The sequence below is a fragment of the Myotis daubentonii genome, chromosome 2, assembly GCF_963259705.1.
Source record: "Myotis daubentonii chromosome 2, mMyoDau2.1, whole genome shotgun sequence".
In the NCBI taxonomy this organism is placed as follows: domain Eukaryota; kingdom Metazoa; phylum Chordata; class Mammalia; order Chiroptera; family Vespertilionidae; genus Myotis; species Myotis daubentonii.
The window spans coordinates 55,573,283-55,645,371 of NC_081841.1; the positions used below are offsets into that span (position 1 = coordinate 55,573,283).

At 37.2% G+C, this 72,089-nt stretch overlaps 3 protein-coding genes across 3 annotated transcripts; 2 read left to right on the top strand and 1 right to left on the bottom strand.

Moving 5' to 3' along the window:
• Positions 1–1,387: 1,387 nt before the first annotated feature.
• Positions 1,388–2,344, bottom strand: LOC132226142 (olfactory receptor 6C6-like). The gene has a single exon (XM_059681004.1). It carries the CDS (start codon positions 2,342–2,344, stop codon positions 1,388–1,390), a length of 957 nt encoding a protein of 318 aa, XP_059536987.1.
• Positions 2,345–26,939: 24,595 nt separating this feature from the next.
• LOC132226546 (olfactory receptor 6C2-like) lies at positions 26,940–27,923 on the top strand. The gene has a single exon (XM_059681148.1). The coding sequence runs from the start codon at positions 26,940–26,942 to the stop codon at positions 27,921–27,923; it is 984 nt and encodes a 327-aa protein (XP_059537131.1).
• A 16,370-nt stretch (positions 27,924–44,293) lies between these two features.
• On the top strand, positions 44,294–45,235 carry LOC132226547 (olfactory receptor 6C2-like; the record flags this gene model as incomplete). The annotated part of the gene is made up of 1 exon (XM_059681149.1): positions 44,294–45,235. A coding segment is annotated over exon 1 (942 nt), but the record flags the coding sequence as incomplete, so codon positions are not given.
• Positions 45,236–72,089: the final 26,854 nt, after the last annotated feature.

Consider the following 72,089-nt stretch of genomic DNA (forward strand, 5'->3'; position numbering starts at 1 on the left):
TGGTGTAGGCAAGGGGAGGGGGTGGGTACAGAGAGAAAGGGGCCAATTGGGAGGAAAGACAGGGACATCTGTAACACTTTTAACAGAGTTAAATTTAAATTTTTTTTCAAAAAAAATCATAGGAGTTAATTTGGAACACAGATGGGCTACTAAAATAAGCAACAAAAGGGTCATGGTATTCCTCCACATGTATCCTTCTTTTTCTCCTCTAGGGACATTCCCGGTCATCCAACTTCCTTAGAGAATGGAAAGTGAAGAGCAGAGTTACCAAGACATGGAGAAGCATTCCCTTTTATCTATTTCCCTTTAGCAGACAGCTTATTTCAAAGGACATTGTGGGATGATAATGGTTTTCAGTGATTGGAATTTCAGAATATGGTTTATCCTGATTTTCACACTGGTCAATCTCAGGGAGAGATTCCTCAGAGAATAAGAATACCAAGGAGTAGGACTAGGGAAGAGAACGCAAGCTAAGCTATGACTCAAGGACACCAGAGATTCTACTAAATCACATCAGCAAAGAGAAATGAACTAAGGATGCATGCAATAGGATGGGTACACCTCAAAAACATTGTGCTTCTTAAATTTGATTAAACTGATAGAAACAAAATGGGTCAGGCATTTTTAATTTGAAAATAGTTTAAAATATATAGAAAGATTCCCAACCCCATATGTAAATAAATTATACCTAAATTTCTCTCATGGGTTACTATCATTTGTAGGCCTAATACTGTAATATAATATGAGCAATTTTAATCAAAGCCTGGAGTTCAATTATTTTTACACCAAACAATAACTAATAATGTTACAAACACAATATACTCAATCACTGTAACTCTCCTTTTCACATTTTATATCTCTGATTAAAGAACCTTTGGAATTTTTTATTTCCTTATTCAACCTTCAAGTTTCAGCATAAATAACTTTTTGAAAGGTTACCATGATCCTTAAAATTATTTAATTTTTCTCTCTTTTTCATCACAATAGCAATTATTGCATGTTATAATTATCAAATTTTGAGTTTTCTCTCACAATTTAGCTGAGAAAATACTTAAGAGCAATGATTAGCAATTAGCACACACATGTTGAAATAATTAACCACGTATATCTTGCAAGGTTTAGTTTTTGAAGGCATTCAGTACATGAAAGTATCATTTATGGGGAGATATATTTCTAGTCAAAGATGGAATTTAATATTCTGAATTGGAGAAGGCAGTTTACCACACTAAAGAGTAAAAAGATCTATTCAGAACGGAGAGAAGTACAGAGACCAGGAAGACTTAGTAAGCCTAATATGATATAAATCATTGAGGGGAGAAGTGGTATAGCTATGAATGAATGAACTGAACATTGTTTTCAATTTTCCCATTCATGTTTCGACAACATATTACTTACACCCCAATTTTGTCTCATTGTTTTCAAAATAACAAAACCTTTGAAGCATATCCTTGAGAGCTTCTTTCACCTGCTGGTTCCTCAGAGTGTAAATGAAGGGGTTTAGTAAGGGAGCAACAGAGGTATTGAGCACAGCTACGCCTTTAGTTAAAGACACCCGTTCCCTTGCTGAAGGTTTCATGTACGTAAAGATGCAACTCCCATAAGTAATAGAGACAACAACCATGTGTGAGGAACAGGTGGAAAAGGCCTTTGTTCGCTGTTGAACAGAAGGGAATTTTAGAATGGTTTTGATGATGTACACGTAGGAGAGGACCACTAACAACAAAGTGATGACAAGTGTCACCACAGCTAAGACAAAGGCCATCAACTCTATGAAATGCGTATCTGTACAAGAGATCTGCAATAAGGGAGAAGTGTCACAGAGGAAGTGATCAATCGTTTTGGAGGCACAGAAATCCAGCTTGAGTCCCAAGACCAAAGGGGGAAATATGATTAGGAAGCCAGATATCCAAGAGCTGAGTACAAGCTGACAGCACACTTTGCTGTTCATAATGATGGGGTAATGCAGCGGTTTGCAGATGGCAACATAGCGGTCATAGGACATGGCAGCCAGAAGGTAAAATTCTGTAACTCCTAATAAAATGAAAAAGAACAATTGAGTTGCACATGCACTGTAGGAAATTGTTTTGTCTCCAGTCAGAATGCTTATTAAGAATCGTGGAATGCAGATGGTTGTGAATGAAATCTCTAAGAAGGAGAAATTTTGGAGGAAGAAATACATTGGAGTCTTGAGACGGGGATCCAGCATGGTGAGGAGGATGATAATTAAGTTCCCTATCAGGCTCAAGATGTAGTTGAAAAATAGAAACAGGAAAATCACAATTTGCAACAGAGGGTCATCTGTCAGTCCAAGCAAAATGAACTCTATTTCTGTTGAGTTGTTCATTTCTTTTTTGTTTTCTTATCAAAGCTAGAAAAAAAAATTTAAAGCACCAGTGAGAAAATAGGTTTCTTTATTCTCAGCCATAGAATATTTCACAGTCAGAAACTTGTCAATGTATAAATATTTTCACAAATCTACTTTGAGTTCATCAAAATGAACATGTCCTCTAAAGTCAGTCATATTTATAAAAATGCTGAGTATTTTCCTTTGACAAGATTGAAATAAGTCTTACTGTGGTTTATCAGTCATTCAAACTTTTATCTCCACAATTTAACATTGACCTATATCATCTTCCAAAGACTTTACCCTAATAGACTATTTAAATAGTTTAGATATTCTATTTTCTGAAATTAGCAAATATTTTGAGTAATTTATTCCTTTTACTCATCACTAAGTTCCATTTTATATGTCCTTTCTTTTATTCTTTGTAGCATTTCCTTTACATTTTTTTCAACTCCATCTGCTTGCCTATTCATACATTTTATCAGTGGCCTTTAGATTCAACACTTAGAAAATTCCCAGTAAATCAGTAACAATTATTCAAATCTGGATGACTTGGGAAATAAACAAACAGAAAAACTGAAATAAGTCTTCCTATATTTTAATCTATTTTTACTTTATTCAATTATAATAGTTTTATATTACCTTCTTTATGGTTGTGCAGATTACATTAAGAAGCTATAGCTTTGCTTGCATATAAAATGATCTTAAGCACAGTTACAGTTCTTGTCACTGACTAGTGTTATAACCATATCCCATAGTTACTAATTACAATTTGTTTTCTGTTAATTATATTATTTGTAGTAGAGCAAGACTCTTTGTCTTAGCCAACTTTCAGAATTGCCAGATGATATTCAAAAGTCTTTCTTCTTCCCCCATGTTTTAAAAATATAAACTATAATAGAAAAAATCAAATGTCACATAATTACTTTTATTTCTTATCAACTAAGTTTATTCAAATATATTCCTCTACTTTTCTAGATAACCTGATATTATTTTATTCATACATATTCTTTTTAAAGTTACTAAATCCCTAGAATCTTTGTGTTAAACATATCTGAATTCTTGCCACCAGTTTCAATCTGTTTATTGTTTGTGAATAATGTTAGTCCTTGAATTTCCACATAAATATTTCTATTTGATTCTTCCTTAAGTTTTTCTATTAATCACTTTTTTCATTAAAATATAAGTCTACATTTCTTATTAATTGCCTGTGGAATTTTATGACATGGTAGGCAAACTATAAGTAGTAAAGACATTATTTCATCATTTTCTAGTTTTAATAATCTTCTGAGTTTCGTTAAACACACCAATTGTTTTTAAATTTGAACTAGGTGTAAATGTTTTGTTAGATTTCCTCAAAATGTGAAAAATAGCTCCTTCTAATTTATCTAATGCAGTTAAAGTTCATAGAGTTAGATAAAGAAAATGAATTAGTCATTTATCTATGAAAATACATGTTACATAGATATATATGTGTGTGTGTTCATAGCAAAATTTTATAGAAGTTTTTATTTCTTCATCAAAAAGAATGGATCAATAAGACAATTTAAAGACAAGTTCAATTATCTTGTACTTCCAAAATATTTTCCTAAGTTCTGATTTAAAAAAAGACATGTTAAAATTTGACTTACCTTATACACGGCACATTGGGATTTCCTTTTTTGTTATGATATATAGTAGAATATATAAACTAAATTAAGAGTGATGATAATCATTTCAGGACTTCATTCAATTATTGAAAGGATATTTTACAAAAATCAATGTTTTCTTTAGAAGGATTCAAATAAAAAGTGAAATGTGTTTTCTTTCTTTTTCAAAATATTTTCCATTATTCACTTAAGTTCACACTCACAACATATCTCATTATTCAGATACTAAAGAACATGGATGTATCTCTACCATCCCTTCCAGTTTGGTTAAATTTTCACTGTTCTTCTTAGTCTTTAACTGGAAGTGTTATGTCACAGGTGATTAAAATCTAAGAAGAAATATAAGTACAGAAATTTAACATATCCCATGATTCAAACTAAATTTTATCTTTTGGTTCAATAAGGACCCAAGGGAACGTATAGCAAACAATATTCCCCCAAAGGCATATTCAGAAAGTACAATTTATGTGCCAATAAAGGAAATTCCACTCAGCTTTTTCTTTTTTTAATCTGGGAAATATGAAACAAAAATATGAATTGTTTCATAGTCTAAAGACAATATAGGAAAGCCTTCTGGTCTTTAGTAAGAAACTTTTTTTCACTATTACTAAAATAATAATAGTAGTAATAATAATAATAATAATAATAATAATAGGCCCAATATTAGATTTTTAATGTTGCAAATAAATTCAATTTAAATAAGAGTTTTAACTGTATATTACTAAATTATTTCTGAGTTTTAACTGTATATTACAAAAATATTTAATTTTAAGAAAGTGTTTTTGTTATAGTTGTTGTTTAGAAAATGGGAAAAACAAACCTATGATGGCACATTAATTTTATGGCATAAGGACCTATTCAGGAGAATTAAAATATCGGAAACTTTCGCCCTAACCGGTTTGCTCAGTGGATAGAGCATCGTTCTGGAGACTGAAGAGTCCCAGGTTCTATTCTGGTCAGGGGCATGTGCCTTGGTTGCGGGCACATCCCCAGTGGTGGGTGTGCAGGAGGCAGCTGATCGATGTTTCTCTCCATCGATGTTTCTTGCTCTCTATCTCTCCCCCTTCCTCTCTGTAAAAAAAAATCAATAAAATATATTTAAAATATTTGAAACTTTTGAACTGTATTGATATAAAAGATTCTGCTCAAGTTAAGTAAAGTGGATTGGTTCCATATATTATATGCAAATTATTATGAAACAAATTCCCTGATGACTTTATCGTGATCCAAATAAAAGTTGTCAAAAGGAAGTTTTAAAAGACTTGCTATTGGTATTTAAATATGAAGAAAATTTCTTTTTAAAAATATTCTTAAATTATAAATTTTAAAAAATTTAAGTATAGTTAATATTCAACATTATGTTAGCTATATTAATTTTAGGTGTACAATATAGTGATTTGATATGTCTATACTTTACAATGTGATTGCCCCACTAATTCTAGTTATCATCTGTCAGTGTGTAAACTTACATCAAAATTAAGAAAATTTCTTAAGAAAGCTTCAAGTCAACTATCAGAATTCACAGAGTTGAATGGCAGCCCAAACATTGCTCTTATACAACAAACACAACATCAGATAAATGTCTATAGAAACCTACAGTTTTCAACTGATTTAAATCTTGTTTAAAAATCAGTTACTCCTAGAAGTGGGATCACTGGGTCAAATGGGAGTTCAGAAACACCAGTCAGAAAGAATATATGCCCCCCCTATGTTCATAGGAGCACAATTTACTATAGCTAAGGTTTGGAAACAGCCCATCAGCAAATTAGTGGATTAAAAAAAAGCTGTAATACATTTACACAATGGAATGTTATGCAGCTGTAAAAAAGAAAGAACTCTTACCATTTGCAACAGCATGGAGGGACCTGGACAGTATTGTGATAAGCAAAATAAGCCAGTCAGAGAAAGAGAAGTATCACATAATCTCTCTCATATGTGAAATCTAATGAACAAAATAAACTGATGAACAAAATAGATCCAGAGACATAGAAGCATGAAACAGACTGATGAATCTCAGATGGAAGGTGAGGGTGGGGGTGTTGGAAGAGCAATTAACCAAAAACTTTTATGCATATACTAGTATGCATAATCCATGGACAGAGACAATAGTGTGGTGAAAGCCAGAGCGGAGAGTATGGGGGGTGAGGGGGCCAGGTGGATAGAGTCAATAGGATAAAAAAGGGGACATATGTAATACTTTCAACAATAAAGATAAATTTAAAAATTGAATGGGGAAACATATTTTGGTATATTCATATATTAGAAAACTACTCTGCTACATACAAAATGGAATAAACTGTTAGAACAAATAAAATAGAAAATTTCAAAAACATTATGATGAGCGAAATATTTTGACACAAAATAGTACATGCTGTATTCCATACATTTATAATTCTACAATGGGATAATCAAATATATAGTGACAGAAAGCAGGTCAGTAATTGAAGGAGATCAGAGAAGGAATGTTTTGAGATAACAAAGATATTATACACCTAGTGGGGGCGTTGATTACTTGGATGGATATTTTCAAATTTTCTCAAACTTTACTCTTAAAATTGATGCATTTTATTATGTATAAACTATACTCCAATAATTTTTATTTAAAAAGCAAAGAGAATAATCAAAATAACTTCAGGTACGTCACATAAAGGAATACATTCACTAACACAGAGTCTAAAGAAGGAATTCTCACACACTGCACAGAAGAGTATAATTGGTACATCCACTTTGTAAAATATACCATATAACTAACAATTAAAATTTTAGGTATAGATTCTAGCCAGGTACCTCAGTTGGTTGGAGTGTTGTTATGATATTCCAAATTTGTGGGTTCAATCCCGGGTTAGGGTACATACAAGAATCAACCAATGAATGCATAAATAAGTGGAAAAACAAATTGATGTTCTCTCTCTCTCTCTCTCTCTCTCTCTCTCTCTCTCTCTCTTTCTCTCTTTCATAAATAAAGTTTTTTTTTAATTTAGGTATATTATCACCAGCAATGCCTGCATGTGTAAACAAAAATCATGAATAAGATAGTCTTATCTGTACTATTGAAAATAAGCAGGAGCGGGCAACTTTAATGTACATTAAAAGTAAAACAAATAAACTGGCATATAGTTACACTGAGATGTTGTACAATATTGAAAATAAAAAAGCTGCTGCTATATGTCATAAGTTTTTGGGTGTCACAAACAAAGGAAAATATTATACAAAAGAAGATTTATGCAAATATATAGTGTATTAATTCCTTCAAATGAAGTTCAGACACAAGCCAGAGTCTTGTATCTATGCTAATAAAAGGGTAATATACTAATTAGATGAGTCAACCTGCCATCTTCTGGACACCTGACTTCCTTTCAGACAAAGCCATGGTGGTGGGGGTCGAGGCAGAGGCAGTTAAGGGCAAGTTCAGGCTGGAAGGGAATTAGGGGCAATCATGCTGGCAGGGGAGGGCAGTTGCAGACAACCAGGCTGGCAGGGGAGGGCAGTTGGGGGCAACCAGGCTGGCAGGCCGGTGAGTGGTTAGGAGCCAGTGGTCCTGGATTGTGAGAAGGATGTCTGACTGTGGTTTCAGGCCTAAACCGGCAGTCGGACATCCCCTGAGTGGTCCTGGATTGGAGAGTGTGCAGGCAGGGCTGAGGGACACTCCCCTCCCACCCCCATGCATGAATTTTATGCACCGGGCCTCTAGTATAATAATAAAAGTTAGAACAGTGGCTACTTTTCATTGAATCTTGACTGACAGAGTAAGAGGGAGTTGTCTTAATTGCTGGTAATATGTTCTGTGTAGTGGTTATACAGTTGTATATATTAGTAAAGGTTAATTAATAGGTAGAATTTAATTTGTGCCCTTATTGTAAATGTCTTATACAGCAATATAGTATTAAAAGTGAAACAGAAATTTCCAAACACAAAATCTAAGTGCATTCATCATCACTATACCTACAAAAGAAGAAATAATGAAGTGTTCTTTATAACTAAGAAACATAATGACATGTATTCTTATTTTTCAGCTATTGTTGGCATTCAATCTTATTTTAGTTTTAAATGTACAGCATAGTGGTTAGACATTTATATAATGTATGAATAGATCCTCCCAATAAGTCTAGTACCCACCTGGCCCCATGCATAGGTATTACAATATTATAAACTATTTTCACTGTGCTGTACTTTCCATCCCTGTGACTACTTTGTAACTACCAATTGTACTTATTCAACTTCCTTCACCTTTTTCACCCAACTCCCAACCCCTCTTCCCTCTGGCAACCATCAGTTTGTTCTCTGTCTTTATGAGTCTGTTTCTGTATTTTGTTCTTTATACTCTATATATAAGTAAAGTATTGCTATTTGTGTTTCTCTGTCTGACTTATTTTACTTAAAATAATAGCCTATAAGTCCATCCAGCTTGTCACAAATGGTAAAATTTCATTCTTTTTATGGCTGAGTAAAATTCCATTATACATATACATTTTTCAGCCAATTGTCTTGGTGGGCACTTTGGCTGTTTTCATGTAATGGCTCTTATAAATAACAAATGCATATATCTTTCCAAATTGGCGTTTTGGATAAATACCCAGAAATGCAATTGCTGGGTCATAGAGTAGTTATATTTTTTATGGAGCATCCACAATGTTTTCCCAAGTGGCTGCATCAGTTTGAAAACCTACCAAAATGCACTAGAGTACTCTTTTCTCTTACCCTCTTCCTGCTTTAGTTTTCCCCTATCCTTTATTTTTACCTCCTGTTAAAAATTGATCTTACTTATATATCTAAATTCCGCTCCCCTGCTCCAAGTCCATACACAATTCTCTCTTCTCTTTCTTCACTATCCAATTTTTTTTTCTCTCTTCCTTTTCTTTTCTTTTTTTTGTTTTTCGTTTTATTTTGTTTTGTTTTGCCTTTTTCTTTCTCTCTGTCTTGTTGTTGTGTGTTTGTTTGATTGTTGATTAGTTTCATTTTTGTTTGTTTGTTTCTCTTTTTTTGCTTCTGTTTTTCCTCGACTAGCTTGTTCTCTTCTTCTACTAATAGCTTAACTAATTCCAATTACCAACTCAGGCATATCTACTCTCTATTTTCCTGTTCCAATAGTTAACAAATACATAGATAGATATATTAAAGAAGGGGAATATATATATATATATATATATATATATATATATATATATATTCTTTTCTATATATATTTTATAGAAAATAAAAATATATATATATTTTATATATATATTCTTTTCTATATATATTTTATTTCCTTTTTTATATTTTCTGTTTTTTACTTTTCATCTTATACATTAATTCTCTTTCTACCTCCTCTATTCTGAAGTGAGGCTATTTCTCCATTCATTCAATTCCTTGACCATACCTTCTGGAAATAAGCACTCCCTCCTCAGATTCATCTGGGTGTTTGTTGTTTGGGTGTTTGTTGTTTGCATTTTTTTGATAAGTTGTTTTTTTGTAGTTTGTATTCATCTCTGGGTGTTTGTTGTTTGCATTTTTTGGATTAGTTGTTGTTTTATTGGTGTCTTCTCCCCATATACATATATTTCCCCCATTCTTTTTTATTCTCTTTCTTTTCTCTCTTACATTGTTTTTCCTTTTCTCAATACAATTTTTCCACTCTTTACTTTTTATCCCCTAATTCTCTTTTCTTTGGTGGCACAACCTTGGGTGTTGTGCCTTGTTGTGTTGTATTTTGTGCCTTTAAGTCAATGCAGGAGAGAGAGAGCTATATAACCAGACACCATGAGAGGAGGGATCATGGGTAGACAAAGAAACATCCTGCATACAAAATAAAGAAGGCATCACCAGAAAAGGAACTAAAAGAAATGGAGGCAATCAATATGTTAGAGAAAGAATTCAGAGCAATGGTCATAAAGTCGCTGAAAAGGATGGAAGACAAATTCAACAATATGTGTAAGCAACAAGAGGAAATGAAGAAGAACCAAGAAGAAAGGAAAAATGACATCACTGCAAGAAAGAACATAATAGAAAACATCAACAGTAGACTAGAAGAAGCAGAGGACTGCATCAGTGAGCTAGAAGACAAGGTAGGAAAAAATAGTCAAGCAGAGCAGCATCTAGAAAAAAAACATAAAAAACAAGAGAGCCTAAGGCAGTGGTTTTCAACCTTCCTAATGCCGCGACCCTTTAATACAGTTCCTCATGTTGTGGTGACCCCCAACCATAAAATTATTTTCGATGCTACTTCATAACTGTAATGTTGCTACTGTTATGAATCGTAATGTAAGTATCTGATATGCAGGATGTATTTAGGCAACCCCTGTGAAAGGGTCGTTCAACCCCCAAAGGGGTCGTGACCCACAGGTTGAGAACCGCTGGCCTAAGGGAACTTTGGGACAACATGATACGAAACAAAATCTGCATAATAGAGGTACCTGAAGGAGAACAAACTGAGCAAGGAAAAGAAACCTGTTTGAAGAAATAATGACAGGAAACTTCCCTGATATAGGGAAGAAAAATCTCACACAAGTCCAAGAAGCTAACAGAGTCCCAAACATGAACACCAAAAGACCAACCCAAGACACATTATAATTCAATTGGCAAATACCAACGACAAAGTAAAAATCTTAAAGGCTGTCAGAGAGAGACAGAAAGTTACCTACAAAGGATCACCCATGAGACTCTCGACTGATTTCTCCACAGAAACACATCAGGCCGAAACCGGTTTGGCTCAGTGGATAGAGCATCGGCCTGCGGACTGAAGGGTCCCGGGATTGAATCCGGTCAAGGGCATGTACCTGGGTTGCTGGAACATCCCCGGTGGGAGATGTGCAGGAGGCGGCTGATCGATGTTTCTCTCTCATCGATGTTTCTGGCTCTCTATCTCTCTCCCTTCCTCTCTGTAAAAAATCAATAAAATATATTTTTAAAAAAAGAAAGAAAGAAACACATCAGGCCAGAAGAGAATATAATGAAATATACAAAGTCATGCAAAGCAAGGGTCTGAATCCACGAATACTGTACCCAGCAAGGCTATCATTCAAAATTGAGGGTGAAATCAGCAGCTTCACAGATAAAAAATTACTAAGGAAGTTTATGATCACCAAACCAGCAATGCAAGAAATGCTAAAGGGTCTGCTGTAAAAAGAAGAAATATGAAGGGAAGAAGGACAATCAGCATAAAGAATAAAAACGAAGGCAAACATGTACCTATCAATACTCACTTTAAATTTAAATGGATTAAATGCTTCAATCAAAAGACATAGGACAGCTGACTGGATAAGAAAACATGACCCATATATCTGCTGTCTATAGGAAACCCACCTCAGAACAAAGGACTCACACAGACTGATGGTGAAAGGATGGAAAAACGTTTCCCAGATGAATGGAAATAAAAAATAAGCTGGGGTAGCAATACTTATATATGACAAATTAGACCTCAAAGTGAAGGCCATAATAAGAGATAAGGAAGGCCACATCATAATACTAAAGGGAGCAATCCAAAAAGAAGATATAACTCTGGTAAACATATATGCACCCAATACAGGGGCAGCTAAATAAATAAGAAACTTCTGGAGGATATCAAAGGAGAGACTGACAGCAATACAGTCATAGTAGGGGACTTTAATATCCCACTAACACCACTTGAAAAATCCTCTAAACAAAACAAAAAAATCAGCAAAGAAACATCAATCCTAAATCACTCATTAGAACAGATGGAATTAATTGACATCTTCTGAACAATTCACTCCAAAGCCACAGAATAGACATTGCTCTCAAGTGCACATGGGTCATTTTCAATGATAGACCACATATTGGGACACAGGTGAAGTCTCTTCAAATTCAACAAGATATAAATCATATCAAGCATCTTCTCAGATTACAATGGCATAAAACTAGAAATCAGCTACAATAAAAACTATTAAAAAATCAAAAACCTGGAGGCAAAATAGCATGCAATTAAACAATGACTGGAGTACCAAGGAGATCAACGAAGAAATAAAAAGCATCATGGCGACAAACGACAATGAAAACACAACTATCCATGATCCATGGGACACAGAGAAAGCAGTCTTGAGAGGGACGTTCACAGCTCTACAGGCCTACCTCAAAAAACAGGAAACAATGGTAATAAATTATCTAACCCTACAACTCCAAGAGTTTGAAAGAGAGCAAAAAGAAAAGCCCAGCATAAACAGAAGGAAGGAAATAATAAAGATCAGAGCAGAGATAAACGACATAAAGATTAAAAAAATAATACAAAATAAAACCAAGAGCTAGTTCTTTGAAGGGATAAATAAGATTGATGAAGCTCTAGCCAGGCTCACCAAGAAGCAAAGAGAGAGGACACAAATAAACAAAATCAGAAATGAAAAAGGTGAATAACAACCAATCACACTGAAATACAAACAATTATGAAAAAATACTATGAACAATTCTATTCCAACAAAATGGACAACCTAGATGAAATGGAAATATTCTCAGAAAAATACAAGCTCCCAAAATTCAATCAAGAATAAACAAAAAACCTGATTAGGCAGATAACTACCAAAGATATTGAAACCGTGATCAAAAATCTTCCAGCAAACAAAAGCCCTGGTCCAGACAGCTTTACAGGGTAGTTCTACCATGAATTAAAAGAACTAAAACCTATCCTCCTCAGACTATACCAAAAATTCAAGGATAAGGCACACTTCCAAGCTCTTTCTATGAAGCCAGCATTACCCTAATTCCGAAACCAGATAAAGACACCACAAAAAAGGGAACTACAGGCCAAAATTCTTGATGAACATAGATGCTAAAATCCTCTACAAAATTCTAGCAAATAAGATTTTGCAATACATTAGAAATATCATACACCATGATCATGTGGGATTTATTCCGGGGATGCAAGGATGGTACAATATCTGCAAATCAATAAATGTGATACATCACATAAACAAACTGAGACAAAAATCACATAATCATACCAATCGATGCAGAAAAAGCATTTGACAAAATCCAACACCCTTTCTTGATTAAAAACTCTCAACAAAGTGGGAATAGAGGGACTATACCTCAATATAATAAAAGCCCTAGATGACAAACCTACAGCCAACATCATACTCAATGGGCAAAAACTGAGTTCATTTCCCCTAAGAACAGGAACAAGACAGGGATGCCCACTTTCACCACTCTCGTTTTACATAGTACTGGAAGTGCTGGCCATAGCAATCTGACAAGAAGAAGAAATAAAAGGCATCCAAATTGGAAAAGAAGTAAAGCTGTCCTTATTCACAGATGACATGATACTATACATAGAAAACCCCAAAGACTCCATCAAAAAACTACTAGACATAATAAATGAATTTGGAAATATAGCAGGATACAAAATTAACACCCCAAAATATGGCTTTTTTACATACCAATAATGAACTCACAGAAAGAGAAATGACAAAATAAATCCCATTTGCCATTGCACCAAAAAAAATTAAGTTACCTAGGAATAAACTTAACTAAGGATGTAAAAGACCTGTACTCAGAAAACTACAGGACATTGAAAAAAAGAGATAGAAGACATAAACAAATGGAAGAATATACCGTGTTCATGGATTGGTAGAATCAACATCATTAAAATGTCCATACTACCCAAAGCAATCTACAGAGATTCCATGTAATCCATCCTAAAATACCAACAGCATATTACATAGATCTAGAACAAACTCTCCAAAAATTCATCCGGAATAAAAAGAGAAACTGAATAGCCATAGCTATCCTGAGAAAGAATAATAAAGTTGGAGGGATCACAATACTGGATATCAAGCTATATTACCAAGCCACTGTTCTCAAAACTGCATGGTACTGTCACAAAAAGAGACATATAGACCAATAGACCAGAACAGAGAACCCAGAAATCAACCCAAACCATTATGCTCAATTAATATTTGACAAAGCAGGCAAGAGCATACAATGGAGTCAAGACAGTCTCTTCAATAAATGGTGCTGGTAAATTTGGTCAGATACATGCAAAAAAAATGAAACTAGATCACCAACTTACACCATACACAAACACAAACTCAAAATGGATAGAGGACTTGAATGTAAGATGGGAAACCATAAAAATTCTACAAGACTCCATAGGCAGCAAAATAGCAGGCATATGTCGTAGCAATATCTTTATAGACACAGCTCCTAGGGCAATGGAGACTAAGGAGAAAAATAAACAAATGGGACTACATCAAAATTAAAAGCTTCTGCACAGCAAAAGAAACCATCAACAAAACAACAAGAAAGCCCACTGCATGAAAGAACATGTTTGCCAATGATATTTCTGATAAGGGTTTAATCTCCAAAATTTACAGAGAACTCATACAACTTAACAAAAGGAAGATAAATGATCCAATCAAAATGGGAAAAGGAACTAAATAGGCACTTATTGAAAGGGGACATACAGAAGGCCCAGAGATATATGAAAACGTGCTCAAAGTCAAATCAAAGATGCAAATCAAAAGAACAATGAGATACCATCTCACGCCTGTCAGAATGGCTATCATCAACAAATCAACAAACGCCAAGTGCTGGCGAAGATGTGGAGAAAAAGGAACCCTCATGCACTGCAGGTGGAAATGCAGACTGGTGCAGCCACTGTGGAGAACAGTATGGAGTTTCCTGAAAAAGTTGAGAATGGAACTCTCATTTGACCCAGTGATCCCACTTTTAGGACTATAACCCAAGAAACGAGAAACACCAATCAGAAAGTATATATGCACTCCTATGTTCATAGCAGCACAATTTACAGTAGCTAAGTTTTGGAAGCAACTTAAGTGCCCATCAGCAGATGAATGGATTAAAAAAACTGTGGTACATCTACACAATGGAATACTATGCCGTTATATAAAAGAAGGAACTTTTATCATTTGCAACAGCAAGGATGCAACAGGAGAGAATTATGCTAAGTGAAATAAGCCAGTCGGAGAAAGATAAATATCACATGATCTCACTCATATGTGGGGTATAATGATCAACATAATTTGATGGACAAGAATAGATCCAGAGATAAATGGTAGGGGAAGGGGTTTAGAGAGCAACTAAAGGACTTATATGCATGCATATTAGAATAACCAATGGACACAGACACTGGGGCTGTTGGGGCTTGCCCGGGATGGGAATGAGGAGGTGGGGTCAATTGGGGAAAAAGGAGAGATATGTAAAACTTTAGACAATAAAAAAGGAGAAATTTCAAAAAGTTAAAAATACATGATTCATACAGTTATTCAATTAACACATGCAAAATATTTTATTCAAGTAATTTGACATTATCCAGTAAAATGGTACCGCTCAAAGAAGATTTTGAGGAATAACATTATATAATTAGAAGACTGCTGTTCAGTATCTGATAGATATTGAACTGGCTAATATCCAATAGTGCAATTAAACTGTGACCTTTAGGATACGTTTTCGACTGAACACAAATCTACAGCCACAGTTTTACAATTTCACTTCACAGTGGCTGGAATTTAGGCAAAAGTACATAGCCAAGTCAAATGCCTGTGCATTTTCCTGCATAATTAAATAATTATTGGATGGCCCATCAAATCATGACATGGTAATGACAGTCATTCTGATTTATTTCTAAAATTTGGAGGATTTTTATCAATAATTTATTTGTGCAATCTCCTGGCCACTCTCCTACTATCCTGCTCCTGGGGTGGAAAGCAGGCTTACCTGACAGATGGATTTTGAACTAGTATATGGCTGTATGATATTCCTTTTCCCTCTCCTGATTTACATTGTATTTTCTACAGACAGTTGTCAGACTGTTCAAATTCATGAAATAAAAGGGTTTGCCCCAAGTGGTGTGGTAGAGTTGGGGTTCTAGCACTGTCTATCTGAGAGATATGACTAACTCAGGAGCTTCTTATCAGGATGTTAAAAGCCATGTTTTAAATACTTCTAGCTATAATAAAACTGGTAATTCTTTTTACCTGAAACTATATAATTTTATTAACCAATGTCACCCCAATAAATTTGATAAAGAATGAATTGAAAAATAGAAAAACATTAAGATTGCCTAAATGTTGTCAAATACTTAAGTCTCTCAAATCATAATACTCTATTTTTGTTCAGTAGAGATTGAGCTTTAATTTGTACATTTTATTTTTGATTTTGATTTTTAAATTTAAATTTTTTATTGTTTAAAGTATTACATAAGTTCCCTTTTTCCTCCATTGACCACTCTCCAGCCACCCCCACCCCCCAGCACATTCCTCACCCCCACCCCCATCTGTATCCATTGGTTATGCTCATATGCATGCATATACACTGAGTGGCCAGATTATTATGACCACTCCATCAGTACTTCATTGACGCTTCCAAAAATACTGAATATTGAAAACTTCCTAAGCAAATACTCTCAATGTTTTATTATTATTATTATTATTTGCATAACTAATTCACTTCATTGTACTGATGGGGTGGTCATAATAATCTGGCCACTCAGTGTAAGTCCTTTGGTTGACCTCTTACTCCCTCACCCCCTGCCTTCCTTCCCTTATAGGTTTGATAGTCTGTTTGATGCTTCTATGACTCTGGTTCTATTTTTGTTCATCAGTCTATGTTGTTCATTATATCCCACATATGAGTGAAATCATGTGATATTTATCTTTCTCTGACTGGCTTATTTCACTTAGCATAATGCTCTCCTGTTAAATCCATGCTGTTGCAAATGGTAAACGTTCCTTCTTTTTTATAGCAGCATAGTATTCCATTGTGTAGATGTACCACAGTTTTCTAATCCACTCATCTGCTAATGGGCCCTTAGTCTGTTTCCAAATTTTACCTATAGTAAAATGTGCTGCTATGAACATAGGAGTGCATAAGTCCTTTCTGATTGGTGTTTCTAGTTTCTTGGGATATATTCCTAGAAGTGGGATTACTGGGTCAAATGGGAGTTCCATTCTCAACTTTTTGAGGAAACTCCATACTGTCTTCCACAGTGGCTGCACCAGTCTGCATTCCCACCAGCAGTGCAAGAGGGTACCTTTTTCTCCACATCTTCGCCAGCACTTGTCGTTTGTTGATTTTTTGATGATAGCCATTCTGACAGGCGTGAGATGGTACCTCATCGTTATTTTGATTTGCATCTCTCAGATGATTAGTGACTTTGAGCATGTTTTCATGTCTCATGGCCTTCTGTATGTCTTCTTTTGAAAGGTGTTTATTTAGGTCCTTTGCCCATTTTTTGATTGGATTGTTTATCTTATTTTTGTTAAGTTGAATGAATTCCCTATAAATGTTGGAGATTAAACCCTTATCGGTGAAAACATTGACAAATATGTTCTCCCATGCGGTGGGCTTTCTTGTTGATTTGTTGATGGTTTCTTTTGCTATGCAGAAGCTTTTTATTTTTATGTAGTCCCTTTTGTTTACTTTCTCCTTAGTTTCCATTGCCCTAGGAGCTGTATTGGTAAAGATATTGCTATGACACATTTTTATACTTTCTGTCTTATGTTTAAGTCGTTTATCCATTTTGAGTTTATTTTTGCCTATGGTGTACATTGGTGGTCTAGTTTCATTTTTTTGCATGTATCTGTCCAATTTTCCCAGCACCATTTATTGAAGAGACTGTCTTGACTCCATTATATGCTCTTGCCTCCTTTATCAAATATTAATTGAACATAATGGCTTGATCTATGAGTTCTCTGTTCTGCTCCATGGTCTATATGTCTATTCTTGTGCCAGTACCAGGCAGATAAAACTGATGTTTTAATCTCCATTTACTTGCCTACTTTTTACTCTCTTGTTGACTCAAACTCAAGCAAGGAATAAGGGTGGGGTTCCTTCAGACCCCACAATGCCAATAGTGACACAGAGACCCAAACATGGTGTGCATATAATGCGGTATTACACATTGGAAGCAAAATGTGGCAATAAACTTCAAAATTCTAATATGTAAGAGGGCTTTGCATCAGAAATTGCTCTTGTGATCATTTAAATAGAAAAAAATCAATGATGTTTATTAAAAATGAGATTTTTAATATATGTTTTAATAGTGAAATATTGGAAGCTTTATTAGATAATGGCATACACATAAAAAGAGTACAATACAGAAAATTATAATATAAACATATATTTTTACCCTGAGAAAGTATGTACAGTCGTAGGGTTAGAAACTGTGTTTATACTACTTTTAAGGTTTGTTCGGGGTTTTTTTTTTTTTTTTCATAGAAAACACAGACAAAGCAATTTTGTCTTTTGTGAATACTTTGTTATCTTTCATCATACAATTATTGTTCTGCACTTGGAATGTGTCTCTTAAAATTATTGCATCTTATTGTCTCCAAGGACACTATTCCCACTGCTCCCTCTAGTATTTTGCCAAAATTCAGTGCATATTAACATCATTAGTCATGTTTGAACTTGGTCATGAAGGGCCCTTTACTTATCCACACAGAGGGCCCCTGTACATCCATAAGAGTCTGAGATTATAAAATTCATCTTAATCTTCCTTCACAGTGTAAAAATCTTTTCCCAGGAAAAATCAGAAATTATCTTTCAAAATCTTCTAGAAAACAGCCTTATGTTTCTCAGACATTTAAAATACATGACTTTTTATTTCATCTTTCAGATATAAGAAATTGTTCCCTAGGTTTGAAGTGAAATAGAACCTTTAGGAAGAGTCTTTTGGCACTTTCTACTAGAAAAATATTATCCGTGAATGTGTATGTCTTCATGAGAGGAGCAGTTGGCCACATTACCTGACCCCACTTATACTTCCATTTCACCTTTGGGACTACCAGATTACAGAGTCAACTGAAGCCAGGATTACCTTCCATAAGAGTAAGTATGTATGTTTGGCAATTCAGCTTCCTTCTTCATTCAAAATTTTAGTTCCTTAGTCTCTGGAAAATATAAGACTAAATCTGTTTACAAATCAGACATGGCAATATCGGGTGTCTCTGAAAAATAAAATAGTTATTTCTAAATGTTAGTTTGTATTATAAAAAAGAAATCTGAAGGGATTATACTCATTTGAAATATTTATTACATGCTTCATTAGAGATGAGTCGGTACCTATTCACTCTTTTTATCCTTAATATCTACAGCACTCCCTGTCATATCATAGGTTTTCAATAAATACGTTCTGAAGGAATTCATGAGTATTCATAGCAAGAGGCTATATATATATATATATATATATATATATATATATATATATATAACTGTAATATCTTCCATTATTATCAGAAATGTTATTAGTGATTAATGAGCTCATTTTAATTGCAAATATTCTTTTAAATATAGAAAATTCACCTGAATGAAAGTGGTCTACCAGAACATTCACTTAAATTTTGGCATCACAGAATACCAAAATTGAATTTGGTCATGAAGGGCCCTTTACTTATCCACACAGAGGGCCCCTGTACATCCATAAAAGCCTAAGATAATAAATGTCAACTTAATCTTCCTTCACTGTGTAAAAGTCTTTTCCCAGAAAAATCAGAAATCATCTTTCAAAATCTTCTAAAAAACAACCTTGTATTTAAGTGATTTGGTATCACTTAAACTTTTGGTATTGGTGATTGGAAAGGGAGGAAAGTTTAGGAATGTGGAACAATGCTCTGAGTTAAAATGCCACAGTGAAGTATTGAGAGCTTAAGAATTTTCTCAGTTTGGTTCACAAGGCCAATTCCTATACGACCTTATCTAAAAAGGTACCTGATTAGCAGCTAATTATTTCTCCCCCTCAGCCTAGATTAGTGCTCCTTTTCTGCAGAGATGCCTGTAAACCACAGGTAATTCTCTGTCTCTAGCTCTCTAATGCCATTATATGTTACAGTCATGATAGTAACAAATAACAGCATTCTATTCACAGACTTCTATTCATCTGACCTTAGGAAAACACAACTGTAGCTTTCTTGTGGGGTAGAGATTGCTAGAAATAAGTGAAGCCATTAATATACAAAACTAGTTAAATTTCTCATGGAAAATTCTTTTCTTACGTGGAATGCAGAGACAACAAAAGACATATAGTCTTTATTTACAAAAGGAAATAGCTGCCCATGTAATTGTTAATGGGGTTGAGAAAGAAATGTGAAGTACCTATTGCCTCATGTTCAAAACTGCAGTCTCTAAGCTCTGCCCTTAGAATTTCTTCACAGAACAATGAACAGGTAATCAGAGGCACCAAAATTCATAAGCTTTATAAAGAATGCAGGAAAGTGCCTTGGTTGGTGTTGCTAAGTGGTTAGAGCATCAGCCCACAAATTGAAGGGTTTCGGGTTTGAATCCTGGTGAAGGGCATGTACCTAGGTTGCAGGTTCACACAGATGTGGCACATGCCAGAGGCAATCAATTGATGTATCCCTCTCTTGTCAATGTCTCTCTCACTCCCACTCTGTCCAAAAATTTAATGGAAAAAATTTCATCTGGTGAGAATTAACAATAACAAAAAAAGAATGCAGAAAAAAAAAAAACCACAATAGCTGTAGTGATTACCGATTAGTGCCCTTACACGGTATCATCTATACTAGAGCAGGTTATAGAGAAAAAAAGAGAGGAGGTGAAAGAAGGAGAGAATGTAGAGGTAATGGCACTTACTTATAATCTAACAGGCACTCTGCATGGACTATCGCAATCAACAGTCACAATAATTTCATGAACTACATATTATGTAGGAAACTGAACCCAAAAAGGAAAAGAGAAATGAGAACTTCACAGTCAGAGACTGTGTAAGAAACACAGGAAGTATACTTTCTCTTACTAGGCATCAGTCCACATGAAAGCAGTACTCAGTCATACCTACATAATATTAAAGGCAGTCTTTAAAAATTAGTTCATTTTTACCAATCAGCTCAAGTAAAAACTAAGACAAATATTTAAAGTCATTTTAAAGACCTACTAAGTCATGTTAAAGAAAATACCTTTAAAACAAATTTTTAAAAAATAAGGCAAATACGATAGTCCTTTATTTCCACAAACTTTTAAGGAACATCTACTATGCCCCGTGGAGGTAAGCTTGCTGCTTGGAACACAATAATGTCAAAATAAAATTTATCAATACAACCTGACAATTTAGTCATAAGAGCAATAATAAAAAATAATCATAGGGTACAATGGGAATAGCAAAGGCAAAGCTACCTCTATCTTAAAAAGTTATAGATAGATTCCTGGTGGAATTAGTACCTAAATCAAAACTTAAAAGAGGGATAGAAAGGTTAGAGACTACCATTAGAGAGATCATTAACGCCATATGAGAAGCATCTGAGTCTCTACACAGGTAATTTTAAGCATTGCCTTTAATGGAAACCGCTAGTAGATAAGTCTAGGGAAGCAAATTGAATCAAGAGAGATGACACCAGCAGCCTGACTCTATAGGTCGTGCTCTTGATCACTATGGTATCCTATCTCTTGCAGGCAGCCAGTGCAAGTATCTTAGTAGGACAGAACAAGACATGAGGTAAATTGTGTGAACTGATACTGAAAATATTAGAAAGATCTCCATATGCTAACTAAGAAGCTTAAGTTTTATAATGAGGGCAAAAAGGGATGATTGAAAGAATTAAAATTAATGTTTAAGTTACAAAACTCCATTTACACTCTGAAAAGAAAGGTTTTTTTTATTAACTTAATATCAGTCCTCCCTAACTCCACCACCTTGCTCTAGTGAATCATCTACATATATCTGTGCTGCCTCTCTCAACCCAGGTTCATGGTAATTCTGGAACACCTATGTTATTCCACTGTGTTAAGAAATAAAGATGTCAGTATCCATCATCTCTTCTGGTCCTCGAACATCTATTCATGTGCCTCACTGTCCTGGATCATTTGTTTCCTTTTCCCATGTTACTCTTAAGTTCCAGTAGTTCTCTGTATAAGTTATAAGACCCATGTAGTATTCCTGTGGCAAATAGCAGTACAGGAAAATTTATCAAGTATCCAATTTTTTCCTTTAGTTTCATGTCACGCTGGACATAAGAACACCCTTCTAATTCTATACCAATGTTTACAATGAGAAAACTATGTGACTTTCTAAGGGTTTTTTAGCCTATTTTCAATGAGCAACTTAATTATTATTATTGTTCCCCTTACATCTCTACAAGGAAAAGAAACTGCAGAAATCTCTCTTATTTTTCTTTCCTTCTGCTACTCGGGGTCCATATTAGTGGAAGATAACAAAGGTCCCCAAATATAGAGATCTTATTCAGAACCACTACACCCTTTAGCCTATCCCCCAACTCTCTTATCCCCTGATAAAGAAAGTTTACAAATTCTCTAAGGATGAGAAACTCTGTCCTTAGTCACTACTCTGAATGAAATATGTATTGCCTGAAGTATTTCATTAATCTAAATGTTTAATGCATTTAAAACTGAAAACTCATGACTGTATTCATTTTTCTCTTCTTCTCAATTCTTACCTAAAGTCAAAATTAATTATATTCAGTTTAACTGAGAGATAGAACAAGAGTTTCTAGAAAATACATACCATGGGATGTATGTCAGTTCAAAAATGTTTTCCACAATACATAGGGGAGAGATAACCATATCTGGGCTTTTTAAAAAAAAGATTCAGAGTGCATTGATTTTAAAATAATGAATGGGAAAGGCAAAGATATATGTTAATCATATGTTAACATGTTTTTACAATATTTAAGCTATAAGGTAAAGACACCGAGACTAAATGTAGAGTTCTGAGTGAGAGAATAAAAGGAACAAATCAGCACAGCCAGGGTGGCTCAGTGGTTGAGCATTAACCTATGAACCAGGAGGTCACGATTTTGGTTTGGTACAGACTCAGTCCCCAGTAGAGGATGTGCAGGGAGCAGCAGATCAATGATTCTCTCTCACCACTGATGTTTCTATCTCTATTTTCCTCTCCCTTACTCTCTGAAATTAATAAAAATATGTTAAAGAAAAAAAGAATAAATTAAAAAGATAACAGAAATGGCAAGACATGGTGATAAAGTGAAAATGGGAGTAAAGAAAAAAGAATGGTAAACAATGTTTTTATATGAGACTTATTATCGACAGGGAAGGAAAAATAGTCATGAGTGCCATATAAAAATCATGAAATGTGCACATTTGGAGGACTCTTGATAGGAAATAATAAGATAACAAAATAAGAATGCCCAATACTGTGAACAGTAATGAATGTCCACCTCATTTCAGATGTGGCTATACATATTTTATCTATATTATCTAAATTTTTCATTATAACACTAAGATGTACATATTATTTTATCTGAAGTTTGCATGCATACACATACAAATAAAAAAGAAATGCAAGATAAAGACATTAATCAAATTGCTCAAGGACTCTCAGATAGGAAAAAGGAAATACACATTTACACTAATTCAAACTCTCTAAGTCTGATCTAGATGTCCAAGAACAAGTTAATGTTGAAGTCAGAATCCTGCAGATATAAACTTAGGAATCATCAGCCTATTTGAAGTCACCTTATTTATTAGGACCTCCTAGAGAGAGAGCAGGGTGAAAGAGAATATTGCCTAGAAAAAAGCTTTCAGGTGCACCAACAACCCTAGAAATTAGAAAAGAAAGGGCTGCTAGAAGGAGAATGGAAAAAATATAGATAAAGTGAGAGGAAGAAACTCAGGATAATGTGAGATGGTAGAAATTAAGCCGTAAATACTTTCATAAATTCACAATTTATATGTAGAAGAAAATTTGAGTTAAATCAATTCTGAAGTTTGTTTAATGATTGAAACAAGAGGGAAGCTAGTAAAGACCTTGGCTAGAGCAGTTTAAATGATGCAAAGACAACATGAGTTGATGTATAAGTGGTTAATGAGACAGAGAAGACAGTTATCAAGTATGTGAAATTTAAGAGAGAAAGTTGAAGTATGTTTGAAAAATTTCTAACCCTTGTTAAACCTGATATTGTTCAATGTCATTCATAATGGGTGGTAGAGTGTATTTCAAGCTAAAATAGGTTGACCAAGAACATTAAAAAATCAGGATATTTCTCTTTAAACATACGCTAAATGTCCCCTTATTTGTCTGTCATAAATTTTGAATGTAATTCCTGCAATACATTCAAGGAGTGAAAATATGTTATTGCCAAATGCGTTTAGAAGGAAATAATGGAAAAACATAAATAACAATATATTTAATATAAAAATAATCTGGTCTTAACTAGAAGCCTAGTAGGAAAAAAACTTTTAAGATCTAAAGAATATGAAAGTATAGCAGAGAGTTAAAGGACATTAGGGTTTTCACTGTCAGAGGAATTTAAAAAGAAATTAATTAACCAGAGTATACAGTTCCAGATTTCTGCTTGTACACTGGGGAAAAAATGTCTTTGAGGCACTAGACTATTCTAAAAAGCATAAAAATGTATAACATTGATATTCTAACAGTAGAAGTAAAATATAGCCAAAAATAACATTAATGATATAAAATACAGACAATTGAAAAAAAATTCTGTGAGGAAAACTTCAAAAAGTTTGGACTGTAACACATTTAAATGAATGTTTAAGATCATGTATTCAATGGATAGTGTCAGCCTGCGGACCAAAGGGTTACGGGTTTGATTCGGGTCAAGTGTACTTCGGTTGCGTGCATGCAGGAGGCAACCAATCCATGTGTTTCTCTCACATGGATGTTTCTCTCTGTCTTTCCTTCTCTCTTCCACTTTTTTTAAAATCAATGGAAAAACATCCTTGGGTGATGATTTCAAAAAATAATAACTAAATAAATAAAAACAATAACTTCTTTAAAAAAAAAAGAACATGTATCCAGTAAAAATGTTTTAAACACACCTCAGAGAAACTGCATTAGATAGGATAAAACAGAATAAACTATGTGATAAGCATTTAGTGTCAGTTTAATTGCTAATACAATGTAAACTTTAATGCAAGAATTTTCTTAACAAAGACCATTGTTCGGTTTTTTGGGGGGTAGGGGGGACTTTGCTAGAAACATGTCTGAAGTTAGAAAGTAGGAGGAAGAAAGAATAGTAGATCTAAAAGTAACTTTTAGGACTTGTTTTTCAATCTATACTAATAATAGCCTAGGGCTGTTAGGACCTAAATGACTAGACAGACAGACCAGTCACCAGGAAGTGCATGGAGCACCTCGCGGTCCTTGCCCCACGTCCCACAAGTCTGTCGGCAGGTGGGCAGGCGGGCAGGACGAGGTGGGCATGGCGAAGTCATTAGACTATGACCCAGGGCCAGCTGGAGGCCTAAGGAACTAGCTGCTGCTGCTGGTGGGCGGCAGCAGTGGCAGCGGCTGTGGATCAGGCCCAGAGAGAGGCCTGGAGAGAGAGGCAGGTCCTGATCAGCAGCCGCCATGGCTCCTGGCGAGGCCTGGAGAAAGACAGAGGCAGGTCCTGATCGGCTGCTGCGGATCAGGCCCAGAGATAGTCCCTGAGAGAAAGGCAGGGCCTGATCCGCAGCAGCTGCACAGGCTGCGGATCAGGCCCAGAGATAGTCCCGGAGAGAAGGCAGGGCCTGATCCGCAGCAGCTGCAGAGGCTGCAGATCAGGCCCAGAGATAGTCCCTGAGAGAAAGGCAGGGCCTGATCCGCAGCAGCTGCACAGGCTGCGGATCAGGCCCAGAGATAGTCCCTGAGAGAAAGGCAGGGCCTGATCCGCAGCAGCTGCACAGGCTGCGGATCAGGCCCAGAGATAGTCCCTGAGAGAAAGGCAGGGCCTGATCCGCAGCAGCTGCACAGGCTGCGGATCAGGCCCAGAGATAGTCCCGGAGAGAAAGGCAGGGCCTGATCCGCAGCAGCTGCACAGGCTGCGGATCAGGCCCAGAGATAGTCCCTGAGAGAAAGGCAGGGCCTGATCCGCAGCAGCTGCACAGGCTGCGGATCAGGCCCAGAGATAGTCCCTGAGAGAAAGGCAGGGCCTGATCCGCAGCAGCTGCACAGGCTGCGGATCAGGCCCAGAGATAGGCCCCAAGAAAGAGACAGCTGTCAGCGGGTCATTCTGGATTTCCCAGAAGAGCCAATGGCTGCCTAGGAGGCGGAGCTTTTGATGCTGACTGGCATAGAAACCAACCAATCAGAACCAAATCTGTGTGAACTGTGAGGAGCCAATGGCTGCCTAGGAGGTGCAGTTTTTGACTCTGACTGGCAAGGAAACCGACCAATCAGAACCTAATCTGGATGAACTGGGAAGGCAGAACCTAAGGTGGGAGCTGAGGAGGGGTTTTAAGGGCAACAGCTGTTTGGTGTAAGGTGTATTTTTGTCTGCAAAGAGCATTTCCTCCTGCTGAAGAAGGCTCACCTCCCCCCCCCCCCATTTAAGCAATCCTATCCTATATAATCTATAGCAATAAAAGGGTAATATGCTAATTAGACTGGGTCAACAGGCCATCTTCCGGACATCCAACTTCCTTCTGGAAAAAGCCATAGTGGTGGGGCTGAGGCAGAGGCAGTTAGGGGCAATCAGGCCTGCAGTGGAGGGCAGTTGGGGCAACCAGGCCAGAAGGAGAGGGCCGTTGGGGGTGACCAGGCCAGCAGGGGGGGCAATTGGGGGTGACCAGGCAGGCGGGGGGGGGGGGGCAGTTAGAGGTGACCAGGCAGGCAGGGGAGAGCATTTGGGGGCAATCAAGCTGGCAGGCAGAGGTGGTTAGGTGCAATCAGGCAGGCAGGCAGAGGCACTTAGGGGTGATCAGGCAGGCAGGCAGAGTGGCTAGGGGCAATCAGGCAGGCAGACAGGAGAGGGGTTAGGAGCCAGCAGTCCCAGATTACAAGAGGGATGTCCGATTGCCAGGTCCCCAATTGAAGAGGGTACAGGCTGGGCTGAGGGAAACCCCCACCCCACGCACGAATTTTGTGCACTGGGCCTCTAGTAATGTTTATTAGATAATATGTTCAAATGACAACAATTACAGCTAAATTGCAGCAGTGTGAATAAGTGATTTAAATATGAACAGTTTGCATGACACAAACAGGCATGTATTAGGTGCTTGATTAGGTTAAAGGATAACCAGTTAACTTTATTGTTTCAAGCAGAATGGGCAAAAGACAATAATCAAGGATGAAAAACCAAACTACAGTAACAACCTTCATCTTGCTGGGACTGACCGATGACACTCCACTGAAAATATTGCTTTCTATCTTTCTATTTTTTTCCTACATATTGAGTATAGCTGGAAACCTAACCATCATCACCCTCACTCTCATTGATTCCCACCTACAAATACCAATATACCTGTTCCTTCAAAATTTCTCCTTCTTAGAAATTTCTTTCACAACTGCCTGTGTTCCCAGATTCCTATATAGCATATTATCTGGGGACAAGTCCATTACCTATAATGCTTGTGCCAGTCAACTCTTGTTTACAGACCTCTTTGGAGTAACGGAATTTTTTCTTCTGGCTGCCATGTCCTATGATCGCTATGTGGCCATCTGCCAACCCCTGCATTACACCACCATCATGAACAGCAGAGTCTGCAAGAACATCATTTTCTCCTGTTGGGTAGCAGCACTGATCATCATTCTCCCACCAATCAGTCTTGGCTTGGGCCTGGAATTCTGTGATTCAAATGTCATTGATCATTTTTGCTGTGATGCATCTCCTATCCTGAAGATCTCTTGCTCAGACACCTGGTTGATAGAACAGATGGTTATCGTGTGTGCTGTGTTGACATTCATCATGACCCTCATATGTGTGGTTCTATCCTACATTTATATCATCAGGACTATTCTAAGGTTTCCCTCTGCCCAGCAAAGGAACAAAGCCTTTTCCACGTGTTCTTCCCACATGATTGTGGTTTCCATTACTTATGGAAGCTGCATCTTCATTTATATCAAACCTTCAGCCAAGGATGAGGTAGCTATAAATAAAGGGATTTCACTCCTTATTAGTTCTATTTCACCCATGTTGAACCCCTTTATTTACACCCTGAGAAACAAGCAAGTGAAACAAGCTTTCCATGACTTAGTTAAGAAGATTGCATTCCTCTTAAAGACGCAGAGGAAAAATGAGTCAGTGAATCCAATTAAAAGGAAGGATAACTGAGCAGAAAACCCGAAATTTCTAATATTATTTGTCTCTGCATGACTTATTCTCCAGTCATATCGACATTCACACTTTGTTTTTAGACTTGCTTACTGTGAACCTTGACTATGTAATATTTTGCTCCCTATTAAAACTAAATTCTAAGATGTTTACACTTACTATCTGACAGAAATTGCTATTTTTGCCAAATATTTTGGTTGCCATCCCTGGAAACACTGTAGGCCATATTGTTCTAACATATCTACCCTGTAAGATGTGACTATGTAGCTTATGTTGTAGCTGACAGAATGAGTTTGGAAGTGATGTGCACCATTTAAAGACCTGCTCTATGCAAATATTCAATAGGTGATCCACCATTCCTTTTCCCCGCCTACTGGCCAGATATGCATGCTTCAATGACTTTGTAAGGTTCATGTTGACAATGATTGAACTTGAACTTCTATCTCGGGTATAGCCTTCACCCAAAGGACAGGCTATCACAGCTAGTTTGATAAAGCTTCTCCTCTGCTTCACCTCCAGTCAGTTGTCATCTGATTTGAGAGGTGGAGTACTACTGCACTATCCCTGCCACTTACTAAGGGAGCAATATTGAGAGTCACCTCTAATTGGCTACATGAGTGCAATTATGACCTCAACTTTGAAATACATATTGTTAAATTTAATGGTATAGACATTATGTCTTGCCTATTGGCATACTGCTACTCAGACAGCCATAAAGTCAAACCTGGCCCAGGACAATCAGATGAGGAAAAAATGGTATTAAAAGTAATATACACAAAGTTGTAATACCACCCACCCTTGTTCAAATCTCCTGCTTTTATAAGCCTTTCCAGTGAATTTCCTCTGTTACATTCTTTAATATTCACTGCGAGGTAGAAATTAGCTAAATACAATTTTAGCCATTTAATATTTTTCAAACACTTGTTTAAAATAACCAAAGTTTACATTACCCTGTCTACTCTAATGAGTCTATCACATTGAGAACATTGTGGAAAATACATGGCTCTGTAATATTTAGTTTTTCTTGACTCTTTATGTACATTGGTAGCAGTAAAGTATGTAATTTTATCATAAATTTATTTAAGATATCCCACAAAGGTTTGTGCAGAAAATGTTGAGCCTTCAGTCAATTTCTTTCAGATTCCATAAGCTTAAATGAGGGAGTAAATTTAGCCCCGTGTACAAAAATTTGCTATTTTATATTGCAGTACCCAATATATATGAATTCTTACAGGCTAGGAATAATGGAATAAATCTGAAGATGTTTATGTGGAGCTAAGGTAGTTTTTTCACTACCCAACAATTGATATTTCACTATTAATTCTTTGGTGACATCTTAATAAATATTCTGTTTTCACATTATTCTGAAAAAGTATGTGTCTCATGAGGTCAGATACGTAACTTCAAATAACTACCTTGCAGCCATTTTAATAAAGAGTTTTTAAAATATGCAAAAACATAGATTGCTTTAAAAAGTAATAGAACATTCATAAACTAAGAACTATATACAGGAATTTTTATGCTAAAACTTTTGTTAATCATTAAAGTGGTATTTAGTTCCCTGTGTTTATAAATCTAAAATATAGAACTTTATGTTTTACTTCTATAAATTGCTCCTATATTTTAAATATGCTTAATAAATATCCACATGGATATGAAAATGTATGAATGTACATATTCAAAGTATCAGCAATATTTATCTCTCTGCCATTGTGATTTTACATGTACTTTCTTTTCTATTAGATTTATTTTTATAATTAAAATGAACTACAAAACAATTCGTAACTATGGGAAATTATTTCCTATTAATTTTTAAAGAACTATGGTGATGTAGTTTGCATATCTCCTTTTTCTGATGCTCATGTCTACTTCTGTACCCAAGAACAGAGTCCCCACTGCTGCCTTTGGAGTGTTTCTTATCCCAAAAGTTGTTTATACACTAGAATTCTTAGTCACTTTTGAATCAGAGTCACCAAGAACATGAGTGTTTATTTATTTATTTTTATTTTCTTAAATGTGCTAGTGTGCCAAAGGCATCATATCTTCAAGTTCTCTAAAAACCAAAAAGAGGTCCTACACACTCTAGCTTTTTTTGCCTTTTCATTTTCATTTTTTAATTAAATTTATTGGGGTGACAGTGGTTAATAAGATGGTATAGCCTTCACGTGTACTCGTCCATAAAACGTGATCTGTATATTGCATTGTGTGCCCCCAATTTCTCCAACAAATGTTATTACTTGCCTTGTTGATAATAGCCATTTTAACAGATGGTTATTATGTGAGGTATCTCATTGTAGTTTTGATTTGCATTTCCTTGATTGCTAGTAAAGTTGAGCATCTTTTCATAATCTGTTGGCTATTTGTATGTCCTTTTTTAATTTCTATATTGATTAAAGTATTACATATGTGTCCTTAACCCCCCATTGCCCCCCCCACACCTCCACTCATGTCCTCACCCCCATGTTGTCTGTGTCCATTGGTTAGGCTAATATGCATGCATACAAGTCCTTTGGTTGATCTCATCCTCTTACCCCCACCCTCCCCTACCTTCCCTCTAAGGATTGACAGTCTGATCGATGCTTCTCTGTCTCTGGATCTGTTTTTGTTCATCAGTTTATGTTGTTCATTATATTCCATAAATAAGTGAGATTATGTGATATTTATCTTTCTCTGACTGGCTTATTTCACTTAGCACAGTGATCTCCAGTTCCATCCATGCTGTTGTAAATGGTAAGAATTCCTTCTTTATTACCACAGTGTAGTATTCCATTGTGTAGATGTACCACTGTTTTCATATAGGACTTTTAAAAAAAATGTATTTCATTACTGATTTCAGAGAGGAAGGGAGAAGGAGAGAGAGAGATGGAAACATCAATGATGAGAGAGAATCATTGATCAGCTGCCTCTTGCACACCCCTTACTGGGGATCGAGCCCGCAACCCAGGCATGTGCCCTTGGCCAGAATCGAACCTGGGACCCTTCAGTCCACAGGCTGATTGACACTCTATCCACTGAGCCAAGCTGGCTAGGGCTAGGGCTTTATTATGTTGAGACATGATCCCTCTATTCCCACTTTGCTGAGAATTTTTGTCAAGAAAGGGTGTTGGATTTTGTCAAATGCTTTTTCTGCATCAATTGATATGATTATGTGATTTTTGTCTCTCAGTTTGTTAATGTGATGTATTACATTTATTGATTTGTGGATATTGTACCATCCTTGCATCCCTGGAATAAAACCCACTTGGTCATGGTGTATGATCTTTCTAATGTAATGCTGGATGCTGTTTGCTAGAATTTTGTTGAGGATTTTAGCATCTATGTTCATCAAGGCTATTGGCCTGTAGTTCTCTTTTTTTGTGGTGTCTTTATCTGGTTTTGGAATTAGGGTAATGCTGGCTTCATAGAAAGAGCTTGGAAGTGTGCCTTCTTCTTGAATTTTTGGGAATAGTCTGAGGGGATAGGTTTTAGTTCTTATTTGAATGCTTGGTAGAACTCCCCTACAAAGCCATCCAGACCAGGGCTTTTGTTTGCTGGAAGATTTTTGATCACTGTTTCAATTTCTTCTGTAGTTATTGGGCTATTCAGTTTTTTTTTATTCTTCTAGGTTGAGTTTTGGGAGCTTGTACTTTTCCAAGAATATGTCCATTTGTCTAGGTTGTCCTTTTTGTTGGAATAGAGTTGTTCATAGTATTTTTTCATAATCATTTGTATTTCTGTGGGGTCGGTTGTTATTTCACCTCTTTCATTTCTGATTTTGTTTATTTGGGTCCTCTCTCTTTGATTCTCAGTGAGCCTGGCTAGAGGTTCATCAATCTTGTTTATCCTTTCAAAGAACCAGCTCTTGGTTTTGTTGATCTTTTGTATTGTTTTTTTGTTCTCTGTGTCGTGTATCTTCACTCTGATCTTTATTATTTCCTTCCTTCTGCTATGGTGGGCTTTTCTTGTTGCTCTATTTCTAACTCTTTGAGTTGTAGGGTTAGGTAATTTATTACCATAGTTTCTTGGTTTTTTGTGATAGGCTTCTAGAGCTATGAACTTCCCTCTCAAGACTGCTTTCACTGTGTCCCATAGATCATGGATTATTGTGTTTTCATTGTCATTTGTTGCCATGATGCTTTTTATTTCTTCGTTGATCTCCTTGGCACCCCAGTCATTGTTTAATAGCATGCTATTTAGCCTCCAGGTTTTGATATTTTATTGTTTTTATTGTAGTTGATTTCTAGTTTTATGCCATTGTGATCTGAGAAGATGCTTACATGATTTCTCTCTTCTTTAATTTGAAGAGACTTTGCCTGTGACCCAATATATGGTCTATCTTTGAAAATGAGCCATGTGCACTTGAGAAGAATATATATTCTGTGGCTTTGGGGTGAATTGTTCTGAAGATGTCAATTAATTCCATCTGATCTAGTGAGTCATTTAGGATTGATGTTTCTTTGTTGATTTTTTTGTTTAGAGGATTTGTCAAATGGTGATAGTGGGGTATTAAGGTCCCCTACTATGATTGTATTGCTGTCAATCTCTCCCTTGATATCCTTCTGAAGTTTTTTTATGTATTTGGGTGCACCTGTATTGGCTGCATATATGTTTACCAGAGTTATTTCTTCTTCTTGTATTGATCCCTTTAGTGTAATGAAGTAGCCTTCTTTATCTCTTGTTATGGCCTTCAGTTTGAGATCTAATTTGTCAGATATAAGTTTGCTATCCCAGCTTTTTTTTCATTTCCATTCACCTGAAAAACCTTTCCCATTCCTTCACCATCAGTCTGTGTGAGTCCTTTGTTCTGAGGTGGGTTTCCTGTAGAAAACAGATATGTGGGTCATGTTTTCTTACCTACTCAGCTACCCTATGTCTTTTTATTGGGGTATTTAATCCATTGACATTTAAAGTTATTATTGATAGGTACTTGTTTATCTCCATTTTTATTCTTTAAGCCTGTGTTCCTTCTTCGCTTCCTATTTCTTCTTTTTACAGCAGACCCTTTAGCATTTCTTGCATTGCTGGTTTGGTGATAATAAATTCCCTTAGTCATTTTTTATCTGTGAAGCTTCTGATTTCACCCTCAATTTTGAATGATAGCCTTGCTGTGTACAGTATTCTTGGATTCAGACCCTTCCTTTGCATGACTTTGTATATTTCATTCCATTCCCTTCTGGCCTGATGGGATTCTGTTGAGAAATCAGTCACCAGTCTGATGGGGGATCCTTTGTAGGTAACTTTCTGTCTCTCTCTGGCCACTTTTAATATTCTTACTTTGATGTTGGTGTTTGCCAATTTAATTACAATGTGCCTTGGCGTTGGTCTTTTGGGGTTCATTTTGTTTGGGACGCTGTAAGCTTCTTGGATTTGTGTGAGTTTTTTCTTTACTATATCAGGGAATATTTCTGTCATTATTTCTTCAAACAGGTTTTCTATTCCTTGCTCAGTTTCCTCCCCTTCTGGCACCCCTATTATGCGGATGTTGTTTCGTTACATGTTGTTCCAAAGTTCCCTTAGGCTCTCCTCCTATTTTTTAGGGTTTTTTTTTTTCTAGATGCTGCTCTGCTTGGGTATCTTTTCCTACCTTGTCTTCTAGCTCACTGATGCGGTCCTCTGCTTCTTCTACTCTACTGTTCTTGCTTTCTATTGAGTTCCTTATAGCAGCAATGTCATTTTTCATTTCTTCTTGGTTATTATTTCACTTCTTCTTCTTCATTTCCCCTTTATTATTACACATATTGTTGAATTTGTCTTCCATTCTTTTCAGCGACCTTATGACCATTTCTCTGAATTCTTTCTCTGACATATTACTTGCCTCCATTTCATTTACTGCCTTTTCTGGTTATGTTTGTTTTTCTTTCATATGTGGGCTGTTTCTTTGTCTCCCCAATGATCTCTCTTCTCCAGGTTTCTAGTTTTGTAACTCTCTCTCTCCTGCATTTATTTAAAGACACAAAATACAACACAACAAGGCACAACATACAAGGCACTGAACACAAATATATTCACGATACTAATAACCCCAAATAAAGGTGACCAACAGAGAATAGATAATTAAGGGATATAAAAAAGGAGTGCAAAAATTATATTGTGAAAAGGAAAAAAAGTAAGAGATTAAAGAAAGATATTTTTAAAAAGGGGGGGTAAACTATTTATATGGGGATAATACTCCAATAGAACAACCACTAATCCCCCAAAATGCAAACAACAAACACCCAGAGATGAATGCAAACTACAAACAACAACTAATAACAAGCAAGGAGAGGAAAAACAGAAGCAAAAGATAAACAGAAACAAAAACAAAAAGGAGAAACAATCTCACAAACAAGCACAAAAAAACCAATCTAATCAACAATCAAGCAAACAACAATAGGACAGAGAAAAAGCAAGCAAAATAAAACACAGAAACCTATAACAAAAAAAAAAAAGAACAAGAACAGAATAACAACAGCAAAAAAAAAATGGAAGAGGAAAAAAAGAAAAAAGTTTGGATAGTGAAAGAAGAGAAGAGAGAGGTGTATATGGACTTAGAGCAGGGAATTGGAAATTAGATATATAAGTATGATGATTTTTTTAACGGGGTAAAAAGAAGGAATAGGTAAAATCTAAAGCAAGAATAGGGTAAGAGAAACAGAACTACAAATGAGAAAAGTGAGGAAGAGAGTGTTGGTATAAAGGAAAGGTGAATAGAGTAAAATGATGCTAAAGGAAAAATGAAAATAGAATGTAGAACACTAATTCCAAAATAAAATAAAGAGAAAATAAAATATTTTTTAAAAAGGTAAAATAGTAGCAGTAATAATACTGATTAAAAATAAAAATATAATAATAAAAAGGTAAAACCAAGTGAGGAAAAAAGAAAAAAAATAATCTCTTAACTAAAAGATGAAAAAATAAAAATGCACATAGTGACAGTCATTCACTTCCTCTACTGTTCTGTTTGTCACCCCTGTTTCCTCTAGGTAGTCAGGACAGTATTGAGGTTCCCTGTGTTCCACCGCTCCTCTGTATTGTAAGCCACAGTCCTGATTTTCAAGCAGGCCATATATCTTTGTTTCTTAGACTCCTTTGTGTTTACACAAGGGTCAATTTGTGATTTAATCCCTGGGCAGCAGTGTTTCTGGATTGACCTCTGGGGCTATAAGTCCTCTCTAGCCGGTATTTAGCTTTTGTTTTCCCTGTCGCATTTAATACTGGTTTGGGAGAATGGACTGTCCCAGAGCTGGTTCTCCCCACTCTGATCCCCAGGTTCCACAGAAACAACTTTCTCCTGCAGTCTCTTAGAGTGTCCCCAATTGGGTGATCCTATGCACTGGGTTTAGTAATCAAAAGCAAGGATTTAAAGAGAAAAAAAAAAGAGCCAGAGTAAGTGCGCGAACTCGCGACTTTTACCCTCTGGCACTGCTTGCTCTTATTCCCTGCCACTAAGCAGTGGGTTTACTGGTAAAATTTCAGGGTGCCTTTTTGTGCCCAGTCCCACTATGGGTTGATTTTCAGAGTTCTCTTCTGCCAACAGCCCTGTGGATCCCCTTCCACATTCGTGGATCATGCTAGCCCCAACAGCTGCAGGTTTTGTGGGGCACAGACTTTCCCAAACCTCTAGATACTGTTCGCGCATTTCTCTCTCCTTCCTGGATCGCAGACCTCACCTTTTCCTAGGCAAAATCTGACTTTTTCGTGAGAAGGTGCAAAGCTCATCCATGTCCACGTATTCATGCTGCTAGAGATCCAGTGTTCCTGGGTTTGCAGCTGGTTGCTGGGTGTTGTGATTGTAGAGACCCAGGCTGTATAGGCTTCTGATAATAGCCACTCTCCCCTTCAAGATGGCGCTGTCTCCACGGCAGAGCTGGTTGCTCCGGGAGAGATTTCAGCACCAGTAGAGGCTGTCCGGTCAGGGGAGCCCGGTCCGGCAGTCGCCAACAGTCCCTTGGAGTATAGCTGTCCCTCACCCACAAATATACACTTCCCGTACATCCACATGCTCACCTTTTGTTCTCTCCCTCTCACACTCTCTTGCAGTCTACCTTCCCATTGGCAGCCATCTTCCTCTCTCCTGTCTACCCATTTTTATCTCATTGATGGATCTAGATGTCGAGTCTTGCAGGGGTTGCTCCTTGGGTGGCAGTGGCTTCTTGGGCAGTCACGGCAGCGGCTACTCCTCAGTTGGCAGCAGCTCCTCTGGTGGGTGCAGTTCACAGCCATGGTGGCTCCTCTGGCTGGTGGGGGGATCCTGCTCACATAGCTTCTGCTCATCAGACGGGGGTAGGCTGCTTGCAGCTGCTGCTCCTTGGACAGGGGCAGATTCTCACGTGGCTACTGCTCCTTGGATGGGGGCTGACTGCCTGCAGCTGCTACTCCTCAGCCAGGGTGGCTGCTTGTGAGGCTGCTTGTGAGTCTGCTGCTTCTTGGACAGGGGCAGGTTGCCCACAGGGCTGCTCCTAGTACAGGGGCAGGCTGCTCGTGCAACTGCTGCTCCTTGGATGGAGGTGGGCTGCTTGCACATTGCTGCTCCTCAGACAGGAGTGAGCTGCACATGCGGCTGTGCTCCTCAGACAGGGGCGGCTGCTCACCCATATGCTGCTCTTCAGACAGGTGCGGGCTGCGTGTGGCTGCTGCTCCTTGGACCAGTGTGTGCTGTGCCGGGTTGCCACTCCTTGGACGTGGGCGGTCTGCTGCTCCTCTAATGGGTGTGGGCTGCTCATGCGGCTGCTGCTCCTCGGATGGGGGCAGGTTGCTCACACAGCTGCTGCTCCTCGGACAGTTGCAGGGTGAGGGCTGCAAACACACACCACATGACCACACACTCCTCATTTGCTCCCTCCCTCACTCACGCTCTCTCCCTCACTGCCGCCTTCTTCCTGCCTCTGTTGTTGGGTCTGGGGTGTTATTGACCCATTTGTAGATAGAGTTTCCTCTCCAGGTGTCTGGTTATGTGTCTCGCTCTAGCACATTGGCTGGACAGGATAAAATTAACCTCGACAAGACACAACACAAAGGGAACAAAACACAAATATACTCATGACACCAATAACCCCAATATAAGTGACCACCTGAGAAAAGAGAATTAGGGTAGAGAAAAGAAAGCACAAATGATATCGAAGAGAGAAATAAAGATAAGGGTAAAGATAAGGGAGAAAAGAAAAAGGAGAATATATATATATATATATATATATATATATATATATATAGAGAGAGAGAGAGAGAGAGAGAGAGAGAGAGAGAGAGAGAGAGAACACCACAGAACAAACAGATAAAACAAAAAATTCAAACACCAAACACCCAGCAAAGAGGGTGGGGGCAGAATCTGTAGAGGCTGAGCTTATATACAGAAAATAAGGTTAAGAATTGGATGAATATGGTGAGGACCTCAGTTCAGCATAGAGGAAGTAGAAAGGGGATGAGTGGATAAGAAGAAAGGGAATGGAAAGAAAATAATAATAATAAATTTACAAAAAATTGATTTTAAAATGGTATAAAAATAGCAAATAAAATAGAGTGATGAAAAAATAATGCGAAAAGAAATAGAAAATAAAGCAACAAAAAAAAAAGGAAAATAAAAAGGAAAAAAGAGATAACAAATTAATAATCAAATGAAATAAAAATGGAAAAGTGAAGTGTAATTCCTTTGGCTGGCTTAAGATCCCAGTCTACTGTATTGTCTGCAGTTTCTCAGTTTCCTGTTGCTGGGACTGAAAGCCTCTTTTTAGGCCAGTCCCTGTGGACTCTCAGGCACTATTCAGATTTCTTTTTAATTTTTTTAATTTTTAATCCTTTGTACCATTCACGGTGTATTCTGGATGTAGCTGTATTGGTTGCCTGGAGACTGGAGGGAGGAGCTATCTCTTTAGGAGAAAATGGCTGCCCAGGTCCCGGGCTCAGGTATGACTCAGCACCAGACTCGCAGCCACTTCTCCTGGACCCTCTCCTCTCCCCAGACTCCACAAATTCACACCTTCTCCTGCACCTCAGGCACAGGCGAGTGTCTGTATCTGAAAGGTCCTATGAACTTGGTTCAGTGAAGAAAAGCACAGGCCACAGAGAGGGGAAAGACTGCACCTCTGAAAGCTCTTCTGCTGGTACTGTGTGGTCTGGTCAGCCCTTCAGGCTGCCCCCTCTGGGCTCAGTCTTTCTTGAATGTGGACCCAGATCTAGAATCCCCTGCCAACAGCAGGCCTGTAGACTCCTCTCCACAGTCAGACACTGTGCCTGTCCCAAGGGACGCAGCTCAGTGCCATGCGGTTTCCCGCTGACCCTCTGGGCTCAGAGATCTGGCAGATCTCTCCTGCCCAGATCCTTGATTTTACCTTTCTCCAGGGGTCCTCTGCCCTTCCCAACTGCAAATTGTCTCACCAGCTGAGTCTCCTTCACCAATTCGGGGTGGATGTTATTTGTTTCCGCTGCTCATTCTATCTGCTCCGGGACAAGGCTCAGGACACGCCTGTCTATTCCGCTGCCATTTTGTCTCTCCCGTCCTCTAGTCTCCCAGTCTGTATGTCTTCTTAGAAGAAATGTCTGTCAGGTCCTCTGCCCATTTTGTAATTAGATTGTTTGCTTATTTGTTTAGCATTTTACTTAAAGGGAGTACAAGAAAATATTGCTTTCATTTAAAGCAAGATCAAAATTATGTTGATAAAAATCTCCAAAATATTTTAAAGCTGGAACACTCTGAGAAATCCTGCCTTTGAGTGTGAGGGTTCAGAAAAAAATAAGTGATTGGCAGTGCAACTACCTATCTCCGCTGACACATGTCTGGTCAGCTTTTGTCGCTCTGAGGAATTTGGGGATTAAGTGACCATCTGAGGTTATGATTTTCAGGAGAGTAAGTATTTTCTCTTTCCCATTTATCATCTACATACAATGATGTTTGCTTTTGAAAACTAAGGTGATGTGATATTTTGTTAAAAAATTCCTTAGTAAATCAAGTCAAGTAATTTTTCATTATTTTTCTTTTTTTTTTAATCCTCACCTGAGGACTTTTGTTGTTGTTTGTTCCCACTGTTTATCAGAGAAAATAGAAGGAAGGGAAGGAGATAAGGGGAGGGAGAGAGAGAGACATCAATGTGTGAGGGACACATCACTGGTTGCCTTCCACATGTGCCCCGACCGGGGTCAGGGAATGAACCTTTAAACCAATTATGTGCCCTTGACCATGAAGCAAACCCACCACCATAAAGTTACCAGATGGATCCTCTAACTATTGAGCCATGCTGGCCAGGGCAAGGCAAGTAATTTTTAAGTATGAAATATACATTAAAATTAATAGATGCCTGATTATGCATTTGTTAAATTAAAGATATCTCAATGTAACCAGAAACAGTCTTGTCAACGTATTGTTCATACCTGAAATATATATATATATATATATATATATATATATATATAGAGAGAGAGAGAGAGAGAGAGAGAGAGAGAGAGAATGAGAAATACATATATTATAGATATGTGTGTATATATGTGTGTGTGTGTGTGTGTGTGTGTACACATAGAAATACACTTTCCTCAATAAAATGACATATTTGTTAATGTTCCAATAGTTTTGTCCCCTACTAACTTGTAAATTTAGCAGAAATCATCCCTGCAAGATAGACATCAAGCCCTTACACTTCACTATCAATTAGTTTGTCAAAATTGTGCTCTGTATATCTAGGCAAGATAACGCACATACATATGTAGAATAGAAATGACTCAAACATAAAATATCTGTGCAACAAGTATCACTGTTCTGCAAACAGTGTGCACATAGAGGAAAGTGAGTTAAGAAGAGATGAGGTTACCAGACTTCAGATACATTTCATTTCTATAAATCAGTATGAGCTACTGTGGTTGGTTTCCCTGTGGTTTTAAAATACTGTCTCTAGGGAATTAACTTAGTTCCATTTCCATAACATGGTGTTTTAAACAGTAGAGTTTGAACAGTGGAAGCTGAACACCAAGGTGGGCTGATTGGAGCCTTTGCTTTAGTAGGATAAATGAAACTAAGTGAAACTATTTATAGAGCCTCCACTAGATGGTTTTCCATAAAAAAATTAGGAAAATTACAACCTTTGAGATACCAACTACAAAGACAAAACATTTGAGTATTCAAGCGTGAGTGACTAGATATATGTTAGCCTCAAATAGGAAACAGCTAATAATGAAAACAGGATTGTAAATCCTTGGCTTCTGCTTTAATATCTCAATGAGGTGTTTTGAGAAGATATGTGGCATCTTCAAAAGAGAAAAATATAAAATTAGAAAGAGGAAGGGAGCTATCTCTTTGGTCATTAGAAGGAGCTTTCAGCATCAATATAGTTGCTAAAGGTTTAGTGATAACTCCTCCACCAAAGCAAAACTATGTCAATAGCTGCCATGTGCAGTCAAGGACATGGACAACTTTTGTTAAAGATATTTTAAAAGGGAGTACCAATTGCATTGATTGAGAAACCTAGAAGTGTATTTGAAGTCAGTAGGTTAAACAATCAAATCACATATTATAGGTTAAAATTTTTTTTGAGAATTTGATTGTAAGTCTGGAATTCTGCTAATAGTATGATATAATTTGAATAAATCATAGTCCCAAATCTCAACAAAGTACTTCATACTGCTGAATGCTAAGATAGTAATAACCAGTACTTCAAGATGGCACAAAAGAGAGGCATTAAACCCACACAAGTGGCTCAAGAGAATTTTTCAAAGGAAGTGATCCCTAAATCAATGAAGTATATTATCAGTGTTAGCAGTTGTTGACAGTGGTTGGACGTTAGATATTATTATTACTATTCCTTAAATTGGATAATCCTGTGCCAGAATATTCTCCCATCTAACTCAGAACTGGATTAACTTAGAGCATGTTTCCCTTTCAGGGAATCTCATCTTTAAAGATGATTTATTCTGATGAGGAATCTGTGATCATTCTTATGTTTATCCCAGTAGTTGCTTTTTGAGTTTTTATCATTTGTTCTTGGGAATTTTATTGTTATGTTCCTTAGTGTGATTTCTTTTGTGTTTATTCTTCTTAATGATTATCAAACTTTTATTATCATCAAATTTGTATTGTTTCATGCATTTTTTATTTCTTTGAATATTTTTATGACCCCCAGCCCAGGCCCTGCAGTCTTTCTTTGTTCTCAACTCCAATTACACATGCATTAGATCAGTTAACATTGGCCTACAAGTTTTAAATCCAGTTATATTTTCAGTATTTTACTTTGTCTGTTTCAGTGCATCAAACTTTAATTAGTATAGGTATGTTTCTTAACGTATTCCTGGATTTAGTTTCCAATATTGTGTTGAAGATTTTAGCATCTATGTTCATCAAGGATATTTGCCTGTAATTTTCTTTCTGTGTAGTGTCTTTATCTAGTTTTGGAATTAGGATAATGCTGACCTTGGAAGTGTTCCTTCCTCTTGAATTATTTGGAATAGTCTGAGGTGGATAGATTTTAATTCTTCTTTGAATGTTTGGTAAAACTTGCCTGTTAAAGCCTGGCAGTCCAGGCTTTCACTAGCTTTTTTTTTTTTTGCTTTTTTTTTCTGCTTCAATTTTAGTAGTTGTTACTGGTCTGTTCAGGTTTTCTGAATTGAATTTTGGAATATTATATGTTTGAAGGAATTTATCCATTTCACCCAGGTTGCCCAATTAGTTGGCATATATTTTTTATAGTATTTTCTTACAATCCTTTGTATTTCTGTGAAGTCAATTGTTACTTTAACTCTTTCATTTCAGATTTTATTTATTTGGGTCCTCTCTCTTTGTTTCTTAATGAGTCTGGCTAAAGGTTCATCAACCTTGTTTATCTTTTCAAAGGACCAGCTCTTGATTTCATTGATCTTTTGTATTGTATTTTTAGTCTCTATGTCACATTGACAACATGATCACTTCAAGATAGTCATGTTGCCCTAGCCGGTTTGGCTCAGTGGATAGAGTGTCAGCCTGTGGACTGAAGAGTCCCAGGTTCGATTCTGGTCAAGGGCATGTACCTTGGTTGTGGGCACATCCCCAGTAGGGGGTGTGCAGGAGGCAGCTGATTGATGTTTCTCTCTCATTGATGTTTCTAACTCTCTATCCCTCTCCCTTCTTCTCTGTAAAAAAAAAAATCAATAAAATATATTAAAAAAAAAAAAAGATAGTCATGTCAATTTGCTTGGCATTTGTAGCCAGTGTCAAAAGCTCATTCAAGTGTCTGAATTTTTCATGCAAATGGGGAAGGAAACAGGGATACATAATGAGAAACCACACAATAACAACATTCATCCTGTTGGGACCCACAAATGATCTTTATTCCAAAACGTTTTTGATTTATAGTCATCTTTACAAATTATTCAGCCAATTATACCAGCTATTATGATTCACCTATTTTTAATTGATGCATATAACATTTAAACAAGTTTGTTGATTTATAATCTGAAAGGATATTTACCAAAGTGGTAACATTATTACTGCATTACATCATATATATATTACCTGATTAATTTTGGAAATAATTTTATTAATGAGGTAATAAGTAAATACAAGGAAAAATCAGGGGTTCTTGATCTTCAACGTATTTGGATGATATAAACTTAAATCATAATTATGTAGAATAGTGCATTATCTCATTCTTGTTGCCTATTTTCTAATCTCTAAGCTGTTTCATCTTCTTTCCTCTGAGAATATTCTTCTCCTCAGAGCTGCATGCATTTGGCTTTTTGCCAAGATTATGACACAAAGGATTTAATGCTAAATAAACACCAACCTTATTAATGTGCAAACCTTTGCTCAGGGAAATCAGAATATCATGATCTTTAAAACCAGAGAGAGTTATTGCTAATTCTCAACTCTTAGAACAGCTTTATATTTCCAGGTATAGGCAGCATGAGGAAATACTCTTTGGTTTTATAGTGAATAGAATCCTTTGTGATAAAATTTTTCATAATTTCTGTTGCTATCAGAAAGATCTATGCATTTCCAAACCACACATAAACATACAGTGAAATAATGAACAATAGAAAACAGATATGAAAAAATAAATTTTAGTCTTATGAACTAATGTTGCTAAACAACAACCTGAAGTTATGATTGACTGAAAAAAAAGTAAGTACAATGAATTTTTCTTTAGTACTCCCTTTGTAAAATGTCATAAATTTCTGTGTAAAAATGCATTGTATCTGTCTTTATCAACCAAAAGCTGTTAGTAATTTTGATATTTTGTAATGGGACCAAATGTTATTTATTATATCATCTTTAAATTTTATTTTACTAGAATAGATAAAATTATGGCAAGTTGATATTTATGCAAAAGTTAATTTAGGATAGTTTGAGACATATCAAGACAATAAACTCCTCCTATCTGCTCAATCATAACTTAACAACAACAAAGGACATAGACATACACATTCACTCACTCACAGATAATATGATCATACTCCCATGTAAAATATAGTGACAATAGTCATGATTTATCTTCTTATTTGACACCCCTCCTCCATTACAAATGCTGATTCAAATGTATGTTAAATAAACAGAAGTGGATCAATCACATTTGAAGGTCAATTACTTTTTCAATTCCTGATTTTTAGCTTCTAGGATAAACTGAGTTTCATGGATAAACTGCACTGATTGAAAAAGAAACCATGTGTGTTTTAGAACACTGAAACCTGACTGGAATGTGAAAACCTGAGTTCAATATCACAGTGATACTGTGCCTATATGCCCATGACTTTAGGAGAAGAGGAAGGAAAATAGCTGTAGAAGTGTTCCTAGCAGCCTACCAAATTCATCTACTGTAGTTGTACTGGGAGTAGCCCTTAATTTAGGGGAAGCTTTCAACCCTCAAGCAAAGATTAAAACCAAAACAATTTCCTTCTCTCTGATAGTGTCTATAAACCTTGAGGTTTAACTGAGGACACTGTAAATTTTTTGTGAGAGTTGATCCTGGTCCCACATTAGTAGGAAGAGTGTATTTTAAATAAAGACCGTAAAAGTAAAATCACATAAAATAATCAGGTCTGCAGTGGAAGCTCTTAATTGTTCATTGACATAGGGGTTTCCAAGCCCTGGAGACACTTACTGCAGATTGAAGACGAATACATTTCTTTGTAATTAATTGATGAAAGATTTTAAAATATAACCTTGGAAAAGTTCTCAATATTACAAAGTGTTTGAGCACTAGCTTCCATTACTCAGTATACTAAGCTAAAGCTGTTGGTAACAAAGATGAAACTATTAGATGGAAGATAAGGTTAAAATGAAAATATAGTTACTGCTCATATCCACCTAAAAATATTACACATAGACAAGGTGATCACTTCAGCATAGTCAAGTCAGTTTGCTTGGCACTTACAGCCAGTATTGAAAGCTCATTTTGGTTTCATTACACTCTACTTAAGTGTCTTTGAATTTTTCATGCAGACTGGGCAGAAAGCAGGAATCCATGATGAGAAACCACACAATAACAACATTCTTCCTGCTGGGACTGACTGATGACCCACAGCTGAAAGTTCTGATTTTCATCTTTCTTTTTTTTACCTACATGTTAAGTGTAGCTGGGAACCTGACCATTATCTCCCTCACCGTCATAGATTGCCATCTCAGAACCGCCATGTACCTTTTTCTACAAAATTTCTCTTTCCTAGAAATCTCATTCACAACTGCTTGTATTCCCAGATTTTTGTACAACCTATCAACTGGTGACAGAATCATTACCTATGAAGCTTGTGCTGTTCAAATATTCTTTACTTATCTCTTTGGGATAACAGAATTTTTTCTTCTAGCCACTATGTCCTTTGACCGCTACATGGCCATCTGCAAACCCTTGCATTATGTGACCATCATGAATAACAGAGTCTGCAACAGACTTATCATCAGCTGTTGGATGGCTGGTTTGTTAATCATAATCCCACCACTTAGCCTGGGCCTCAATCTGGAATTCTGTGACTCTAACGTCATTGACCACTTTTTCTGTGATGCCACTCCTCTGCTAAAGATATCATGCTCAGACACCTGGTTCATAGAGCGAATGATTTTAGCCTGTGCTGTGTTGACTTTTATCATGACCCTTGCATGTGTTGTTCTGTCCTACATTTATATCATCATGACAATTCTAAGACTGTCTTCTGCTCAACAGAAGACAAAGGCCTTTTCTACCTGTTCTTCCCACATGATTGTGGTTTCTATCACCTATGGCAGCTGCATCTTCATTTATATCAAACCTTCAGCAAAGGAAGAGGTGGTTCTTAACAAAGGAGTTTCCCTGCTCTTTTCTTCCATTTCACCTATGTTAAACCCATTTATTTATACCCTAAGAAACAAGCAAGTGAAGAAAGCCTTGAATGACTCAATCAAAAGGCTTGCATTCTTCTTAAAGAAAAGGAAAAAAGTGGTTGATTAATTAAAATAAAAGATGAATATTCCCTCAACTTTTGGAGTAAAATTCTAATCATATTTTGTCTTAATAATTTCTCTTTCAGTTTTATTAACATTTTACAATTTCTTTTACTATACTGATGGGGTAGTCTTACAAATTAATTTCTCTATTTCAAGTCTATCTAACAATTTCATTCACATGGATATAATTCTTTAATAAAATTTGGTTAATAACGTGTAATGCAGAAATAAAAAGCACAAGGTTTTATACAAATATAATTCCAGAATGAGAAAAATATGGTAGACTAAAAAATGGAAAAGTACTACCAATGCAAACACCTGGAAAATTGTCAACACAACTTAATAACTATTTTCAATGCTACCTTATCTTATAGTAAATAGGTGGCACATATAAAGAGGATACTGGAAACAGACAGCCAAAGACTATATATAAACTGTCATATGTAAACTGGCATAGATTACAGAAAAGTAAATAAAGATATGTCAGAATATATCAAGCTGAATGAATTTAAATATGGATGAACATAAAGATGGAATATGAGATTTCAACTGCCACATGATGAAAAACCTTTAGAACTAGCACAACAACATGACACTAAAATTACCATCTTGATGTACATTTAATGAAAGGGAAATTTTTTAAAACCATCTGCCTACTACATATTCACATGCTAAGTTTAAACATTTTTGGCTATCAGCTTAAAAAATGAAAAAAGCAGAAAAAGTTCCCTGATGTAACTTAAAACCCTGATTGTAGAATCACACAAAGAAAGTTTTTAAAATCTATAAATCATATGTAAAATTAAAAAATTAGAAATAAGTTTCCACAGTGACAGATTTAGGTATAAAAATGTTGAATCACTATATTATACACCTGAAACTAATATAACTGATATAAGATTATTTACCAACTATGCTTAAGAAAGTAATAATAAAACTGTGTTGCTGAGCTTATAACACATAAAGACATAATTTGTATAACAATAATAGTACCAAGGTAAGAGGAGGCAGCAGAGCTGTATTTGAACAGTTTTGCACACTATTAAAATTAATTTTGTTTATTCAGAACTAGGTTGTTAAAAGTTAAGATGTTCTTTGTAATACCCAGGAAAACAACTAAGAAAATAATTCAAAAACATACACTTTAAGAAACAAGAGAATTAAAATGGAGTACTAGAAAAAATATTTCATTTAATGCAAAAAAAGAAGTAATGAATGAATAAAGGAACAAAAAAAGACAGCAGACACACAGAGACATAATAGCAAAATGTTAGACTTACAACCTACCTTATCAGTAATTGTATTAAATATGAATGGAATAAAATCTCTAATACAAAAGCAGAGATTGAAAGAATGCTTTTTTGTTGTTCTTGTTAATCCTCACCTGAGGATATTTTTTCCATTGATTTCTAGAGAGAGTAGAAGGGATGTAAGGGGTGAGAAAGATAGGAAGAAAGAGAGAGAAAGAAACCTTAAAGTGAAAGAGACACATGGATTGGCTGCCTCCCACCCTCAAACCTGCAACCCAGGCACATGACCTAGACCAGGAATCAAACCTGTAACTTTTTAGTGCAGGAGCACAACACTCTAACCACTGAGACACACTGGCCAGAACAACAGAATGCATTTTTAAATGGTCTATTCTACACTGTCTACTCTTTACAAATTTTAGATACAAAACCCAAGTAGGTTTTAAATAAAAGTATAAAAATATATATACCACCCAAAAGAGACCTGAAGTGGGTATCTTATTATCAGACCAAAAAAATTATATGATAAAAAACGTGTTACTAGAAGCAAAGAGAGACATTTTATAATAATAAAAAAAGTATCAAAAAGACATAATAATTATAAACATATATTCAACTAGGAATAGAGCCCCAAAATCCATAAATCAAAATCTAAAAAAATAAAGCATGAAATAGACAATTCAAAAATAGTAGTGGGAAATTTCAATGCTTCACTTTCAATAATGAACAATGATGCAGAAGATTATCAGGTAAATAAAAGATATGAGCAATACTATAAACCAAGTAGAGCTAACAGACATCTATTTAACATTCCACCAAACAATATCAAGATACACATTCTTCTCAAAGACACATGTAAAGTTCTAGGACAGATCATATCCTAGGCCATATAACAATCACTATCTTAAAAGTTATTTAAATCACACAAATTATGCCCTCCAAACACAATGTAAGAAAAATATAAATAAATAAAATTTGGGAAATTTACAATTATATGAAAAGTAAGCAGCACACTTCTAAATTGCCAATGGATTAAAGAATAAATCACATGAGAAATGAGAAAATACTTTGAGATGAGTGAAAGCAGAAACACAACATATCAAAACTTACATAATGCAGCTCAAGCAGGGCTTACAGAGAAATTTGCAGCACTAAACCTATATTAAAAAATAAAATCCCAAATCATGAACCTAACCTTTCAGTTTAAGAAACCTGCAAAAGAAAAGTAAGCCAAAGCCAAAGTAGGCAGATGGAAGAAAATAACAATAGGGCAGAAATAAATACAGCCACTCCAGTTTTTTTTATTATTGTTAATATATCTTTCTTCGTCACTTTACTTTTATCTACCCAAGTCAATTTATAAAGTTGATTTGTTATAGAAAACATACAGGAATAAAAAGAGAAGAAAGAAAGAAAGGAACAGAAGAAATCTTTAACATTTCTCACAAGGCTTTTGTTTTTAAATTCACTGTGACAACCTCTGTCTCTTAATTTACATATTAGGCCATTAAAATTTAAAGTGATTTTCTTAGACCATTTTAAGCTTTGAAAGGTCCACAGGGCAAAGCAAAGTGACTCTTAAAGATCAGGTGTTTGGCAAATATTTTTCTTTCTGTCTAACCCTGAATTTTATAGTAAAGAACATTCTATGGTCTGTTCTTCCCTTCTGGGAATCCTGATGCTTGTTTGTTTCCACGTTTCCTACAATAATGTAAAATTATATAAAGTTAATACAAAACCAAGGATTTAGGAGCAAGCAAGAAGTGATTGTCAGCCCTAACTGGTTTGGCTCAGTGGATAGAGCGTCAGCCTGCAAACTGAAAGGTCCCAGGTTCAATTCCAGTCAAGGGCATGTACTTTGGTTGTGGGCACATCCCCAGTAGGAGGTGTGCAGGAGGCAGCTGATTGATGTTTCTCTTTAAACGATGTTTCTCACTCTCTATCCCTCTCCCTTCCTCTCTGTAAAAAAATCAATAAAATTATATATATATATATATATATATATATATATATATATATATGTGTGTGTGTGTGTGTGTGTGTGTGTGTGTGTGTGTGTGTGTGTAAAAGAAGAAGTGATTGTCGTCTAAGCAGTATAAGTAAAATAGTGATCATAAATATCTTAAGTGTCCCCCAGACACACCCTCAGGAGTCCTCACCATTGGATCTTTCCTGTGAACTCTTGCACTAAACCTTTCAATGACCCTGCTCATTAGTTGCTCTGCCCATAATTTATCTTTATGCACAATTTTATTTTTCCAAAGTACTGTTTAATAACTAAAAAGTATCTCCACATAAAAAACTGTCTGCCCCAAAAGGAAAAAGGGGAGAATTCTTCTCTACCTCTCTCTGAATCTGGTGGCCCCTAGAACTCTTTGACTTGCAGCTGCATGATTCTAATTTCAGCCTCCAACTTCACATGGATTTCTTTTCTATGGCTTTTTGCATACTCTTCCCTTCTTACAAGGTCACCAGTCATTGGAGTTAGGGCCTCCTAAATTTCTGAGCTTACTCACCTCTGCAAAGACCTTTTTCCAAAAAGGTCACAATTGCAAGTTCTGCAGGTTAAAACTTGGACATATCTTTTTAAGGGACACTATTCAAACCACTAAAATGGTCAACTGGTGTATAACAAAGGTGCCAAGACTATTCACTAGGAAAAGAATAGTCTTTTCAACAAATGGTGTGAGAAAACTGGATAACCGTATGCAAAAGAATTTAGTCATCTTCATCGTGCCATACAAAAATAAACTCGAAATAAATCATAGAACTAAGGGTAAAAGGTAAAACACTCAAAAATAAACTGTTAAAAGAAAACCTAAGAGTAAATCTCTGTGACCTAGGGTTATACAATGGTTTCTTAGATATGACACTGAAAACACAAGTGGTAAGAGATAAGCAAAAGTCAATTTGATTTCATCTAAAAAAAATTGTAGTTCAAAACACATCATGCAGATACTGGGAAAGCCACACACTAGGAAAAAATATCCAAAATTATTCTCTGATAAAAAATACTTGTGCCCAGAATAGATAAAGAATTCTCACAACTCAACAAAAGGAAAACAGTCCAAATAGAGAAATTAGCAACTAACTGCTTTTTTTACTGCTTTTAAGATTCTCTCTTTGACATTAATCTTTGGCATTTTAATTATGATGTGGTTTAGTGTGGGCCTCTTTGGGTTCATCTTGCTTGGGACTCTGCTTTCTACTTCTAGTAGTTGCCACATAAATCCCTCCAACTTCAAAGCCAGATATAGAAAATTTTCCTCATGTCAAATCACATGCTTCAAATTTCTTTCAAAAGCTTCCATTCTTTTGAAGCGCTCATTTGATTTGACAAGGCCTGTGAAAGCCACAACTTGCATGGCTAGGGTTCAAGATCTGGAGAAAGGCCACACACAAATGAATACACTAGACAAGAAATATGAATTTGGAAATCATGGGGGGGCATGCAGAGAACCCTTCTCTCATGGAAAGGCTTCACTGGGGCCCAGGCCCTGTTAGCTTTTATTCAATTTTAGAATATACATCATGCCCTTAGTCAGGCAGGCAATCCAGTAGCAGACGGACTATCTTAAAGGTAAATAAATATTAGTAAAGATTTACTTTGAGACTATTAGGTCAAGAAATTGCTTGAGCCACCATTGTCTCCACAGAACAATAGGTGCATAGCTTTTGGCCCTTGCCAAAACTCAAGGTCCATCAGCCTTCTGGGTTCCCTGTTTGCACTTTCATGATGGTGTAGACAATGGATAGCTTCCAACAAAGTCCCACCAAGGATAATTTCCTTATCTTAAAGTCAACTATTTAGGACTTTATTATGTATGCAAAATCCCTTTACAGTAACACTTATGTTCTTGTATAATTGAATAACTGTCAGAAATTGTGTACATCACAGAAGTCTTGGGGCCTGAGATAATTAATTTTATGTGTCCACATGTACCTCTGATGGGCACAGTTCAGTAGGGAATGGAGAACAGCTTAGAGGAGGGCAGTCTAAGAGTAATAATCTCAAGGATTATTGTTTGGGACCAGGTGGCAGGCAACGTGCTCACAGGAATCTGTTTTGAGCCCAAGCCAGCTGAAACTGCTCACACAGAAAAGGCAATAGGCTGTATCCAATCTGAATCCTCATCAGGCCATTTTAGGGGGAACTAGAGTTGAAAGAAATGGTAGAGAATGGTAGAGACTGAGAAGTCAGCTTTGAAGCATAGATTAATTTCCCCTCATTGAGTGCCTGGTGGTGAAATCTCTAAACTACAGTAGTCTGCATCTGCCCTAAAGACTCTCTTCAGAAGACACCAGCAACCACAGAGGGGAGGTGGAATAGCTGACAAGAAGAGGCAGTCCACAGAGAACCTCAGACAGGCCTGAGGTTAGTGAAAGCAGAAATACATTTGCTTACTAGAAGCAAAGAGAGACATTAACAATAATAAAAAGACTGGAGTGGCTATAAAAAGACACTGAGAGCCAAATGTGGACAGCTCCTGCGATTGGCTGATGCAAAAGTACCTCCCAGGAGGCCTGAAATTAGCATACAAAACACTGAGCCTCAGACACCATAAACTGCCCAGATGAACTTCACTTGGTTGGTTCCTTTTTTCTTTTTCTTTTTCTTTTTTTTCTTTTTTTTTTTTTTCTCTTTTTCTTTTTTTGTCTCTATTGTTGTTGATGTTTTGTTTTATGACTTTTTAATTTTTTCTTTTTTTGTTTTGCTTTGCTTTTTTTTTGTTCTATTTTCAGCATTTTCTTCATATTCTCTGTTTTATTGCATTTCTTTACCTTTTTCTTCTATATCTCTTATTGCCCTCCTTCTTTACCTTTTTTCTCTTTATTCTCCTTTGTCTTTCTCATGCTTTCTTTTGCTTTACCTTTCTCTCTTTTCTTGATACCATTGCATAATTTTTTCTTTCTTTCTCAGACTTCTTGTCTCTCTTTTTTTTTTTTTTAACATTTTCCTATTCCTACACTATCCTCTTAATTTTTGCTATTTCTTCTTTCTTTTCAGAACCTTTTGCCAGCACCTTTTACCTCCCAGTAGCTTTTTTATTTTATTTTATTTTAATTTTATTATTTTACTATTAGCAATAATATCTTTTTCTCTCTTAATTTTTTGCCTTAATATTTGTGTTCTCTCTTCTCTTTCTTAATTCTCTTTTTCCTTGGTTTGATTTCATTGTGGTTTTCAGGATATTTTGTATGTTCCGGTTTATTTCCTGTCAGTTACGTTTAGTTTTGACAGGAACTGACAAACCTACACAACAGTTCACACAACATGGTAGCAACCAAGCCTCACAGTTAGCCAGCCTGAAAACAGATTTCTCCCATGAATGGAACAACAAAAACCTGGACAGAAGTGTCTAAATAACCCACAAAAGGGACATCACTAGAGCATACAGCTGAAAAATACAAGCAAAATACACCTCTAGGTCCCACAGGACATTCACTACAAAAGCCCACCACACAAGACTGGGAATCATAGCAAATATATCTAATACATAGGAACAAACACAAAGAAACAACAAAAATGGGGAGACAAAGAAATAACTCCCAAATTAAAGAAAAGGAGGAATCACCAAAGCCTAGGAGAGATGGAGGGGAAGCAAGTTATCAGACACAGATTTCAGAGTAATGGTTACAAAGATGCTCCAATTAAGTTCCAACTTAATGAGAACTTAGTGAGAATTAAAGGAACTTAGTGAAAGCTACATCAGCATGAAAGAAGATATAGATGTTATGAATAAGAACCAGTCAGAAATGAAGAATACTATATCTGACACAAGAATATGCTGGAAGGAATTAAAAGCAGGTTCAGTGAAGTAGAGGATTGAATAAGTCAATAAGAAGGTAAGTAGGAAAAAAAACAATCAGAGCAGAAAAAAGAAAATACTTAAAAAACATGAGGACAGTTTAAAGGGACTTTGGAACAACATGAAATGAAACAACAGTCACCTCATAGGTGTGTCAGAGAGAATAAAAGTGAGCAAGGTATAGAGAACCTGTTGGAAGAAATAATGACAAAAACTTCCTTAAGCTTGTGAAGGGAAAATGCCATACAATACCAGGAAGCCAGAGGGTACCAATCAAGAGGAACCCAAAGAGATCCACTCCAAGACACATCATAATTAAAATGGCAAGTGTCGCCCTAATGGGTTTGGCCCAATGGATAGAGCATCGGCCTGCAGACTGAAAGGTCCCAGGTTCAATTCCGGTCAAGGCATGTACCTTGGTTGTGGGCATATCTGCAGTAGGAGGTGTGCAGGAGGCAGCTGATCGATGTTTCTAACTCTCTATCTCTCTCCCTTCCTCTCTGTAAAAAATCAATAAAAAATATATTTTTAAAAAAATGGCAAGTGTTAAGAACAAAGAGAGAATCTTAAGGGCCCCAAGAGATAGTCAGTGACCTACAAGGGAGCTCCCATAAGGCTATCAGATGATTTCTCAACAGAAACACTACATGCCAGAAGGGAAGGAAATGAAGCATTTAAGTAATAAAAAACAAGGATCTGAAACCAACACTACTCTATCCAGCTAGGCCACCATTCAAAATAGATGGGGAATTAAAAGTTTCCCAGACAAAAAAAAAAAAAAAAAGGTTAAAGGAGATAATTATCAACAACCCAGCATTGTAAGAAATGTTAGAGGGAATGCTATAAGAGGAAGAAGAAATGTATAGAGAAAGAAAGAGAAACAGGAAAAAAAACTAAAACTGACAACAAATAAATATCTAGCAAAAAATAACCTTAAATGTAAATGGATTAAATGTTCCATTCAAAACACATAGGGTAACTGAATAGATAGTAAAGCATGACCCACATTTATGGAGTCTACAAGAGACCCACCTCAGAACAAAAAACTGACTGAGGATGAGAGGTAAGGTATGAAAAATTGTTTTCCATGCAATGCAAACAAAACAAAGCAGGGGTAGCAATACTTATATATGACAAAATAGATTTCAAAGCAAAGGCCATAATAAGAGACCAAAAAAAGCTATTACATAATACTAAAGGGATCAGTCAAACAAGAATATATAACCATGGTAAACACTTATGCACCCAATATCAGAACACCTAAATGTAAAAAAAAACAAAACACAAAAACAAAAACAAACAAAACCTCTTAAAAGGCATTAATGTAGAGATCAATAGCAATACAGTCCTAGTGGGGGACTTTACCACCTCACTGACACTACTGGATAAATTCCCAGACAAAAACTCAACAAGGAAACACAGACCTCATATGGCACACTAGATCAGATATATTTAACTGGTAGTTACAGAACATTCCAACTCCAAAGCTGCAGAATATACATTCTTCTCAAGTGCACATGGGACATTCCAAAAAATAGACCATGTGTTATGACACAAAATAAGTCTCTATAAGTTCAAGAGTATTGAAATATTATCAAGCATCTTCTTAGGCGACAATGGCATAAAACTAGAAATTCACCAAAATAAAAACATTCAAACACATGAAGGCTAAATAGTATGTTACTAAACAATGAATGGGTTACCAATGAAATAACAAGAAAATCAAAAACTTTCTGGAAACAAATGAAAATGAACACAAAACAACCCAAAATCTATGGGACACAGCAAAAGCAGTTCCAAAAGGGAAATTCATAGCATCACAGGGCTACCTAATAAACTAACACTACAATGAAAATAAATAGAAAGAGAACAACAAGAAAAGCTCAGAGTAACAGAGAACCCAAACCACTATGCTCAATTAATATTTGACAAAGGATGCATGAACATACAATGGAGTCAAGACAGTCTCTTCAAAAAATGATATTGGGAAAATTGGAAAGATACATGCAAAAAAATGAAACTAGACCACCAACTTACACCATACACAAAAATAAACTCAAAATGGATAAAGGACTTAAACATATGATGGGAAACCATAAAAATACTAGAGGAACTCATAGGCAGCAAAATCTCAGGCATATGCTGAAGCAATTTCTTCACCATTACCGCGACTAGAGCAATGGAAACTACAGAGAAAATAAACAAATGGGATTACATAAAAATTAAAAGCTTTTGCACAGAAAAAGAAACCATCAACAAAACAACAAGAAAGCCCACTACATGGGAGAACATATTTGCCAATGTTATCACTGATAAGGGTTTAATCTCCAACATTTACAAGGAAGTCATACACTTAACAAAAGGAAGATAAACAACCCAATCAAAAAATGGGCAACGGACCTCAATAGATATTTATTGAAAGAGGACTGTGGGAAGAGCTAAGGAGATTTATCTCAGTGCAGTGGCAGATGCAATGGCGTGAGCACACACTGCCTATACAAGCTTCCTCGGCACACCGGGAAGTGGCAGCGCCCACCTGAGCAAACCTCCTAGAGCCCCTACATAGTACCCTGATCTTTCCTACTATTGGCTGCCCTAAGGATAGTGTAAACTTCTGATTGGTCCAGAATGTTATATATGTTGCTGCACTTACACAATAAACAGATCTGTGTCACTGAAACTGGTCTCCGGAGTCAGTCTTGCTTCGTTAGGACTCTGTCGGCCTCACCCCCGCGGAACACCCTGCTTCATTCTGGCACCGTGAACAGGGACCCCGACAAGCTTCAGGTCGGGTGAGTGCCCCTCTGTAACGATGGGAAACCTTCCCCCCTCAGCCCAAGCCCCTCAGGCTCAGGCACTCCATGCATTGTTACAGAGCAGGCGAGTAAAGGTAACAGAAAAGGAGCTACAAAAGCTCTGGGATATCCTAATAGCATTTAACCCCTGGCTCTCCACCACCAGCGGTGCGGGCAGGGGAACAGAAGACCCTTTACCTTCCTATTCCCCTTCAGAGCCCTCTGCCCCCGCAGATTCCTGGGCTGTTTTCAACAAGCCAAAAGTAGTTTCTCAAAGCTCAAGGAAGGCTGAAACTGAGACAGACAAAACTTCAAGCGAGGTGAAAGCAGGGGAGTCTCGCCAGGAGGCTTCCTGCCGGAGTCACTCCCTCGTTCACCCCTCAGAGCAAACAAAAAGTTTAACTGCCCAGCGGCCCCCAAGTAACTCTTTCATGGGGGACACGGATGATGATCCATGGACGGAGATATATCAATCTTTGTGTAGCCAGAGGGATAGAGCAAAGAAGTCCTTAGGGCTAGAGACCCCTGGACTCTTTCCTGTGAATGTTAACCCCACAGCTGCAGCAAATGCCACCGGATATGAAACAATATTCCCAATATCCAAATGGTTAATGCAGAGAAAGAAAAAAAAAAGAGGCCGTTGCCATGGAGAGAGAGTTCTTTGTCTGTTTTTGCTTATCTAAGGTATGCGGGTCTCAAGGACAAGCTGCTAGCAAAAAAAACTTATCTCTGTCCAGTTTTCTTCTCTTTAACCCTTCCAATACTAAATTAGACTAATACAATATACTTAAAATTACATAAGAAAGAAAGCACCTACTCTTATTAATCTAAAGAAATGCTGAATGTTTAACTTGCCAGCTAAGAGTTTAAAGTTCAGTTAAATTGAATTGGGAAAAATTATAATTGTGGTAATTAAATACCTAAAGTATAAAAAGAAAATCTTGTCAGTTTTAATTTAATTGATATCTCTTAATAATTATAAAAAGTACTATAACCAAGGAATGACTTTGAGATATTTCATGGGCACTGAAATGTTTTCAAAAGTTTATTCTCTCTTCTTAAAGGATTTTTTAATAAAGCAAATTTAAAATGCTTGAAATCACAGGAAAGCTTTATCAAATAAAAATTAATAAATATATATCTTGAGTTTTTGCCTCTAAGAAAAGGCAAAACAAGTTATCCTATCTAATAAAAGAGAAAAATGGTAATTGGCGTACAACGATACCCTTTTCATTGGCTAATCAGGGCTATATGCAAATTAACTGCCAACTATGATTGGCAGTTAACTGCCAACAAGATGGCGGTTAATTTGCATATGTAGGCACAATGCACGGAGGCGAAAGGGAAAGCAGGAAGAAGCCCCTGCCACTGAGAGTGATTGGAAACCCAGGGGGGAGCTAAGAGCTGGGGGGCAGGGCAAAGGCGGCCCTGGGGCCGCCTTTGCCCTGCCCCCCAGCCATGATCGGAGAATCAGGTGCCTTTTCCGCCCTGGCCAGTGATAGCAGGAAGCAGGGGTGGAGCCAGCGATGGGAGCTGGGCATGGTCGAAGCTGGCAGTCCCAGGAGCTCGGGGTCCCTTGCCTGGGCCTAAAGTGAAGCCCACGATGGCGGGGCCGCTGCAGCTGCAGGTCCCCGCTGCCCGGGCCGGACACCATTAGGCCTGGGCAGGGGCGGAGCCTGCAACCACAGGGAGCTGGGGGTCCCCTGCCCAGGCCTGACACCTCTGCCAGAGGCCTCAGGCCTGGTCAAGGGGCCGATCCGGTGATTGGTTGATCGGAGGGTGATGAGGGTCAACTCCTCTGGCCGAGGCATCAGGCCTGGGTGGGGGGCGGAGCCGGGGATTGGGGGGATATGATGGTCCCCTTGCCCAGGCCTGAAGCCTGGGTCAGAGGCGTCAGGCTTGGGCGGGGGGTGGAGCAAGCGATCAGAGGGAGATGGGAGTCCCCTGCCCAGGCATGATTCCTGGGCCAGAGGCCTCAGGCCTGGGCGGGGGCCAGAGTCAGTGATCCGGGGGAGATGGGGTTCCCCTGTCCAAGCCTGACACCTCTGGCGGAGGGGTCAGGCCTGGGCAAGGGGCCGATCAGGCGATCGGAGGGTGATGGGGGTCTACGCCTCTGGCCGAGGCATCAGGCCTGGGCTGGGGGCAGAACCAGTGATGAGGGCAAATGAGGGTCCCCTGCCCAGGCCTGACGCCTCTATCAAGGGGCCGATCCTGCGATTGGAAGGTGATGGGGGTCAACGCCTGAGGGCTCCCAGTATGTGAGAGGGGGCAGGCTGGGCTGAGGGACACTCCCCCCCGCCCCACACACACACCCAGTGCATGAATTTCGTGCACCGGGCCCCTAGTTTTATATAATATTTCTTAAAATACAGCAGTAGAATTTTAAGATATAATTTAAAATAACAGAAGCTCATTAATAATTTTTAATATTTTACAATAGCATATTATACATTTATTCCAAACAAGCTTACAAACTAATTCTTTAAATGTTTGAAAGCGATATAATTTAAAAACATGAAAGGATTTAATCCCTTCCACTGTGTGGAAGGCCCCCTGGGAAGGCACTTAAGCATTCTATATTGACCTCTCTTGCCCTTTTTGCCAAGAGGGTCCCTCTTCTTATAATCCAATTGCCCACAGCTGTTGCCTGAGCTCTCTGTTCATGCTGAGGTTGAAGCCTCATAGTGGCTAGTACCATAAATCTATCTCTCGCACAATGGCGTGAGCTGGACCCTCTCTGGAGAAGAAACCTGGGTCCCCCAAGATATGTGATCAATGCCGGGGCCCTGCTAGCAGGCGAGGGGATCCCAAGGCAGTTATTCCAATACCCAGCTCAGATCGGGACCCAGATAACAGAAAGAGACTTGGTCCAGCTGAAATTGATACCCAAATAACAGAGACTTTTCTCACAGCGACTACCCTAATCTAAATCCAGCCTAACACCAGGAATGCTCAGGGCCTTCTCAAAGGATGCAAAATAATCCTTTCCATTAATATTTACAGTGTAAACTAAGATTGTTGTTAGAGTATTAAATTTGACAGTAAAATAGTAGTCAAGTTTTCAGATTAATTAAAATTGGCTCAAGAAGTATTAACAAAAATTTTCATTTCATGGAAAAAAATGCTTAACATGCAATGAACCTAAAGCAGTCATATTTTTATACAAAAAATTAAAATTTAAAGTTATCTAGACTACATTATAAATTTTCCAAAAATCCTGCTAATAATTAAATTTAAAAAGGGGGGAAATAGTAGAAAAATACCATGTAAGGAAAACTATCCTGTAACTAATTTACATCTAGAAAAATTTTTCATTTATAATGCTAACAGCAAGACACACATGAAAAACCTATGTGGTGTCAACATAAGCCAAAGGAAATTCATTTAAGCAAAAATAAATAGAACTCCAAGTAAAGTTTCCTTTATTAACCTTTGGTTGAGAATACATTTATATATTTTCAGAAAACAACTCCAAGACGATGTGGATTCCTGCAACAGAGAGGAGTTATCAGGAATGCTCCAGCCATGAAGACAAGAGGAAAAACAATCCAGAGAGAGAGGCAGCTAGCTTGCACAAGCTATTTCGTCATTTAACCCTCTCTAGCTGCAAGCATCTCTTACCGTCATGCAAAACCTGCTGCCCCCTATTGCCTTTAGGCCCCCTCCAGCCACAAGGAGTCAACCCCTGGGGCCTCCAACCCAATGCCTTATGGCAAGCAGATGTGACCCATATTCCAAGCTTCGGTAGGCTCAAATATGTACATATAATCATTGACACTTGCTCTGGGGCCATGTATGCTCAAGCTCACATAGGTGTAAAGACTCGCCACACAATAGCAACCCTCAATGGGGCATTTTTAACATTAGGCTTCCCCTGGGAAATTAAAACAGATAATGGTCCCTGCTACACTAGCAAGGCTTTTCAGCAATTCCTCACGAAACATAACATCAAGCACATTACTGGAATACCATACAACCCACAGGGACAAAGCCATAGTAGAACGACAGAACAAAGAACTAACAACCCAGATGCAAAAAGAAAAAGAAGAGGGAAATACAGGCACGCCCCAACAACTATTACAATAGGCCTTATTAACTCTCAATTATTTTCATTTGCCCCTGACAGTCTTCCTCCCATTTTCAAACATTGGGGCGGTCTCAGGGACGTACCAACACCTCTCCCCTTGGTCTGGTGGAGAGATCCACTAACCGGGGCTTGGAAGGGCCCCAACCCACTCTTAACCCAAGGGAGAGGGTTTGCTTGTATTTTTCCAGAAGGTGAGAAAAATCCCGCGTGGATTCCTGCCCGTAACATCAAACCCTGCACCACCAGTGATGAGCCGTAGACCACCACCACCATCACCCCCAGTAGAGGAAATGGAGGACCTGACCATAGAGGACAGCCAGCCCCAGCGGCGGAGATGACCAAGACATCGATGAGTCCACAACATTACCTGGGGAGACATCAAAAATCTACAGGACCAAGCTGCATGCATGGCACCAGAAGGCAATCCATCAGAAGGGACATTATTCCTATTAATGTGTGCCATGATAACAGCGAACTCTCAGGTGCGAGCACAACATGTATGGGCGGCCATACCTCATCCAGGGTAGCTCATGTCTGTCAGCGCCAACAGCCTACAAGTCCCCTCTGTCCAAGTGTCTAACTGCTCTGTGGGCTTACCCTGTGATGGAGCGGAACCGGTCTCATTGCCATAGAACAGGACGGTATGGGCTGATAGCAGTAGCCCTAACCTCCTTATGTGGACTCTAGATAATGGGACTGCCCCAGTACAAGGGTAGATATACCTAGCACCTCATGCAATAATACCCAAGTGAAACCCATTGAGTTTAGTTTCTTAAGTGATGCCCTCAGCCATCTAACCTCCTGGTTAAACCCAGCCAACCTCCTCATTTGGGGAGTCATGATAGTAGGATTCTTCATAAGAATAGTATTATTTCACTGTTTATACAACATGTTCCTTAAGCTAAGTGCCCAGCAAGCCATGATCATACACATCCAGCAGGCGCTAATAAGAAAAGAAGGGGGAGATGTGGGAAGAGCTCAAGAGATTTATCTCAGTGCAGTGGCAGATGCAATGGCGTGAGCACACTCCGCCTATACAAGCTTCCTTGGCACACCGGGAAGTGGCAGCGCCCATCTGAGCAAACCTCCTAGAGCCCCTACATAGTACCCTGATCTTTCCTACTATTGGTTGCCCTAAGGATAGTGTAAACTTCTGATTGGTCCAAAATGTTATATATACTGCTGCACTTACACAATAAACTTAGATCTGCATCACTGAACCTGGTCTCCGGAGTCAGGCATGCTTCGTTAGGACTCTGTCAGCCTCACCCCCGCGGGACCCCCTGCTTCATAGGACGTACAGAAGGCCCAGAGACATATGAAAACATGCTCAAAGTCACTAATTATCTGAGAGATGCAAATCAAAACAATGCAGTACCATCTCACACCTGCCAGAATGGTCATCATCAACAAATCAACCAAAGACAAGTGCTGGTGAGGATGCGGAGAAAAAGGAACCCTCGTGCACTGCTGGTGGGAATGCAGACTGATGCAGCCACTTTGAGAACAGTATGGAGTTTCCTTAAAAAACTAAAAATGGGCCCTGGCCGGTTTGGCTCAGTGGATAGAGCATCAGCCTGCGGACTGAAGGGTCTCAGGTTCGATTCCAGTCAAGGGCATGTACCTTGGTTGCGGGCACATCCCCAGTAGGGAGTGTGCAGGAGGCAGCTGATCGATGTTTCTCTCTCATCGATGTTTCTAACTCTCTCTCTCTCTCCCTCTCTCTTCCTCTCTGTAAAAAAATCAATAAAATATATATTAAAAAAAAAAAAACTAAAAATGGAACTCCCATTTGACCCAGTGATCTTACTTCTAGGAATATAGAAACTAGAAACTATATTCCTGGTTTCATGATACTAATTTAGAAACTAGAAACACCAATCAGAAAGGATATATGCACCCCTATGTTCATAGAGGCACATTCCACAATAGCTAAGATTTGGAAACAGCCTCTAAGTAACCATCAGCAGAAGAGTAGATTAAAAAACTGTGGTACATCAACACGATGGAATACCACACTGCTGTAAAAAAGAAGGAATTCTTACCATTTGCAACAGCATGGATGAAATTTAGGAGCATTATGCTAAGTGAAATAAGCCAGTCATAGAAAGATAAATATCATATGATCTCACTCATTTATGGAATATAATGAACAACATAAACTGATGAACAGCCCTAGCCGGTTTGGCTCAGTGGATGGAGCGTCAGCCTGTGAACTGAGGGGTCCCAGATTCGATTATGGTCTGGGGCATGTACCTGGGTTGCAGGCACATCCCCAGCAGGAGGTGTGCAGGAGGCAGCTGATCGATGTTTCTCTCTCATCGATGTTTCTAGCTCTTTATCCCTCTCCCTTCTTCTCTGTAAAAAATCAATAATATATATATTAAAAAACAAACAAACTGATGAACAAAAACAGATCCAGAGACAGAGAAGCATCAATCAGACTGTCAAACCTCAGAGGGAAGGTAGGGGAGGGTGGTGGTAAGGGGAGAGATCAATCAAAGGACTTGTATGCATGTATATAAGCCTAATCAATGGACACAGGCAATAAGGGGGTGAAGGCATGATAGGAGGGTGGGGGGGTAATTGGGGGGGGAAATTTTAAATGTAAATTAATTTTCAAATAAAAATATTTTAAGTGGAAAAGAAAAGCTCAGAGTAAGTAGAAGGAAGGAAATAATAAAGATCAGAGTGGAAATAAATGAAATAAAGACTAAAAAAATAAATTTAAAAAAATTCAAAAGATCAATGAAGCCAAGAGCTGGTTCCTTGAAAAGATAAATAAGATTGATGAACCATTAGCTATACTAATCAAGAAACAAAGAGAGAAGACCCAAATAATAAGATAAGGAAAGAAAGAGTGAAGTAACAACTGATACCACAGAAATACAAGGGATCATAAGAAAATACTATGAACAACTATATGCCAAACTGACAACCTGGACATATCCACAGGAAAAGACAATCTTCCCAAACTGAGACAGAAAGAATCAAAAAACCTAAATAGGCCAATAACAACTCAGGTAAGGATTTTTAAAAAGAAAGAAAGAGAATTATAGGCCAATATCCCTGTTGAACATAGATGCTAAAATGTTCAACAAAATATTGGCCAATCAGATCCACCAATATATTTTTTAAAAAATCATAGTGAAACTTGTTCCAGGGATGCAGGTCAGAGCAATATTCACAAATCAATAAACATGATACATCACATAAACAAGTTGAAAGACAAAAACTGCATTATCATACCAATAGATGCAGGAAAATGATTTGACAAAATCCAACACCCTTTACAGATTAAAAAAATTCTCAGCAAAATGGGACTAGAGAGATCATACCGCAACATGATAAAGGCTATATGACAAACCTACAGCCAACAGCATGCTCAATGAGGAAAAACTAAAAGCATTCCCCATAAGAACAGGAACAAGACAGGGATGTCCGCTTTCACCACTATTATTCAACATCGTACTGGAAGTCCTAGCCACAGAGATTAGAAAAGAAAAACAAAGAAAAGGCAAGGAAATTGTAAAGAAGAAAGAAAAACTGTCTATATTGCAGATGACATGCTATTGTACACAGAAAACCATAAAGACTCTATCAAAAACTACTAAATTTAAAAATGGACTTTGGCAATGTAGCAAGATAAAAACATAACTACCAGAAATTAGTGGCATTTTAATACATCAATTATGATCTCTCAGAGGAGAAGCTAAAAAAATGCCATTTTCTGTTGCAAAAAAAAAATAATAATAAGATACCTAGTAATAAACTTAACCAAGGAAGTAAAAGACCAGTACTCAGAAAACTAATGATGCTGAAAAAAGATAGAGGAAGACATAAACAAATGGAAAAATATACCATGTTCATGGTTTGGTAGAATCAACATCATTCAAACGCCCATACTACCCAAAGCAATCTATAGATTCAATGCAATCCCCATTAAAATACCAATGGCATATTTCAAAGACCTAGAACAAACTCTCCTAAATTCATGTGGAATAAAAAAGACCCGGAATAGCTGCAGCAATCTTGAGAAAGAAGAACAATGTTGAAGGGATCACAATGCCAGATATCAAGCTAAAAAACAAAGCCACTGTTCTCAAAACTGCCTGATACTGGCACAAGAACAGACACACAGATCAGTGGAAGAGAAAAGAGAACCCAGAAATCGACACAAGCCATTATGCTCAATTAATATTTGACAAAGGGGGCAAGAGCATACAATGGAGACAAGACAGTATCTTCAATAAATGTTGTTGGGAAAGCTGTACAGATACTTGCAAAAAAAAGAAAGAAAGAAACTAGACCACCAACTTACACCATACACAAAAATAAACTCAAAATGGATAAAGGACTTAAACATAAGATAGGAAACCATAAAAATCTTAGAAGAAGCCATAAGCAGCAAAATAGAAGACATATTTCATAGCAATATATTTAACAATACAGCTCGTAGGGCAATGGAAACTAAAGAGAAAATATACAAATGGGATTACTAAAGTAAAAAGCTTCTGCACAGTAAAAAAAACCATCAACAAAACAACAAGAAAGCCCACTGCGTGGGAGAACATATTTGCCAATGTTATCTCTGATAAGGGTTTAGACTCCAAAATTTACAGGGAATTCATACAACTTAACAGAAGGAATATACACAATCCAACAAAAAATAGGCAACAGACCTAAATAGACACTTTTCAAAAGTGGACATACAGGAGGCCAAGAGACATATGAATACATGCTCAAAGTCACTAATCATCTGAGAGATGCAAATCAAAACGATATTGAGATACCATCTCACAGAATGGCTATCATCAACAAATCAATGAACGACAAGTGCTGGTGAGAATGTGGAGAAAAAGGAACCTTCATGTGCTGCTGGTGGGAATGCAAACTGGTGCAACCAGTATGGAGTTTCCTCAAAAAATTAAAATGGAACTTCCATTTGACCCAGTGCTCCCACTTCTAGGAATATATCCCAAGAAATCAGAAACACCAATTAGAAAGGATATATGTACCCCTATGTTCATAGCAGCATAATTTACAATAGCTAAGATTTGGAAGCAGCCTAAGTGCCCATCAGCAGATGAGTGGATTAGAAAATTGTGGTTCATCTACACAATGGAATACCACACTGCTGTAAAAAAGAAGGAACTTTTACCATTGCAAAAGAATGAATGGGCTTGGAGAGCATTGTGCTAAGAGAAATAAGCTAGTCAGAGAAAGATAAATATCACCTGATGTCACTCATTTGTGGAATATAATGAACAACATAAACTGATGAACAAAAATAGATCCAGAGACAGAGAAGCATCGAATAGACCATCAAACCTCAGAGGAAGGCAGGCACGGGTGAGGGGGAGAAGTGGGGCAGGTGTTAAGAGGTCAATCAAAGGGTTTGTATGCATGCATATAAGCATAACCAATGGACACGGACACTGGGGTAGTGGGGGTTTGTCCTGGGTAGGTGGTAGTGGTCAAAGAGGGGTCCATGGGAAAAAAGAAAACATATGCAATACTTTCAACATTAACATTAATTAATTAATTAGTTAATTAATTTTAAAAATGGCCATACTACCCGAAGCAATCTATAGATTCAATGCAATTCCCATTAAATTAACAATGGCATATTTCATAGATCTGTAATACTCCAAAAATGTATATGGAACCAAAAAAGACCCCAAATAGCCACAGCCATCTTGAGAGAGAAGAACAAAGTTAGGGGGACCTCAATACCAAATATCATGTTATACCACAAAGATCTGATACTCAAAATAGCCTGGTACTGGCATAAGAACTGTCATATAAATCAATGGAACAGAGCAAGGAACCCAGAAGTCGACAAAAGCCATTATGCTCAATTAATATTTGACAAAGGAGGCAAGAGCATACAATGGAGTAAATCTCTTCAACAGGCCAAAACCAGTTTGGCTCCGTGGATAGAGCGTCGACCTGTGGACTGAAAGGTCCCAGGTTCGATTCCGGTCAAGGGCATGTACCTGGGTTTCGGGCACATCCCCAGTAGGGGATGTGCAGGAGGCAGCTGATCGATGTTTTTCTCTCATCGATGTTTCTAACTCTCTATCTCTCTCCCTTACTCTCTGTAAAAAACCAATAAAATATAAAAAAAAAAATCTCTTCAATAGATTGTGTTGGATAAATTGGACAGTTACATCCAACTTACACAATAACAAGAACAAACTCAAAATGGATAAAAGGTGTAAATGGAACACATTAAACCATAAAAATCCTGGAAGAAACCATAGCCAGCAAGATCTCAGACGTCTCTCCTAGCGGTATGTTTCCAGATATATCCCCAAGGCAAGGGAAACGGAGGAAAAAATAAAAGGGACTACATCAAAATAAAAAGCTCCCACACAGCAATAGAAACCACTACAAAATGAAAAGAGGACCCACTGCATGGGAGAACATTTTTGCCAATGATATATCTGATAAAGGGTTAATTTCCAAAATATATAAGGAACTCATACAACTTAACAACAGAAGGCAAACATTCCAATTTAAAAATGGGCAAAGGACATAAATAGACACTTCCCCAAAGTGGACATACAGATGGCCAAGAAACATATGAAAAAATGCTCAGTCACTAATCATCAGATAGATGCAAATTAAAACAACAATGAGGTATCACCTAACACTTAGAATGGTTACCATCAACAAATCAACAAACAACAAGTGCTGGCAATATTATGGGGAAAGCAAACCTAGTACACTGCTGGTGGGAATGCAGACTGGTGCAGCCATTATGGAAAACAGTATGGAGTTTCCTCAAAAAATTAAAATTGGAATTGCCATTTGAGCCAGTGATACCACTTCTAGGAATATAACCCAAGAAACCCAAAACACCAATGTGAAAGAATATATGCACTCCTATGTTCATAGCAGTGCAACTCACAATAGCTAAGATCTAGAAAGAGCCCAAGTGCCCATCAGTAGATAAGTGGATTAAAAATGGTGTACATTTACACCATGGAATATTATGCAGCTGTAAAAAAAACACAAAGGATCTCTTACACTTTGAGATACCATGAAGGGATCTGGGGAGTATTATGCTAAGTGAAATAAGTCAGTTAGAGAAATACAAGTGTCACATGATCTCACTCATGTGTGGAATCTAATGAACTCAATAAACTGATGAACCATGTAGATCCAGAGACATAGAAGCATTGAACAGAGTGATGATTCTCAAAGAGAAGGTAGGGAATAGGGGGGAGGGGCAGAGTGATAAACCAAAGAACTTAAATGCATATATGCATAACCCATGGACACAGACAATAGTGCGATGAAGGCCTGGAGGGTGGGCAGGGCTGGAGTAGAGGGGGTTAATGGGGAAAAAAAGGGGGGACATCTACAATACTTTCAATAATAAAGATAAATTTTTTAAAAAAGAAGACTGCTGCGGAAAACGGTTTGGCTCAGTGGATAGAGTGTCGGCCTGCGGACTGAAAGGTCCCAGGTTCGATTCCGGTCAAGGGCATGTACCTGGGTTGCGGGCACATCCCCAGTGGGAGATGTGCAGGAGGCAGCTGATCAGTGTTTCTCTCTCATCGATGTTTCTGACTCTCTATCTCTCTTCCTCTCTGTAAAAAATCAATAAAATATATTTAAAAAAAAAAGAAGACTGCTGTTCAGTATCTGATTGATATTAAATTGGCTAATATCCAATAGTGCCCTAAATGTATGATCTTTAGGATATGTTTTCTACCGAACCCAAACCTACAGATACAGTTTCACTTCATGGTGTCTGGAGTTTCTGTAAAAGTACATAGTCAAGTCAAATGCCTGTGCATTTTCCTGCATAATTAAATAATTATTGGATGGCCCATCAAATCATGACATGGTAAAGACAGACAGCCATGACCAGTTTGGCTCAGTGGATAGAGCATCGGCTTGTGGACTGAAGGGTCCCGGGTTCGATTCCAGCAAGGGCATGTATCTTGGTTGCGGGTACATCCCCAGTAGGGGGTGTGCATGAGGCAGCTGAACAATGTTTCTCTCTCATTGATGTTTCTAACTCTCTATCCCTCTCCAATCCTCTCTGTAAAAAATTAATAAAATTTAAAAAAGACAGACAGACATTTTCTGATCTATTTCTAAAATTTGGAGGACTGTTATCAATAATTTATTTGTGTAACCTCCTGGCCACTCTCCTACTATCCTTCCCTTGGGGTTGAAAACAAACTTACCCAACAAGTGGATTGTGAACTACAATATTGCCTCTCCTGTTTCATATTGTTTTTTTCTACAGATAGAGATCAGACTGTTCAAATTCATGAAATAAAAGGGTCTGCCCCAAGTGGTGGGGTAGAGTTGGGTTTCTAGAACTGTCTATCTAAGAGATATGGCTAACTTGGGAGGTTCTTATCAGGATGTTCCAAGCCACGTTTTAAATATTTCTATCTATAATAAAATTGGTATTTTAATCTCCCTTTACTTGCCTACTTTTGCTCTTTTGTTGACTCAAAACTTAAGGAAGGAGTAAGTGTGGGATTCCTTCAGACCCCACAATACCAATAGTGACCCAGAGACCCAAACACGCTGTGCATATCATGCGGTATTATACATTGGAAGCCAAATGTGGCAATACACTTCAAAATTCTAATATGTAAGTGGGTTTTACATCAGAAATTCCTCTTCTGATCATTTAAACAGAAAAAATCAATGATCTTATAAAAAATGAGACTGTTAACATATAAATTTTAATAATGAAATATGGGAAGCTTTATTAGATAATGGCTTACACACAAAAAGAATACAATACAGAAAATTATGATACAGACATATATTTTTACCTGGGAAAGTATGTACAGTTGTCGGATTAGAAATTGTGTCTATACTACTTTCAAGAATTTCTTTTTCATAGGAAATGAAGACAAAGCAATTTTGTTGTCTTTTCTTAACACTTTGTTTTCTATGGGTTGAAGAGTAGCCAGAAATCTTTTCATCATACAATTATTGTTCTGCACTTGGAATGTGTCTCTTAAAATAGTTGCATCTTATTGTCTCCAAGGACACTATTCCCACTGCTCCCTCTAGGTATTTTGCCAAAATTCAGTGCATATTAACATCATTAGTCATGTTTGAACTTAGTCACAATGGGCCCTTTCCTTATCCACACAGAGGGCCCCTGCCCATCGATAGGAGTCTGAGATTATAAAAGTCATCTTAATCTTCCTTCACTGTGTAAAAATCTTTTCCCGGAGAAATCAGAAATCATCTCTTTCAAAATCTTCTTTAGGAATTACCTTATATTTCTCAGACATTTATAAAGCATGAATTTTATATCTGCTTTCCGATATACTTAATTGTTCCTTAGGTTTAAAGTGAGATAGAATCTTTAGTGAAAGTCTTTTGGTACTTTCCACTAGAAAACAATTATCCATGAATGTGTATGTCATCATGAGAGGAGCATTTGGGCACCTTAACTGACCCCACTTATACTTTCAGTTTCACCTTCGGGACGACCAGGATTACACAGTCAACTGAAGCCAGGATTACCTTCCATAAGAGTAAGTATGTTTTTGTTTAGCAATTCAGTTTCTTTGGTCGTTCAAAGTTCTAGTTTCTTAGTCCTAGAAAATATGACTAATCTGTTTAAAAATCAGAGATGGCAATATTGGGTGTCTCTGAAAAATGAAATAGTTATTTCTAATGTTAATTTTTATTATAAAAAATAAATCTGAAGGGATTATGTTCATTTGAAATATTTATTACATGCATCACTAGAGAGGGTTCAGTACCTGCTCACTCTTTACCCTTAATATTTGTAGCACTACCTGTCAAATCAAAGATTCTCAATAAATACCTTCTGCGTGAATGCATCAGTGCTCATAGCAACATTATATACATTACTATGAGAAATTTTGTTATTAGAGTTCAATGATTTCATTATATTTTCAAATATTCCTTTAAATATAATAAATAGAAAATTCACCGGAATGAAAGTGGTCTACCAGAACATTCACTTAATTTTGGTATCACAGCCCTAACCGGATTGGCTCAGTGGATAGAGTGTCGGCCTGCAGACTGAAAGGTCCCAGGTTTGATTCCAGTCAAGGGCATGTATCTTGGTGCAGGCACATCCCCAGTAGGAGGTGTGCAGGAAGCAGCTGATTGATGTTTCTCTCTCATCGATGTTTCTAACTCTCTATCCCTCTCTCTTTATCTCTGTAAAAAATCAATGAAATATATTTTTTAAAAATTTGGTATCACAAAAGTTAAATATTGGTGATTGGAAAGGGAGGAGAGTTTATGAATGTGGAACAATGCTCTGAGTTAAAATGCCACAGTGAAGTATTGAGAGCTTAAGAATTTTCTCAGTTTGGTTCAAAGGGTCAATTCCACTAACCCTAACGAAAATGGGACCTGATTAGCAGCTAATTATTTCTCCCCCTCAGCCTAGAGTAGTGCTCCTTTTAAACAGAGATACCTGTAGACCATAGGTAATTCTCTGTTTCTAGCACTCTAATGCTGTTATTTGGTAATGTCTTGATTTAAACAACTTGCCTCAATTCACCAGACCTTAAGAAAACACACCTGTAGCTTTCTTGTGGGGTAGGGATGCTAGAAATAAGTGAAACCATTAATATACCAAACTAATTAAATTCTCATGGAAAATTCTTTTCTCTTTCAAATGCAGAGAAAACCAAAGTCATTGTCTCTTTACAGCTATTTACAAACGGAAATAGTTGTCCATGTAATTAAGTGTTAATAGCGGTTGAGAAAGAAATGTGAAGTACCTATTGCCTCATGTTCAAAATTGCAGTCTCTAAACTCTGGCCTTAGCATTTCTTCACAGGACATTGAACAGGTTATAAGCCTCACCAAAATTCACAAGCTTTATAAGAATGCAGGAACTGTCCTAGTCATTGTTGCTCAGCAATTAGAGTGAAGGGTCTGGGGTTTGATTCCTGGTGAAGGGATGGTATCTGGGTTGCAGGTTCATCCCAGGCCTGAGACAGGGCACCTGCCAGAGGCAACGAGTGCATGTGTCTCTCTCACTCACTTCCCACCCCTCCCTGACTTCCACTCTCTCTACAAATCTATGGAAAAATATTCTATGATGAAGATTAACCAACAAACAAAGGATGCAGAAAAAACAATAGTGTAGTGGTCACTGATTAGTGCCCTCACACATTAGCATTATTACAGCAGGTTAAAAGGAGGGTGGCTGGGGGAGGCTGAGGAAGTGAAAGGAGATAAATTTTTAACTTACTATCTGCCAAGCACTTTGCATGGACTATAGCAATCAACAATCACAAGGATTCCATGAACTGAATATAATGGAGGAAACTGAACCCGAAGAGGAAAAGGGAAATGAGAACTCCACCGTCATTCCAGAGAATAAAATACCTTTAAAACACATTTTAAAGAAAATAAGGCAAATATGATAGGCATTCTTTCTTTATTTCCACAACTTTTTAAGGAACTCTTACCATGCCCCTGGAGATAAGCTCTCTGCTTGGGACAAAACAATGTCAAAATGAAATTTGTTTATATAGTTTGACAATGTAGTCATCAGAGAATAATTAATAATAATCATATGCTACAATGTGAATAGTAAGAAGAAAAGATACATCTCTCTTAAAAAGTTATATATAGATTCCTGGTGGAATTTATGCCTAAAACAAAACTTAAACTAGGGATAGAGCAGTTAGAGACTACAAGTGTATAGATCTTTAAAAACAAAAGTACCAGCATCTGAGACTCTCGACAGGTAATTTTAAGCATCGTCATTAATGGAAACCGCTAGTAGACAAGTCTAGGGAAGCAAATTGAATCAGGAGAGATGACACCAGCAGCCTGACTCTATAGGTCATATTCTTAATCACTATGATATACTGTCTCTTGCTGGGAGCCAATGCAAGTACCCTAGTAGGAAAAAACAAGAAATGAGGGAAATTTTATGGACTGATAGCAAAAATATTAGAAAGCTCTCCATATGCTAAGAAGCTTAACTTTTATAATGAAGGCAAAAAAGAGTGAGTGAAATAATTAAAATTAATGTTTCAGTTACAAAACTCCATTTCACTCTAAAATAAATAAATATTTTTATTAACATAATATCAGTCTTCCTTTCCTACCAAACTCCACCACCTCACTCTAGTGAATCATCTCCATGTACTTGTGCTGCCTCCCTCAACCCAGGTTCAGCTTGGTTCTGGAACAATTACATCATTTCAATGTAATAAGAAGTTAAGATGTCAGTATCCATTCTCTGTTCTGGTCCTCAAACATCTATTCATGGATCACAGCCTGGGATCTTTTGTTTCCCTTGCCCATATTACTCTTAAGATCTAGTAGTTCTCTGTATAAGTTATAAGACACCAATAACATTTCTGTGGCAAATTGCAGTGCAGGAAAATTTGTGAAGTATCTAAGGTTTGTCTTTAGTTTCATGTCACACTAGACAGGAGAACACCCTTTTGCTAAGTCTATACCAGTCTTTAGAATAGGAAGACTATGTGACTTTCTAAGGCTTTTTTGCCTGTGTTCAAGGAGCAACTTAATTACTGTTTCTCCTAGATCTCTACAAGGAGAAGAAATTGCAGAAATCTAGCTTATTTTCCTATCTTTCTGCTATTCTGGCTCCACGTTAATGGAAGACAGTAAATGTCCCCAAACATAGAGATTTTATTCAGAACCACTAAATCCTCTAACCTATTTCTCAACTCTCTTATCGCTGATAAAAAAAATTTATAAATTCTCTAAGAATGAGAAATTTTATTCTCACTCATTACTCTGAATAAAATATTTATTGCCTGGAATATTTCATTAACCTAAATTATTGATGATTTTCAAACTCAAACCCATTAATTCATTCCTTTTTCTTCTCTCCTCAACTCTTACCTAAGCCAAAATTAATTAACTTATATTTAAC

Excerpts from the sequence above, each read along its gene's own strand:
- LOC132226142 (XM_059681004.1), bottom strand. The coding sequence starts at position 2,344 with ATGAACAACTCAACAGAAATAGAGTTCATTTTGCTTGGACTGACAGAT.
- LOC132226546 (XM_059681148.1), top strand. The coding sequence starts at position 26,940 with ATGAAAAACCAAACTACAGTAACAACCTTCATCTTGCTGGGACTGACC.